This window comes from Podarcis erhardii (genome assembly GCF_964252035.2).
Source record: "Podarcis erhardii genome assembly, chromosome: 13".
Taxonomy (NCBI): domain Eukaryota; kingdom Metazoa; phylum Chordata; class Lepidosauria; order Squamata; family Lacertidae; genus Podarcis; species Podarcis erhardii.
Window position 1 is genome coordinate 20,343,842 of NC_138502.1, and position 72,089 is coordinate 20,415,930.

Sequence of the window (72,089 nt, forward strand, 5' to 3'; positions counted from 1 at the left end):
GAAAGCAGACAGGATCAGAGAGGCTTGGATTTTACTCAGGCAGAGGAAAACTGACAGCTGAAGGCTTTGCCTCCTCACGACCTTGAAAGGCAGACTGATAAGGCAGTAGCTGAGAGCAGGCTGGAACCAAGCCAAAGCTCTCAGGAAGCACAAACAGGAATGGAAAGTGAGAGAGACAGCCTTTCGTCACAGGACGGGGCTGCAGATGACCCAAGGAGCCCAAGACATAGATGAATAGGAAGGCTGCTAGACAGGAAACAAAACAAGAAATCTAAGGGTCACAGGTTCAATATCTTCTGTAGACGTAGGAAGGACTCCTTAGAAGGGTCAACTTAGTGGTGATGCTGGATGCTTTGCTAGAGCAGTCCAGAGCTAATTGCTTGTTTTTGCACTAAATCCTCCTTTTTAATTATGTGTGTTTACTATGTTATCAGTCTGGGAACCTAGACTCCTAACAGCTTGGGTCTACAACCAAACACTGCAATGGATCAACATGCTGTAAGTGATCATATTGACTTCAGTAACGCTGTCAGGTAACTTCCTGGCAAAAAAAGTCATGTAGCCAAGAGCAGAGTAAAACATAGACACAGACAGACCCCTTGTTATGTTTTAGTATAATTTCTTCGGTCAGTGAATGGGAGAGAGGGTATTAGCCACAGAATACACATGCTTGCTTGCAAAAAGGAATCGGGTATTGGGGGTGGGGGGAATGCAGCCTTACAATCCAGCACTGGAGGCTAAAATACAGAAGATCTCCACAGTTACCATATATTTCCCTTTCGTGCTCAAGTAAATTGGAAAAAAGATAAACACTACAAAAAACTAAGATAAACATACACTAATATATCATAACAAATAACTCACAATAAAAACTTCATTCTTTTCTTCTTATTAGCTGTTCCCTGTTGTTCAGTTGAGGCTGCAACAGAATAATGTAGCATTTGGGGGCAAAGATGCAACACAGCAGACCAGAGCTGGAGGTTAAGATAGAGAAGATCTCCACAGCCACCATGTATTTCCCCTTGGTGCTAAGGTAGGAGGGAATAAAGGACAGCCAAACACTACAAAAGACCAACATGCTAAAAGTTATAAACTTGGCTTCATTGAAACTGTCAGGTAACTTCCTAGCAAGAAAAGCCACCGTGAAACTCACAGCTGCCAGGAAGCCCATATAGCTAAGGGTAGAGTAAAACATTGTCACAGAGCCTTCGTTACATTCTAGTATAATTTCTTCAGCCAGTGAATGCATGTCAAGATCTGGGAATGGAGGAGAGGTTGCCAGCCACACTGAACATATGAAAGTTTGAGTCAGGGAGCAGGAAAGAACAATGGAGGAGGCCAGCCTTTTCCCCACCCACTTCCTCATCCTGGAACCTGGTTTGGTGGCCATGAAAGCCAGAACCACAGTGATGGTCTTTGCCAGCACACAAGAAACTGCCACTGAGAAGATGATGCCAAAAGCAGTTTGTCGGAGGAGACATGTCACGGTCTCAGGTTGGCCAATGAACAATAAAGCGGAAAGGAAGCAGAGCTGTAGGGAGATGAGGAGAGTGTAGGTGAGGTTTCGGTTGCTGGCTTTGATGATGGGAGTATTGTGGTTCTTTAGAAATATTCCCAGCACCAGTGCTGTGATCAAAGCAAAGCAAAGAGCAAGGAAGGTTAAAGTAATGCCTAAGGTTTCTTCATAAGACAAGAAGCTTATAACCTTGGGAACACATGTATCTTGGCTCTTGCTAGGATAGTTTTCATCTGAGCATTTATTACAGTCATTCATATCTGGAAAAGGAAAGATGTTTATTGCCATTAATTTCTACAACATGCCATAGTTGCTCCCTTTTCACTTGCCCATTCCAATAATACAGTCAGTGTTGATATTGTAAAATGTCTACAGGGCTGAGTATAACTGCTTAAGTGTTACATGAATCTAAAGTAGTATCAGAGTGAAGAGAGGGATGCTGCAATGAAAATGATGTGGTCATCTATTTAGGGTGTTATAGGTATGCTAAATGTGGTAGAGTTTGCCATTCTCTAGGCAAACAGAATTAGAAGTCTCCATAACCTTTCATTAACATTCTAAGCATTAAATGATTAACCTATTGAGTTATGTGCATATTCCTCTGATTAACAGCTGTTCTGAGTTTGATCCAGATTAACTTAAGCATATTTACATGTCTTGCGTTTATTTCAATGGGAGCTGAGTCCAAGTAATGCAGAGTGGATTCAGGCCTCTGTGTGTATTTCTTACCTTCCATATTTGAAATCTTCCCCTCTGGGCATGGAGTACAATCGTAGCAACAAAATGGCTCTCCTTCCTTCACTTTCTTGCTAGATCCAGGTTGGCAACTTTCAGTACAGACCGAAAGAGGCTGAGTCTGAGCCATAAATGAAAGAGCATAATTATAATAAAGAGAAAAATTATTAGGGAATCTTTTGGATTCTGGTCCTTTTTGTTTGTAGAGGGAGAAAATACCTGGTATGATATAGCAGATATTACTGTTCATTGAAAGCTGGCAATAATACCTCTTTTTCACTAATACTGAAGTGTTTGGGCAGAGATCACACATTACAGAGCAGAAAAGCAAGCATAATATAACTATATATATTTATATTATTTGATAAAAATATTCATACTTGTCATTCTTTTTTCTTGCAACCAATTTACATTTTTACGAAGACTCTTATGAATTTCAGGTTAACTCTTAAAGTTTATGTGGTGTGCTCTTTGTTCAAATAACTCAGGATAACTGCATTAGAGTTTTTATTCCCCCTATCCTGCTCCATTTTATTCTGCCTCACTAATGTTTATTTTGATCTCCCAGTTTGTAAAATTTTGCTAACTTTCCTGTCCTGATAGCTTTGTAAATTTAGCGAGGAGCCAGGAATTTCCAGTACTCTTCTCTGCTTTGCTCCCAGTGGTTTTTCTGCTTGCTGAAAAAGAGGATATCACTCCTCTAATATATATTCTGAATATGCATCTTAACATATGTATTTTGTGAGTGTTCTTTTCATTAAAAAACTAATTTATAAGGAAATGGAACAGAACCAATCTGTGGGTAAAAATATGCATCTATTACAAAAACTGGCAGCAAAATTTAGTTCCATGGGTAGTGTAAAGATGTAGTTAACAACTAAAAAATAAAAAGTACAATAAAAATCAGAAAGAGTGGTTGGCAGTGAAGGCTGCCATACTTCAGTTGTACTGGCAGTGGTGCCACTGCCATTTAGTGGAAGGGAGAGAGATGGTCTAAAAGTCATATGGACCAATGCATACCCACTGCCAGTGCAGCGCTGAACTTCCACTGCATTGTGCCTACCTATCTCCCTCCTGGTAATGCAGCAACATTGCTGTCGGGAGGCCAGGTGTGCTGTGTAACCTTTCCCTGACAGCCATTCCTGTAAGACTGATGTGTGTCAAATTTCCTGCTCAAGTTTCTTCACTATCGCTCCTCTTTTCTCCTCTTCTTCTGCTCCCCTGAAACCATCTGTTTCCTCTTCTACTTTCTCCTGTCTTCTCTCAATTTTTCCTTCTCGTCTCTTTGCAGTTTATGTTGCCTTTCCACCCACATTACTTCTTCATTCTTTCTGGCACATCAGCCTGGGCAGAAATCTGTGGGGTTTCCTATTTATATCAATTCATAAACAGTAATATTATTTCAATAAAAAAATAAGATTTTCATGGGTGTGTATGATTGTTAAATGAAAGCAGTTTTAGAAATCTGGAAAATAAATCAGTGCTTATTCAATAGTGGAATTCCTTTGAAATAAAAGACCCTTGGACCCTACCTGGTTAAACCAGCTGTGCCATGTTATGGCATCTTCATTAAGAGTAAATGCATGATCTGGAGAAGCCTTTGGGTCCATCCTTCCAACTCTCACTCTATGAAAGGATTGGTTGGAGGAAATAATCCAGTTGATAATATCCAAGCCAGTGACTACCTCCCCATACTGGTTGAAGGAGACCTCATCTCCTGCAGTGTTGTTAAATGTGATACTTCTCAAAAAGTGGTGGAGCTAGATTGAAAAAAGCAGGAGCTGCATTTTTATCTTTCAATAAAGATTTAATGTAGGAATGGTGAAGTTTGTTTCTATGAAAAGATGTTCACACATAGGAAACTTTTAAACCTCAAATTTAATTTAATGGTGAGCCGAACCCAGAGTCAATGGTTGATGGTGATTGAATCATATGTGGGTGGAATAATAATAATAATAATAATAATAATAATAATAATAATAAATAAATAAATAAATTTTATTTATATCCCGCCCTCCCCAGCCGAAGCCGGGCTCAGGGCAGCTAACAACAATAAAACAGTACAAAAGTACAGCACAAACAACACTCTAAAATCATTCATTATAAAATTAATATAAGTGGATTTTCCAATAAATTCATTATTAAAAAAAAGTGGATTTTCCAATATATTTTATATCCTACACATCCTGCTTGCTTGTTATTTTTGTCAGTCTGCTCTCTCTCAAGATTGTTGTGGGATCACTTGCTCTGACGAAGCATATGGGTTGCTAAAAGAATGATGCAGATGCCTCTGGCTGCCATCACTGCTTTCAAGTTGTGATTGGAGCCACATCTCAATTGACTGCTCATTCATCAGCCCCACCCCCACCTTAGATATTTTCTGCTTGAATAAGCTCATTGACTTATTCCTCTTTCATATGTGTGGTACCCACCATTGTTTAGCCAAAATTTGAAAGCATCTCAATATGTCATACATTTATCAATCCAACACTGGTTTCCTCTTTCTCACACCCATGCAGAAAGTAGTAAAGCCAGGAAACAAACAGAACTGAGGAACCCCAGATGTTGGGAGGAAGTAACATTATTCCAAGGTGCTATGCAAGATGATAATCTTCAACCCCTTACCTTCCATAACTGTTTGTTCCAATCCTTCTGTCTCCTTTTGTGAACCATTCCTCTGAAGTTAGATGAGGTCAACACATGCAAAGCATGAGCCACAGCATAAACAGCATTGTAGATGCTATAGCCATGGCCAGTCATGCTCATTTCAAAAAAATCCCCAGGAAGGCTCTCCAGCTTCTCTTTCCCAGTGCATATAGTCCCCTCCACATTGCCAGCCATGGAATTTGGGAATCCACAGCCAAAGGCTTGTTGCCAGAAGTCCCTGAGGAAACCATCTCCATCTGTGGTAGAAGGATTTATGCTTTTAACATAATGATGAAATCCTCTTAAATCATTTAAGTGAATTCCAAAAGATATAGTGCCATGGAACAATCTTGACTCCCAATTGCGTTGAAGGACAAATGAAGTGAACTCCATCTGGGCTGTTGTTATCCATACCTTACCTTGTATATTCATTGTCACAGGCACGAACTTTTTTAGAAATGGAAGCCATCTTAAAACTACCATTGAATAAGATTCTCCATAGACCAGCACTACGTTAGCTTTGCTGCTCATTATTTCATCATGCAGCTTTGCCCCATGTTGAATCATACCCTCTGTGTCACTGGCAAAACTTATTTTTGGAATTTTTTCTAGAAAGGCAAAGCAGATGCCACTTTGTGTAAACACTGGGAGCACAGTGTGCACAAATCTTTCTCCATTGTCGTTATCCATCACAAGGACCCCGATCCATTTCCATCTGAAATGCAGAAGCAAAGAGAGAATCCCTGCAAATTGGTGGCGTTCCTGGGGGGCCATCTGGTAGAAGGAAAATCCTGATGTTTGATCATTCATCACTGGAGCAGGGCCATATGTGAGCTAAGGAGAGATTGGAAATGCTGATTGGAATAGATCAAAAGTGGCTGGAGCAACCCAGTCAGATGGGTGGGGTACAAATAATGAAATTATTAAAATCAGGGATTAATCTCAATATGGGTCTTATGCTTGTTTTTGAAATCTGTGTTCAGATCTTTGTAAGGCTTCTCATTTTGCTGCTAAGATTTCCTTGGCTGGAGATGGGAAGATTCCACTTATGTCAACAATATGATTTGTCACAGAAATAAATTGTTGGCAAATGCTTTCATTGTTGCATTACATCCTTTCAATAACCATCCCTAAAAAGACAGTATGTGTGATTGGCTGGTATTTGTCACAAACCCAGTGTTTTTTTCGGGGGGGGGGTACGCAAGGGTACGCATACCCCTAAACATTTTGTAAATTTAAGTATGGCCTCAATGAGGCGCGGTATTTCAATATGAGTAGGAAAATGAGAGTACCCCTAAACCTTTTTAAAGGAAAAAAGCACTGCACAACCTATGAATACAGGAAAATCAGAAGCTGCCTTGTTCCCAATTCCAATTTCCTCCCTCATTTATAAATTAACTATATCACACGGATTTCTTAGTCTTGGAAAAGGAAGGAAGGAAGGAAGGAAGGAAGGAAGGAAGGAAGGAAGGAATCTGACTATTCCTATTCCATCCATTTCTGATTCCAACCCACAAAATAAAATCTGGAAGGACCAAGGAAGTATGAAAATGGTGTTGGATCCCCATACACACAAACACACAGAAGTGCCCTACCTGTGGAATCTTATAGAGATGTAAAATAGTTGCCACATGAAGGGAGATTTCAGTGTCAAGTCCCCCGATGACAGCTGTCAGATTATTCTGGATATCACATATATAATTTGGGGCAAATTTCTCCAGTGTGGATAAAAGTAGCATAGTAACATGACAGGTCTTCCTTGCATTGTTGTTGCTGTCATAGATATGGAAGCCCAAGGTGTAGTTGGGTAAGATGTGAGGGTTTTCGTTGATCTCCTTTACTGCAAATGCCAAGGCCAGGATGTGCTGGTAACCCTTAGGCACCACCCTAGAACAAGAGTTGCAATCTATATCAAAACACAAAGTTAATTATTTTGAATTTAGTGGACTTTATCATTGGTATAGTGGCATAAGATTGTAAGGGAATAATACTGTAAGACCCAATAAATAACACGGATCTCCCTTGCTGCTGTGTTGTGAGTTTAATTATTATTTTGTTCTGTATATTATCATTATCAACAACAAGAACAACTGGATTATAATTGTGACATTGCAAGCAATTCCACCCTTCAGGGGACCGAGACTTTGAGCTTTCTCTCTGTATAACAAAAGTGTAAGAATGTCACCATGCAGCCCCAGTTGTAGGATCTGTAGTTCCACATCACCATACTGTATTTGCATTCCCTCATAGCACAACCCCCATTAGTGGATTTATAGAGTCATATCATAAACTTGGATTTGCAAGGTGTCAGGCCAGAGTAGGGGAGGAAAAGTGAAGGCAGGTTACATTGCTGCAGTGGTCATGGGATGGAAGGAAAAAGGGAGGAATACTGTGATACCAAGCTGGTTATTAGGAAACTTCTTAGTATGATAAGCGAGTTTCCATTTGGGTATTACTGGTCTGTGCTTCCTCCAAGTGTTCTGATTAGTCCTCAAAAAGAAAAGAAGAAATTTTATTTTGAAATAATAATAATAGTAATAATAATAATAATAATAATAATAATAATAATAATTTATTATTTGTACCCCGTCCATCTGGCTGGGCTTCCCCAGCCACTCTTGGCGGCTTCCAAAAAAATATTAAAATACTCTAATACATCAGACATTAAAAGCTTCCCTGAACAGGGCTGGGAAGGGAGTTAAAGTTAAAGTTAAAGTTAAATACACCTGGTTCCCACAGAATTGAATCATCTTGAAAAAGAAAAATGTGGTGCAGCTTGGCAAATGCCTTCTCTCTCACACACATTCCACAATAAACACGTGTCTGCCACTGTGTAACGTGTGAGCATGTCCTTCTTCCTCCCAACTCAGCCTCAGGCTTATGGGCTTTCTCAATCCACCTAAGCCTGCCTTCACATGCAGAGGAAGAAACTGAGGGTTTGAAACTTATCAGCTCCCCATACCTGGTTTAGTTGGCCAGTCAAAGCCATTCCCAGGGTGTGGCTGCTCTTGCATGCTGACAGATTCTAGAAGCCACTGGTGAGAGCTGAGTGCTGGGTAGGGACCAAAGCTACCAGAGGTACTACCCCATACTCCTCCCAATAACATATTATTCACTCCCCTGTGGAGCAATGGGTCCCCCCCTTCAGTGTTCTTTTAATTGCCTCAGCACTACAATCCTATGCATTTTTAGTCTGAGATAGATCTCATTCAGTTTGAAAGGAGTTATTCCCAAATAAGCGTGCATAGATTTGCAGCTCCAGCAGGTGTTCTGATGCTCCTATTCTAGGACTCCAGTGACATAATAAATACAAGTAAAAACAAAAAGTACTTACACAAGCTCTTCAGATAATTCCGGTGGAAATTCTTCAGTGAAGTCTCTTGGATTGGAGACGAAGCCACCATGAGAAACAATGCCACCAATGATATAATCTCCTGACTGATGGTACTTATGAAGTGGCTTATGTATATACTGACTCCTGCAGTTTTCCATGTAGACCTGACAAACCTTTTGAGTAAATAGTGCCAACAGAAAACCAACAAAAGCCACCATCTTCCATACAAGGGCATATCTTCTTTCTACCCTTAGATACAGTATTCTCAATGTACCCCACACCTTTTTACATGACCATGATTCTATTTATCACATCCTACACAAGCTTTATTTTGAGTTTTTCCAGTGGCCACTGAAACTGCACCAGGGATTTGAGAAGCAGCAGGATTAATTACAGACATTTTGATCATCAATCAGGAGGGCAATAATTAAGTCAAAATGGAGGAACCTCTGTAGATTTGCTGAAGAATATTCAGAACTGTCATTTTAACTGCTTCTCTTCACCATGGCAAGGAATATTTCGTCTTGGAATGATGCAGAACATGAAACGGACACCCAAAATAACAGAGGATAAGTGTGGGCCTGCAACAAACTATTTTGCGGATTATATCTTTAAACTATATATTTATGAACTTACCTTCAAATGCTGTTTTCAGCATCTGTTTTTGAGAGGTACACTTGTTGCGAACAGGGAATATCAATGGATATTCAATCAATATCAATCAATCTCAGCTGTGTCTTTGGAGAAGGAATTCTGTAGTCATTCTATACTGTTGGAATAAAGTAAAATATCCAGTTGCATCAGGCTCCTCCATTAGTTGTCCTCTAGCAACAACCATCATCATCATCATCATCATCATCATCCCCCACCCATCTGGCTGGTTTCCCCAGCCACTCTGGGCAGTTTATTGTACAAATAAAGCATAGTAAAACATCAAACATTAAAAACTTTCCAATAAATAATATTATTAATTAATAATCCATTAGATTATAGAAGAGGGAAAGACAGGAATGCAAGTACTCTCAATCATCTCAGCTGAGAGACTAGCAATGCTTGACTCCTCCTTGAACTCTTTCATTTAGCTGCTCCTTAAAAAGGTAAAGGGACCCCTGACCATTAGGTCCAGTTGCGGACAACTCTGGGGTTGTGGCGCTCATCTCGCTTTATTGGCTGAGGGAGCCGGCGTACAGCTTCTGGGTCATGTGGCCAGCATGACTAAGCTGCTTCTGGCGAACCAGAGCAGTGCACAGAAAAGCTGTTCAGCCTTCCCGCTGGAGCGGTACCTATTTATCTACTTGCACTTTGACGTGCTTTCAAACTGCTATGTTGGCAAGAGCTGGGACCGAGCAATGGGAGCTCACCCTGTCATGGGGATTCAAACCGCCGACCTTCCGATCTGCAAGCCCTAGGTTTAACGCACAGCACCACCCGTGTCCCACAGCTGCTCCTTAGAAGATCCCTATAAAAATAAAATATTCCGGTGGCATGAAGTGCCTTTTACTAGATTTGGATCATAACTTAGATGGGACAGTGTCTAAATGGGGAAAGCTTTCCTTCAATTTTCCATATTTTGATAATTTCTAGGTTTTATAACTGAAATCCATTTTACATCAATCCGGGAGGATTGCTCTTTCAGGGCTCTGCCATCACCATCAATATCGGGCATTGAATGTGTTGGCCTAGTGTGGGGCACCAAGGAGAACTTGGCTGCCTGACTGGTGTACCAACCACCTAGCGCTTCAGCAGCCACGCTGTCAGGCCTGTTGGATATGGTGGCAGGCTGGGCCTTGGAGTTCCCTAACCTACTGGTTTTGGGGGACTTCAACATTCATGCTGATGCCACCACCTCCTCACGGGCTCTGGACCTGGTGTCTTACATGGCAACATTAGGGCTCTCCCAGTTTGTTTTGGGTCCCACACACCAAGCAGGCCACATGCTGGATTTGATTTTTGGTGTGGGTATAGATGTGATCATGCTCTCACTTGTGGAAGTGCCATGGTCTGATCACTACACTCTGAAAGCCAGGATTGACTTCCCGCCCCCACCCCGTTTGGGTGGTGAGCCTATTTGGGCTTGCCCACGAAGACTGATGGATCCTGATGAATTTCGTCAGGCCTTGCGGGACCCTGCTCCCCCTGGCGGCTCACTAGATGAGCTTGTCAATAACTGCAATAACCGGCTCTTGGCGGCCATCAATGAGATCGCACCTAAGTGCCCTCTGCGACCCTGCCAAAACCGGCCCCCCTGGTTTATTGAGGAGCTCTTGGAAATGAAGTGGGACTTCAGACGGCTAGAGTGAGTATGATGGCGTGCTTGTGTCAGAACCTCAAGAACATCTTATAGGACACTTATGAAAGTCTATGAGATGGCAGTGAAAGCTGCAAAGTTTTACTTCTCAGCTTCCATTGCATCCGCTAGCTCTCGCCCGGCACAACTTTTTAGGATAATTAGGTCTTTAACAATCCTAGAGGAACAGCCAAATTGACCCATAGCTGTGAGGCATTTGCAAGCTTTTTTTGCAGAGAAAGTCTTGCTTCTCCGCCGTGACCTCCCTGCCAATTTGGATACGGTAACAGAACTGGAGGCCCCTCGATTGTCCTCAGGTCCAGTATTGGACCACTTCGATCGGATACTCCCTGCCAATGGAGACAGATTCCTCTGAGCTGGAAGGCCCACAACTTGCTCCCTTGACCCATGCCCGCCCTGGCTGATTAGAGTGTGTCCAACAAGGAGCAGAGCCCCCTGGGTGAGATCATCAATCAGTCCCTTGGCACGGAGACTTTCCCAGGGGAGTTGAAGGAAGCAGTGGTGTGTCTGCTCTTAAAGAAAACATCTCTAGATCCTTTAGATCTATCCGATTACTGCCTGGTTTCGAATCTTCCGTACCTGGGTAAGGTAATTGAGAGAGCAGTTGCCGAAAGGTTTCTGGATGAAACATCGGCTCTGGACTCATTTCAGTCCAGCTTTTGCCCTGGTTACGGGACCGGGACAACTTTGGTCGCCCTAACAGATGATCTCCGTAGAAAGCTGGATCAAGGCGGGTCAGGACTGCTGATTCTCTTAGATCTGTCAGGAGCCTTCGACATGGTCGATCACAAATTTTGAACCACCACCTTGCCGACGTGGGGATTCAGGGCACAGTCCAACAATGGCTGTGTCCTTTATCTCAGGTCGGAAACAGAGGGTGGTGCTAGGGATGGAGTTGTCGCCATGGCACTCCTGGGTGTGTGGAGTTCCGCAGGGTGCAATCCTTTACCCGATGCTTTTCAATATCTTTATGCACCCCCTTGCCCAGATTGTCTGGAGCTTTGGGCTGGGTTGTCATCAATATGCTGATGACACCCAGCTTTATCTGTTGATGGACGGCTGCCCTGACTTGGCCCCAGACACACTGACCAAATGCTTGGAAGCTGTGGTTGGATGGCTTTGTGGGAGCTGGTTGAAGTTAAATCCTTCGAAGACATTGGTCCTCTGGCTGCGTCAGGATGAGATGGGGTTGGGAGGCCAACTCCCATCTCTTTCGGGGGCTTAATTAGTGCCAGCGCCTTCTGTCAAAAGCTTGGGTGTAACCTTCAACACCTCCCTTTCCATGGAGGCGCAGGTTGCAGACACAGCAAAGGTGGCATTTTTCCATCTCTGCCGTATTAAGCAGTTGGTCCCTTACCTTTCTCATCCTGATCTGGCCACAATTATCCATGCAACGGTCACAATCCAGGTTTGATTATTGTAACTTGCTTTACGTGGGGCTGCCCTTGAAGCTGACCCATAAACTCCAGTGGGTGCAGAATGCCACTGCGAGGCTCCTTATGGGGTCCTTGCCACAGGATCACATTCATCCAGTGCTTTACCAACTGCACTGGCTCCCAGTGGAGTACAGGGTCCGGTTTAAGGTGCTGGTTTTGACCTTTAAAGCCCTATGTGGCCTAGGACCCATGTACCTACGGGACTGCCTCTCTTGGTATGCCCCACGGAGGACCTTAAGGTCCACAAATGACGACACTTTGGAGGTCCCAGGTCGCAAGGTGGTTAGATTGGTCTCAACTAGGGCCTTTTCAGTACTGGCCCTGACTTGGAGCCCTCTGTCACAAGAGACTAGGGCCTTGTGGGACTTGACATCTTTCCGCAGGGCCTGCAAGACAGAGCTGTTCCACCTGGCCTTTGGTTTGGACTCAGTCTGACTGTTATGTTTCCCTCCCCTTATGGTTTTGATCTATGGGCTACTTTTAAAATGAGGCTGCATTTTAAATTGTATTTTAACCCCATATTTTAAATTGGTCCCCCCCCATTATGTTTTTATTGTAATTTTACTGGTGTTAGCTGCCCTGAGTCTGGCTCTGGCTGGGGAGGGTGGGGTATAAATAAAATTTATTTATTTATTTATTTATTTATTTATTTATTTATTTATTTATTTTTCACACCAGATTCCTGTGAGTTTTCAGATCAAGAAAAATTGTATTAAAATCAAAGAGAATTATCCTCAGATAAATGAGCTGACATTTGCAGTTTCAGCCAGTGTTCTGAAACTGCTGCTCTAGGACTGATCATGTGAAGCCGAGTTCTTACACAAGCTCTTCAGGCAGTACTGGTGGAGATTCCACCGTGAATGTTACAGAAGTGGATAAGAAGCCATCATGGGAAACAATGCCACTGATGATGAAATCACCTGGCTGATAATACGCGTGTAGTGGATGGTGTGGATCTTGGAGCTTGCATATCACCTTATGAGTCTGACATATGTTGTAAGGAAACAGTGCCAGCAGCAAGACCACTAAAATCACCATCCTTAATACAAGGGTAAATCTTCATTCTACACAGAACCTGCTATTTCCCCAGGAATATTATAATCAGCATCTTCAAAACGAAAACTGTTTGAATGCTAGTTTAGTTTCCTCAGAGGCTGCAATCTAGGAGTACTCAAAATCAGAATCCAGGCCTCACCTCAATTACCCTGGTTAGATTTACTGCATCCTTTGCTCTTAGTTTTGCCAGTGGATTTTTTGAAAAGCAGCAGATTTAATTACAGTCCTCTTAATAATCTAACATGACCATAGTTATTCATTCAAAGCTGGGGACTCCCTGTGGAATTGCTGTAGAATATGAATTTGTCCCATATTCAGTACTGTCATTTTTTAATTCCCTTTGGTTAGGAACCAGTGGTGTAGTGGTGAATTTTGAAGTTAGAAGCTCAGCATATGAAATCCTGTAACGAAAGGAGATTCCAAAATGTAGCAAGGTATAGTTAGTATCCTGGAATTTGTTTGGGGAGACATGGTTTCACATATTTGTCCCCCATGCGTCATGACTGCAGCCCTATGCATAGTAGCTACTTGAGAGTAAGCTCCCTTGAACTCCATGGAGCTCATCTCTGATTGCAAAGTTGTACAACACTTGTAAAACATATGAAGGAGAGAATACTGCTAAATGAAAGAAAAATCCAATCTCTGCTTTATTATGTTCCCTGATCTTTGACTTCCACTATACTAATCACAAACAGCAGTAAAACTTGGAAGCTTAGTTATTGCAGCACAGGACCCTCACAAAGGACTATTGAGACAAAGCCCAGTGATGGGGAGGGCAGCAAACAGACCCAGCACTAGCACTTGTGCTAGAATACAAGCACTGGGTTGGTTAATGTTGGTTACAGCAACCTCCTGCTAGAAGTATGCATAGTTGCTACTAGGCTGAGGTGTGACTTAATGGTGTGGGTGGAATGCCAGGAAAGGAAATGCATGTTGGCCACCAGTGGCATGGGAGCCAGTGTGCTGTAGTGGTTAAGAGCAGTACTCTCATAATCTGGTGAACTGGGTTCGCATCTCCGCTCCTCCACATGCTCCGCTCCTCCTTGGGCTAGTCACACTTCTCTGAAGCCTCTCAGCCCCACTCACCTCACAGAGTGTTTGTTGTGGGGGAGGAAAAGAAAGGAGAATGTTAGCCGCTTTGAGACTCCTTAGGGTAATCATAAAGCGGGTCATCAAATCCAAACTCTTCTTCTTCTGTGAGAAAAGGACAGACTTTGCAGGCAGAAAACCAGGAAGAATGAGTTTCTGGTGGAGGAAGTCAAAGGTCAGGGAGAGGGGCAATGAAGGAAAGGAGCCCATAGAAAACATTTAGTCCTTGGCCTAGTGGTCAACCCATTTAAATGGATTCAGTCTGAATTTAGAGGGAGGGGAAAATCTGAGTCACTGAATCAGGCTGTAAATTGAATTGGAGATGGGGAGGGGCAAGCCTGTGCAGCCCTAAAATACATAGTGGCTTTCAGTTCTATATCTGGTGAATCCCCCCCCCCCCCGAATCAATCCAGTGACCTATATACATTATGAATATTGTGTTCTGATCCATGAGACAAGACAAGTTGGTGAACTAAAACATTTCAGTTGAGGCTCCCCCACTGTGGAATGCTCTGCCCACCAAGGTCCACGTGGTGCTTTGGTGAAATCTTTCTGATGCCAGGTAATTTTTAAAATAATTTATTAAATTTCTATAACACCATTCAGCTGAAGATCACAGGACAGTTTACAATATAAAAACACAAAAAAATACCTACCAAAATAACAAATAAAAACAATACCCCACCACACACAGTTCAAAGTGTCATAGATTGTTTAATTAGCCAAAGACTTGCAAAAAGAGGAATGATTTTGCCTGGCACCTAGAGGTACGTGAGGAAGGCGCCAGGAGTATTCCACAAATGGAGAGTTACTGCAGAAAAGGCCCATTCTCATGCTGCCACCCTCCAGACTTACCCTTTACCCTGGGTTTTTGATGGTCTGAGATTATGCCTTGTTGTTGTTATGCTGCCAAAGCTTCCTGTGGCTGGTACATGTGTGTTTCACAAACCAAATGTTTTGCATAAATTCTGTATAATACATTTATATTTATTTTTTGTTTTTGTTTTCTCCAAAAAATGCTTCAAGGTCACCTGGCTATCTTTGCATAACAGGAGACTAACAAGGAACAGCAGCAACTATTGTCACCTTAATGGAAAGGCATTGTGAGACATAATATTCTAGTCTATAACAATATTCTATCAAAATGTCTGGGCTATCAGAATGAATAAGAAAGTGTGATGGACCAGAGCATGGTTTATTCACAATGCCTTTTCTAGACATCTCAAGGGGACCTGATTCAGACAATATATTTTTTTAAAAACCATTGCTATGGGAACTGTATTATCTCACAGCATATAATTAAACTATGGAACTCGCTGCTGGGGGTAGCAATGATGGCCAGCAGCTTGGATGGTTTTGAAAGTGAATTAGAGAAATTCCTAGAGGATATGGCTAGGATTGTTTGATTTATGTTTTTAATGTATCATATACTTTGATGTTTTTCAAAAGCAGAGACAACACCTTGCCAACAAAGGTCCATATAGTTAAAGCCATGGTTTTCCCAGTAGTGATGTATGGAAGTGAGAGCTGGACCATAAAGAAGGCTGATCACGGAAGAATTGATGCTTTTGAATTATGGTGCTGGAGGAGACTCTTGAGAGTCCCATGGACTGCAAGAAGATCAAACCTATCCATTCTTAAAGAAATCAGCCCTGAGTGCTCACTGGAAGGACAGATCGTGAAGCTGAGGCTCCAATACTTTGGCCACCTCATGAGAAGAGAAGACTCCCTGGAAAAGACCCTGATGTTGGGAAAGATGGAGGGCACAAGGAGAAGGGGACGACAGAGGATGAGATGGTTGGACAGTGTTCTTGAAGCTACCAGCATGAGTTTGACCAAACTGCGGGAGGCAGTGGAAGACAGGAGTGCCTGGCGTGCTCTGGTCCATGGGGTCACGAAGAGTTGGACACGACTAAACAACAAAATACTTTGATGTTAGCCACCCTGAACCTGGACCTGGCTGGGGAGGATGGGGTATAAATAAAATTTATTATTATTATTATAGCCATGATGGCTATGCTCTGCCTCTGTGGTTGGAGGCAGTAATGCTTCTGCATACCAGTTGCTGTAAATCACTTGCAGATTTCCCACAGGCATCTGCTTGTTCAATTTGCATCCAGGTTGCTGCACCAGAAGGGTCCCTAGCTTGATCCAACAGGCTTTATCTTTCATTCTGTTGTTCTGTAGTAGGGAATAGCTGACAGTCAAATCTGGCTCAATGAACTAGAAAGGAAAATAGTCAAGTAATATTTCACAAATGGCTTGAAAAGGATGAAGTTCATTCATTGTAGTCTTACAGATTCCATTATGCTGAAAGCTTTGAGGCAAGTTTTATAATTGCGAATTAAGACCAGATACAGATTTGCTTATAAGTAAATTTTGGTAAGAATTGCTCCGAGTCTCCAAACTAACATATACTACAAGAGAATAATGTGTGTGTACAATGTACTGTTATTATTGTATTCCTAAAAACAAATGCCAAAGCATTTTTCCAAATGAATTTTCAGCTAGGGATTTTTGGAAACTAGAAACATTTATAAGGGAGCTGCTGAACACGTGTGAAAATATTCTCCTCTACATGCAGAGAAAAACACAGATTATAGCAAAGGACAGGTTTATTATTTCTTTAGTTTTTCTTCCTTATTATTATTAGCTGTTCCATGTTGTTCAACTCAGGCCTCAGCAAAAGTATATAACATTTTGGGAGAAAGATGCAACCCAGCAACCCAAGGCTGGAGGCTAAGATAGAGAGGATCCCCACAGCTAGCATGTATTTTCCCTTGGTGCTCAGGCAACTGCTGAGTTGGTCTTTACCAATATTCTGTGGTACACAAACACATCTCCTGTATTGGGTACAAATTATAGCAAAGGATACTTATTAAATTCTTCAGGCTTTTCTTCTTATTAGTTGTTCCCTGTTGTTCAGTTCAGGCCTCAACACAATAATATAACATTTAGGAAAAAAGATGCAACCCATCAACCCAGCACTGGAGGCTAAGATAGAGAAGATCTCCACAGCAACCATGTATTTTCCCTTGGTGCTCAGGTACGATGGAATAAAGGACAGCCAAACACTGCAAAAGACCAACATGCTAAAACTGATAAACTTGGCTTCATTGAAACTGTCGGGTAATGTCCGGGCAAGGAAAGCAACAGTGAAACAGATAATTGCCAGAAAACCCATATAGCTAACAACACAGTAAAACATAGTCACAGACCCCTCATTACATGCTAGTATAATTTCTTCTGCCATTGAGTGACTGTCAAAATCTGGAAATGGGGGAGAGGTTGCTAGCCATACAGTACAGATCCCTGCCTGAACAAAGCAGCAGGAAAAAACAATAGTGTTGGCCAGTCCCTTCCCCACAAAGGTTCTCACCCTAGATCCTGGTTTGGTGGCCATGAAAGCCAAAACCACTGTAATGGTTTTTGCCAATACACAAGAAACAGCCACTGAGAAGATGATGCCAAAAGTGGTTTGTCGGAGGAGACATGTTACCTTCTGAGGCTGGCCTATAAATAGCAATGCACAAAGGAAGCAGAGCAGGAGGGAGATGAGGAGAGTGTAGGTGATGTTCCTGTTGTTTGCAATGACAATAGGAGTGTCATGGTGCTTTATAAATGTACCCAGCACCAGAGCTGTGATCAGAGAAAAGGAAAGAGAAAAACAGGCTAAACTGATGCCCAAAGGTTCTCCATAAGACAAGAAGCTTCTACTCTTGGGAATGCATGCATCTCGATTCTTGCTTGGATAGTCTTCATCTAAGCATTTATTACATTCAGCTGTATCTGGAAAAAGAAATATGAGGTCTTGATCCCAGTTACATGACACAAATATCAACAACATGCTGAAATTGTTCCTCTCTCTCAAACCAAATGTCTCCTTTCAGTTCAGAGAATACATATTAGTGCTGGCACTATAGATTGCGGCACAGATTGGTTTAACTTGTTTAGAACGAATGTAGACATAAAGCAGCATTTTTTCTAAAAAGATGTGGTAAACCTGCTGACAGGAAGCCATGTTAAATTTGGCTCACATCCCAGGTTTATGCAGGAACTGGGGTGGCTTGTAAGGTTATATGCTATTCACCCTCACAGTTGTTGAATGTATAGTCTGGGTGCATGCTGCAGGTAGCAGAAGAGTTGACCAGTTCCCCTTCAATTACAAAAGAACCACAAGCCCTTTGTCATTCTTACTAGATAAATGTATCCAGAATACCCAAAGGCCAGTGATCAGAAAAACACACACAAAACATGACAGATTATATCCACTTCTAAAGCTTCTTTCCAGCCCTTGCAAAAGATTTCATCCAAATTTAAATGGTAAAGAAAAGTAGTCATGAGGTATGCATAGTTTGACATGTTTGTTCCTGTGGATCACAGATCTTCTGTGCACCTTTAGCTCCCTATAGTTATAGTTATCAATACAAAGATCCCTTTTGAAATTAAGTGGAAAAGTTAGAAATTATTATTGTTATTATCACTATTCATTTATTCATCACCTTCTACATACGTGTCTCAAGTAAAACAGTTTAAAACACCACAAAAACAAACAAGTTTAAAAAACCTGAAACAATTCAATATAGAACTGACACCCATGGCATCCAAAAACCTATAGAAACACATTCATCCAGTTGGGAAAACCTGACAGAATAAAAAAATAAATCAAAAAATCAATTGTTTGCAGAAAATGCAGATAGTACCTGTCAAATCTTGACCATAATGCTATTCCATGTAAGAGGGACAGCCACCATAAAAGCCCTACTTTGAGTTAGTGTGGTACAAGCATCTGATATCTTTGGAACTGCTACAAGGAGTTTTCCCACAGACTCCAGTACCCTGTTAGGTATGTAAGGAATAAGGGGTCTTACAAGTAACCTTGGCCTGAGCTACATATGGCATGAGATGTTAGTACCAAAACCATGGTCAGGGCCAGATTTAGGTTTGATGAGACCCTAAGCTACTGGAGGTGATGGGGCCCTTTATATGTCCAAACCAATGATATTTTAGGGAGCAGGCTAGCAGGTGGGGCCCATTACTTATATCATAGGAGCCTACACAACACAAAACACAGTTGCTGTATGTAGGTTTTATTTTATTTGTTTTTTATTGTATATTTTGGAAATGTACATCCAGTGGTTTTTTCCTTTAATTTTTTTTTTTTGGGGGGGGGCCCAAGAGAGTGGGCCCTAAGCTATAGCTTGTTTAGCTTATACATAAATCCAGAACTGATCATGGTCCTGTAGTAGGTTGGCAGCCAGCACAAATCATAGAATCATAGAATTGTACACTTGGAAGGAGCCAAGATGGCCATCTAGTCCAAACCCCTGCAATGCAGGAATCTTTTGCCTAACATGAGGCTCGAACCCATGACTCTGAGATTAAGAGTCTTGTGCTCTAGCAACAGAGTGTGCTCTCTCTCTCTTCTTTCTCTCTTTCTCTGTCTGTCTCACGTTATATATTGTGGGTCATTTACCTTCTCTAGCAACCTAGACACGGCTTAATGCAAGCCTCATTTCTTTTATTTAGCAGTAACTATTGCGTCAGGATCCAATCTCCTTGGTATATCTCTTACCCTTTTGATTTGAAATCTTCCCCTCAGGACATGGGATGCAGTCATAGCAGCAAGATGGCTCCCCCTCCTTCACTTTCTTCCTAAAACCAGGGTGGCAACTCTCAGTACAGACAGAAAGAGGCTGAGTCTAATCAGTAAAAAAAGAGAACAGAATGAGAATCTTAAAATTCATACACTTGGAATCCAACATTTTATCCACCGATAAAGGCAAAAACGTCTCAACCAAAGGCTAATTGTGCTAAGGGTAAATTTCTTTCTGGCACTGAAAACCAGCAGCCTCAGTTGAAGACTCTAAACCAAGGAAGAAACAGCTTGGAAATCTAGGCCATAAAGTGAGAGTGAGGCCAATAGTGATGCCAACCATATCTTTCAAAGGAACCCCTAGAATTGCAAAACAATTACCAGTATGCAGATCAAAATGTGGATTTAATTAAATATGTATTTTGAGAGAAAATAACAATTAAAACACCCATTTAAATATATAATTTGAAACTTTTAAAAATGGAACAAAAAATGAATCGGTGACATGAAGCACTAATAGAGAGATGCATTAATTCCTAGACCCCGTGTGCCCCATCTGTCCCAGCAGCTTGACTCCATTTCTCTCCCTCCCTTTTCCATTCTGTTCATCTTCACCACCTCTTCTACTGTTTCCACATAAAGCTTTAGTTGTCTCTTCTACCTGTTTCTGTTTGCTATTGGCTTTTCCCTCTGGTCTTCTGTTGCCCCCACTATCCACACTTATTCTCACACCCTTTCTGGGTCAGCAATTAGGACGGAAGTTTTTGGGTCCACTTTGTTTCATAAGGCAAATACCAGTATTTCCACAGGTCTTTATATTTATTAAATGAACTTAAATCTAGGCATCAGGACAGATGTTCAATGCTCATTCAAAACTGGATGACTTTCTAGATAAATGTCACCTGGAATCTACCTGGTTAAACCAGCCATGCCATGTTATGGCATCTTCATCAATGGTGAACACTTGGCCTGGCGGAGCCTGGGGATCTATTCTCCCAATTTCCACTTTGTGAAGGGATTGGTTGGGGGAAATAATGAAGTTGATGACATCCAAGCCAGATATTATCTCTCCATTCTGGTTAAAGGAAACTGTGTCTCCTGCAGTGTTGTTAAATGACACACCTCTCAGAAAGTGGTGAAGCTAAATTGAAATCAAAAGGCAAAAATATAGAAAATAGTGCATAAGCATTTACAATCTATCTCCCCCCCCCCCAGTTTTCAAATTTTATTTATACTTTTCAATTATACATTTCACTGGTTTTATACATTTCATTAATTTTATAATCATTTTAACATTTCAAAACTTGACTTCTTTCCCCCCCCACTTTCTGCGGTTCCTTAAATTTATTTTTTAATACCCTCTGCATATCCAAATTAGCTTACTTTGCTCATTTATTCATCTACTTTATATATATATGCTTATAAAACTGCAGGTTATTACAATAATCCTGCCAGTGTTCTTATCTGTTTACAATTTGTCTGTAAATATTCAATAAGCCATTTCCATTCTTTTATAAAAAGTTTGTTTTCTTTATTTCTTATTCTTCTGGTAAGTTCCTCCATTTCTGCGTATTCCATAAGTTTTTGTATCAATTCTTCCTTTGCTGGGACTTCTGCTTCTTTCCATTTTGGAGCAAGTAACATTCTTGCTGCTGTAGTAGCATACACAAATACAGTGGTGCCCCGCAAGACGAATGCCTCGCAAGACGAAAAACCCGCTAGACGAAAGGGTTTTCCGTTTTTTGAGGCGCTTCGCAAGACGAATTTCCCTATGGGCTTGCTTCGCAAGAAGAAAGCCCATAGGGAAATCTCCGGGGACCTCTTTTAAATGCTGGCGGTGGGGAGCAAAGCCTTCCCCCCCCCTCCGGCCTTCAGAAGAGGTCCAGGAAGGCCGGCGGGGGCCGAAAGGCTTTGCTCCCCACCGCCAGCATTTTAAAAGCGGTCCGGGATAGCAGGGAAGAGCTTCCCGCTATCCCAGACGGCTTTTGAAGGCGGGGGGGAGCAAAGACTTTCGCCCCCCGCCGGCCTTCAGAAGAGGTCCTGGACCTCTTCTGAAGGCCGGCGGGGGGCAAAAGTCTTTGCTCCCCCCTGCCTGCCTGCCTTCCCGGGAGAGCGGAGAAACACGTGTTTCTCCGCTTTCCCGGATGGCTTTTGAAGTCCGCTGTCCGGGGCGATCTTAAAATGCTGGCGGGCGACAGCGCTGCCGCCCACCAGCATTTTAAGATCGCCCCGGACAGCGGACTTCAAAAGCCGCCCGGGAAAGCGGAGAAACGCGCGTTTCTCCGCTCTCCCAGGAAGGCAGGCAGGTTTTTTAAAAATGCTGGCAGGTGGCAGCGAAGGCTTCTCTGCCGCCCACCAGCATTTTAAGATCGCCCCGGACAGCGGAGCAGTCCTCCGCTGTCCGGGGTTTTTTTAAAATGCTGGCAGGCGGCAGCGAAGGCTTCTCTGCCGCCCGCCAGCATTTTAAGATCGCCCCGGACAGCGGAGAAGTCCTCCGCTGTCCCGGTTTTTTTTTAAAATGCTGGGGGTGGGAAGAAAAGCCCTTTCCCCCCCACCCCCAGCCTTCAGAAGGGGTCGGGGGACAGACTGTCCCCGGACCTGGTCTGAAGGCGGTTTCCATAGGAACGCATTCATTGATTTTTAATGCATTCCTATGGGAAACCGTGCTTCGCAAGACGAAAAACTCGCAAGACGAAAAAACTTGCGGAACGAATTAATTTCGTCTTGCGAGGCACCACTGTAAGTTTCTTTCCTTTTTCTTTTCTATGTTAGATACAGTATTTACAGTACATATACATATGTACTGTATATATATATATACAAAGAAAAAGAAAATAAAACATAAGAAAATGAAAAAAGTAAAAGTAAATCTCATAAACAAACATTTTTGAATATACTTCATCGTAGAGAGTGCGTGCCACCCACACGAATAGGTTTCTATACATTTTAGGTAGTTCTGTTTCTATAATTCCCAAAAGAAAAGCTTCTGGGTTTTTTAAACAAAGGTTATTTTAAACATTTTTTTCATTCCATTATATATCATTTCCCAGTAAGCTTTAACCTTACCACAAGACCACCACTTATGATAAAAAGAACCGTCTTTCTCTTTCCATTTCCAACACTTACTGGATTTAGATTTATACATTTTTGCCAATTTACTCGGTGTTAGATACCATCAATAGAGTGAAGCGGGTGGCGCTGTGGTCTAAACCACAGAGCCTAGGGCTTGCTGATCAGAAGGCCCCATGACGGGGCGAGTTCGAAAGCACGTCAAAGTGCAAGTAGATGTATAGGTACCACTCCAGCAGGAAGGTAAATGGTATTTCCGTGTGCTGCTCTGTTTCGCCAGAAGCCGCTTAGTCATGCTGGCCACATGACCCGGAAGTTGTCTGTGGACAAATGCCGGCTCCCTTGTCCAGTAAAGCGAGATTAGTGCCGCAACCCCACAGTCGTCCGAGTCTGGACTTAATGGTCAGGGGTCCCTTTACCTTTAGATACCATCAATATATACTGGTACCTAGGGTTACATATGCTTCATGTTACATACGCTTCAGGTTACAGACTCTGCTAATCCAGAAATAGTACCTCGGGTTAAGAACTTTGCTTCAGGATGAGAACAGAAATTGTGCTCCGGAGGCACGGCGGCAGCGGGAGGCCCCATTAGCTAAAGCCCCATTAGGTTAAGAACAGTTTCATGTTAAGAACGGACCTCTGGAACGAATTAAGTACTTAACCCGAGGTACCACGGTATCATTTTCATATAATTTCTCCTTAAACCATAACATGCTGTAAATTTTATATTTACAAACTAAAGCCTAATGGGGAAGGGGAGACAATGAATGAGTTAATGTATTAGTGGGTGTATGTTTTTGAGTGAGACAGGGAAAGAGAATCAATTGGTGTAGAAAAATGTGTGAATAAATGTCTGCATGCATATCTATATGGTCAGTGCATGTGTATACTGTATGTGAATGTGTGTTTGTGAGGTGGTGCAGTCCACTACTAGCTCCAACCATGCCCACCGTAATTTTTGCCCTAGCTACTGCTGGAATGAAATTCTAGGATATTTAGCCATGAGGAAATGAAGTCTTCAAACAGAAAAAAAAGATTTGCCATCCCCATTCTAATGCTACCAGTAGAATAATGCTGTGGGCAATTTCAAATAATTTCAATTTCAAATAATAAAATGGAGGGGATATGTACTCATCCTTTGATGTACTCATCAAAAATATTTCATGAAATGTTACTACATAAATCAGCAATACTATCATTACATGCTGCAACAGAATGATATGATTATCCCTCTGTAAATAATTCATACATTGATTTCACAGACCTCAAAGAGGACATCAGAATGCCTGACTGAATAGGGCTTATCTCTACTTTCTAGTTGCCTGGAAAAGAAGGAAGAGGAAAATGTCCGTAGAGGAAGAGTTGGAAAGAATGTAACACCCACTTGGGTTGGTTTACTCCTTTACCTGCCAAAATTGTTGTTTCCAAAGCTTTTGCCTTCTTCTATTCATCATTTGTGAATGTTTGAGTCTTGCTAAGGACATGGCATGTAAAGCATGGGCCAAGGCAAAGACAGCATTGTAGATGCTGTAGCTTTGACCTTGCACTGTCATTTCAAAGAGAGATGCAGGAAGGTTCTCTACCTTCTCCATTCCTGTGCAGATATCCCCCACCACTTCATCCAGAATGCGATGGGGAAATACACAGCCAAAGGCATGTTGCCAGAAATCCCAGATGAAATCATCATCTTCTGCATTGAAAGGGTTTCTGCCCTCAATGTATTGATGAAATCCTGGTAGATTATTGGAATGAATTCTGAAGGCTATAGCACCATTGAATATAGTTGCATCCCAATCCCGCTGAAAGGTCAATGAAATGAACTCCATTTGAGCTGTGGTTATCCATACTTTACTTTTTACATTATTTGACATTTGCTCTAATTTTGATAGATATGGAAACCATCTAAAAAATACAAAGGAATAAGCTTCTCCATAGACTACCACTACATTGGCGTTGCTGCTCATCACTTTATCATGTATGTTTGCCCCCTGTTCCATCATGGCAAGACCATCAATGAGAAAACTATGTTTGGGGACTCTTTCTATAAAGGCAAAACAGATGCCACTCTGGGAGAAGAGTGGGAGCACGTTTTGTACAAAACTTTCTCCATTGTCATTATCCATCACAGTGATCCCAATCCATGTCCACCTGAAATACAGAAGTAAAGAGAGAATTCCTGCAAACTGGTGGTCTTCCTGGGGTGCCATCTGATAGAAAGGAATCCGTGGGGTTTTATCATTCATCACTGGAGCGGGGCCATATATTAGCTAAATAGAAATGGTTAGGAAAGATAATTATAACCGTAAGTGGTTCTATGCAGCGGGATTTGTGGTGTGGGGTGTGGGACAGGTTGGGCACAAGCAGTTAGTGCCAGCCCCAACTTCAACCTAGGGAATTGTGGTTGTCCTAACAGCCAGCCCTAGAGTCTAAGGCTGCTGTTGCTGAATGCCATGCTAGTTCTGAGTAAGGCCTCTCTCATCAGTGATTTGATTATTGAGGATCTGCTCTATATCTTCCTCTGTTGAAGACAGTTGCAAAGAATTCATTCAGTTTCTCTACAATTTCCTTATCCTACTTTAGCACACCTTTGACTCTCTAGTCATCCAAGCATCTGCCTGCTTCCCAAGATAGTCTCCTGCTACTAATATATTAAAATAATTTATTATTGTTGGTCTTAAATGTAACAACAGGCTCTGGTGCATTGAATGGACAAGACCAATAGTGGGTCTAACAGTTGAGAAGGTGGTTTCCTCACATGGTGTAGAGGGAAGTGAGAGGCAGATGTAACCCATCAACCTGGGGAGGTAGCCCATCTAGGAGAAGGAAAACTCTGGTGCTCAACCTCCACTGCCTTCAGGATAAGGTTCTCTCCTCAAACAGGTAGAACTTATCCATATTTAACTTTTGCCCCACACTTTCTAGGCAGAGGTCCACACTTTCCTGGTCTGTGTCCAAGCACTCCCCCCCCCCCGCCCACTTGCTCAAGAAAAACTCAATATTTACAGCTGAATTAGAGCCAACAGCAAAGTGCTTTTTCCATGGATTCCATGGATTCCCAGTTTCTTTGAGTAAAGAGCATGTTTTTATCGGGAAACAAGCTCTCAGACACAGACCTAGAAAGCCCAGACCTGTGCATAGAAATATGGAACAACGATAAGTGTAGATGAGCCCTTAATTATGTTTTGAACTATTTTGGTGTTACTTCGGTGAAAATTAACCTCCACTTTATGAATGGGTCTGCTTCCCAGTCTTCAAAATGGTCAGTCTATGGTTGGCACGAACAATTGGCTCACATGATACCCCATTCATTATTATTGGATGTCAGCAATATACACAAAGAATTAACAACTTGGCACATTGGAAACAATGAATAAGATGTCCATTTGAGCATGGCCTGCAATAATGAAAGACATGCTGTCTGTTTCCAGATCTTTGACTACCCATGTAAATGTAGTACTGATTTGCAGTTAAACTTTATGAATGTCATGTGGTTTTTCTGATTTGCAAATGAACTATGAATATATTTTTTCTTAGTCTCAGTGTGCTTTGCAAAAGAAGCAAAGAAAGATAATGGTTGATCTGATTATTCCCAATGTATGTATTTCTGTCTCTAAACTATAAAATACAATCTGCAAGAAAGAATGAAAATAGTATGAATTTTTAATATTCCCCACAGAAAACCAGGCACAGATGTCCTACCTGTGGAATCTTATAAATATCCAAGATAGTTGCCACATGAAGGGAGATTTGTGCATCCAGACCACCGATGACAGCTGTCAGATTATTTTGGATGCTACATATATAGTTGGGTAAAAATTTCTCCAGTGTGAATGAAAGTAGCATTGTGGCATGATATGTTTTTCTTGCATCAGCATAGCTGTCATAGATGTTGAAGCCCAAGGTGATATTTGGTAATAACTGAGGGTTTTCATTGATTTCCTTTACTGCAAATGTCAAGGCTAGGATGAGCTGGTAACTCTTGGGCACCACTCTAGAATAAGAATAGTGTACCTTATCAGAAGAGTGTTCTACACCTGTTGCACAACCTAAAAGGTAATTCCAAAGCAATCCCTTTGAATCCATTGGTGCTCAATCCCATAAGCATTGGTATAACATTTTAAGATTGAGATTCTGTGCAGAATTACCTTTAAGCAAACCCAAAGAACACTATGGGATTTACTTTACTTTCTGCATCTGTATCTCATTATTATTAAAATATTTTGAAGGCAGTCTTTAGTTTAAGGTGGCCTATGCAAAGATAATGGAAACAAGAAGCACCAACCATGAAACACATCAAGCATTTTGTGAAGATGCTTTCACTGAAAATAAGCTGCAGAACAAAATGAAAATCAAAAAGAAATAATCTTTTTAATATCATGCATTAGGAACACAAGAAAGTGATGGTGGTGGTGACGACATTTGTAAACTGAAGGATTATTGCTTTGTATATCAGGTGACATAAATAAAATAGGTTACATCTGAATAATGGAAATTATAAATCTCCTCTGATATGAGGAGAATGATGTTTCCAAAAAGTCAAAATTCAGGTTACATGACTTTTACAGAGAAAGGGCTGCCAGGATTATGAATTTGGATCCATGAAAATTCTTTGGCTGATGGTAGCACTGAGATGTAGTTCATTTCCCTAAATTGCCAATGAGCACTACCCTTAAAAAATCAGTTGTGGATTTTGGGGAAGGCTAAACTGGGCACACATACCCTCCAACCTTTTCCAACAGAAAATCAGGATGCATGTTAGCTGGCTCGTTGGCTGGCTCACGCAGGAGAATGGCACCAAAAGATGTGTGAATCAGCTGGCTGCCTCTCCTGTCACAGCCCCTACCTGGAAGCTGCTTGCTCTCTTCCCTCTTCATTCTTCCTCCCCTCCTGCACATCACACCGCCATGACAGCAGCAATGGCTTGGACAGTGGCAGAGAGGGGCAAGTGAGAGCATGGCATGTGTCTGCTGCCTCTGCTCCTGCAGGGAACTGTCTCTCCTACACACAAAAGTTCCAGTTACAGATAGGTAGCCGTGTTGGTCTGTCATAGTCAAAACAAAAAAATTCCTTCCAGTAGCACCTTAAAGACCAACTAAGTTAGTTCTTGGTATGAGCTTTCGTGTGCATGCACACTTCTTCAGATACCTGAAGAAGTATCTGAAGAAGTGTGCATGCACACGAAAGCTCATACCAAGAACTAACTTAGTTGGTCTTTAAGGTGCTACTGGAAGGATTTTTTTTGTTTTGACTACACACAAAAGTTCCATTTCATGAAGGTCCCTCTGCTAAGTGCAAGTGCAAGTGGCAAGCGCCAGCTCATCTTTCTCCCATTATCGGTGGAGGGAAAACAGGATATTCTCTGATGAAATCAGAATTCGGGATTGCTTCTGTAATTCACTGAATGTCTCAGAAAATAGGGATACTTGACTGGCATGGGGTATATCCTTTGTTTCCAGATATTTCTGGATTCTACCCCAGCAACTTCAGTTTAAAGAGACTCTTAGTGAGCAGGACAAGGAAAGGTCTCACTGATCTATTGCAGATATTAATATTGGATACATAAAAACTGAATCCTTTTCAAATAAAAATTGTCCAGAGCCATAAATATGATTTAAAGCTTTACTAACCAGGACTTCCTCAAAATGGGTACTAAACAGACAATGATACATCCAGAAAGTTAAATAAAGCATATGCTTTATACAGGATACAAAAGATGCAACTAGAACAGTAAATCTCTTTGCTGGAACAAAGGTACATACAGATGAGATATATCTATAATATATATGTTGCAATATGGCATTACTCATTAGCCCACCCCTATAATTTTTGTGTTTTCAAAGCTGATTTACTAAGGAACTCGTTTTACTGGTTTACTGTAATCATCTCATTATTATGTACTCTAAAATAATATGTTTAGTGTTCCATTTTTTTGTTAGTCTTGTCATGTTTTATTATTTATGTATGTACAATTTGTTAACAACAAAATAAATGAAATAGATCAAGTTCTTACGCAAACTCTTCAGGCAATGCTGGTGGGGGTTCTTCAGTGAATAGTGCTGAACTGGAAATGAAACCACCATAAGAAGCAATGTGTCCAATGATGAAATTTCCTGACTGATGATACATGTGAAGTGGACGGTGTAGGTACCAATCCCTGCATTTAACAATGTGAGCTATTAATGCCATGTGAGGAAACAGCACCAGCAGCAGGGCCACTAAAACAACCATCATAAGTAAAAGGGCAGATTTTAAATCTACACACAGATTCTCCCAGTTCCCCTCTCTTGCTCTAAACAGTGCTGGGTTTCTTTATAACATCCTTCACAGCCTCTCCTATTAGTTTTGCTTGTGGCTACTGAAATTCCACAAGAGGTTGGACAATCCAGTATAATTAACTGGTTTTGATAATTATAGACGAAGGTAATCACCTGTTCAAATCTGGGTATTTCTTGTGGAAATTGGTGAAGAAACATGTTTGCAACATCTGGAATGAAATGTTCTTTCCCACACATATAGAGATCCATGGGGGGGCCACACCAGGCATTGCTGTATTCTACAACTGCAGACAAAATTAACATGTTTGATAATAAGGCTGGTCATCTCACCATTTGTTCTTGACAATGGTAACCTGTAGAATGAAAAGTTGCCCTAGGCTGCTCTAATCACAATCCATATACATGTACAGGTTTTCGCTTTCATCATAGCAATCATCACAACTTTGGAAGATATGGCATTGGGCTGGATTCTTAGTCACAGGGCTACCCTGTCAGAGGGGTCCAGGAGCAATGGCTCTGGGAGTCCACTGGGGGACCGATGGGCCAGTACACCTCTCCCAGTGGTGGCCTGTGTGGGGTTGTGGCATCCAATCTGTGTTGGAGGTGACTCCCCAATGCAGGTTTGACCCCACCAGGTTCCTATCAAGTAACAAGGGAGCTACCTGATGCTGGGTACATGCTCAATGCCTTAGTCAATATAAGAGACCCACAGCAAAAAAAAAAAAAAAAAAGCACCATAGGAATAATTACAAATGAAATTAGCATGTTCGATAATAAGGCTCAACAAAATGTCCTTGACAATCAGTAAAATGAAAAGTTGCCATAGACTGCTCAAATCACAATCCATGCACCCTACAAGGAAATGGTTCTTTCAGTCCCACTTGTTATCAGTATAAATTTAGATAGCTGTGTTTCTTTAATTTTTATACTCAGGGTATATTGTACTTCCTGCCACAATCAGAATTCCTCAACGCGACCCATTTTTGCTCCTGCCCATTTCCTTAAAAGCTTTTAAAACCTCTATTAATAATAATAATAATAATAATAATAATAATAATAATAATAATAATAATAATAATAATATAATAATAATAATAATAATAATAATAATAATAATAATAATAAAAAATAATTTTATTTATATGCTGCCCTCCCCAGCCAAAGCCGAGCTCAGAGTGGCTAACAACAGTAAAATAATACAGCAATCTAAAATCAATTCATTATAAAATCAGTTCAAATCAAATTGATGGCAACCACTGGGCTAGAGTTCTGTGAAGAATTACCAAAGGAGGGGATCAGGCTGTGCCTTGGCCAAAGGCCTGGTGGAACAGCTCTGTCTTGCAGGCCCTGTGGAAAGATTTCAAGTCCCGCAGGGCCCTAGTCTCTTGTGACAGAGCGTTCCACAGATCGGAGCCACAGCCAAAAAAGCCCTGGCTCTGGTTGAGGCCAGCCTAACCTCTCTGTGGCCTGGGACCTCCAAGGTGTTTTTGTTTGAAGACTGTACGGTCCTCCGTGGGACATACCAGGAGAGGCGGTCCCGTACATATGAGGGTCCTAGGCCATATAGGGCTTTAAAGGTTAAAACCAGCACCTTAAACCTGATCCTGTACTCCACCGGGAGCCAGTGCAGCTGGTATAGCACTGGGTGAATATGATCCCGCAGTGAGGACCTGGTAAGGAGTCTTGCCGCGGCATTCTGCACCCGCTGGAGTTTCTGGGTCAGTCTCAAGGGCAGCCCCAAGTAGAGCGAGTTACAATAATCCAGTCTGGATGTGACCGTTGCGTGGATCACAGTGGCTAGGTCAGGGCGAGAGAGGTAAGGAGCCAACTGCTTAGCTTAGCGGAGATGAAAAAATGCCGCCTTTGTTGTAGCTGCAATCTATGCCTCCATGGAAAAGGAGGTGTTGAAGATTACACCCAAACTCTTAACAGACTGTGCTGGCACTAATTGTGCCCCCGCAAGATATGGGAGTTGCCCCCCCATCCCATATCGTCCCGACCCGGCCAAAGGACCTCTGTCTTCGAAGGATTTAACTTCAACCAGCTCCCACGTAACCATCCAGCCACAGCTTCCAAACATCTGATCAGTGTGTCTGGGGCTGAGTCAGGATGGCCATCCATCAACAGATATAGTTGGGTGTCATCAGCATACTGATGGCAGCCCTATCCAAAACTCCGGACAAGCTGGGCAAGGGGGCACATAGATATTGAAAAGCATTGGGGAGAGTATCGCACCCTGCGGCACTCCACACACCAAGGAGTGGTGCGACGACAGTTACCCCCCAAGCGCCACCCTCTGTCCCCGACCAGAGAGAAATGAGCACAGCCATTGAAGGACTGTGCCCTGGATCCCCACATCAGCAAGGCGGTGGTCCAGGAGTTCGTGATCGACCAGGTCTAAAAGAATCAGCAGCCCCGACCCACCTTGATCCAGCTGCCTAAGGAGATCATCTGTTAGGATGACCAGAGCTGTCTCGGTCCCATGACCAGAGCGGAAGCCAGATTGAAATGGATCCAGAGCCGATGTTTCATCCAGAAACCCACCATAGAATCATAGACTTGGAAGAGACCACAAGGGCCATCGAGTCCAACCCCCTGCCAAGCAGGAAACACCAGGTGTTCAGCAACCGCTCTTTCAGTCACCTTACCCAGGAAGGGAAGATTCGATACCGGGCGGTAATTGGATAGATCTAAAGGATCTAATGATGTTTTCTTTAAGAGCGGGTGCACCACTGCCTCCTTCAATTCCCCTGGGAATTTCCCGGTGCCAAGGGACAAACTGATGATATCCCCTAGGGGGGCACGCACCTTGTCTGGACACGCTCTAATCAGCCAGGACGGGCACGGGTCAAGAGGACAGGTTGTGGGCTTTCCAGCTCAGAGGAGTCTGTCCACATTGGCTGGGGCTATCCAGTCAAAGTGGTCCAATACTGGACCCGAGGACGGTAGAGGGGCCTCCAGTTCCATTATTGCATCCAAATTGGCAGGGAAGTCACGGTGGAGCAACAGGACCTTCTCCGCAATAAAGCTCGCAAATGCCTCACAGCTGTGTGTTAAATTGTTATTTAAATTTGGCTGTCCCTCCAGGGATGTTAAAGACCTAATTATACTAAATAATTGCGCTGGGTGAGAGCTAGCGGATGCAATGGAGGCCACGAAATAAGACTTCTTAGTGGCTTTCACTGCCATCTCATAGGTTTTCATAAAGACCCTATAAGATGTTCTTGAAGCTCTGTCGCAGGCACCCTGTCATACTCGCTCTAGCAGTCTGAGGTCTCACTTCATTTTTTAGAGCTTTTTGGTAAACCAGGGTGCCCATTTTCTGTGGGGTCGCAGAGGGCGCTTAGGTGCGATCTCATCGATGGCCGCCAGGAGCCAGATATTCCAGCCCTCAACAAGATAAGTCAATGAGTCGCCGGGGGGGGGGGAGGTCCTGCAAGGCTTGACGGAATCTATCAGGGTCCATCTGCCTCTGCGGGCAATCCCAAATCGGATCGCCACCTAAGCAGGGTGGGGGTGGAAAGTCAATCCTGGCTTTCAGAGCGTAGTGATCAGACCATGGCACCTTCATTGAAGGAGACATGATCACATCTATACCTGCGCCAAAGATCAAATCCAGCGTGTGGCCTGCTTGATGTTTGGGGCCCAAAACAAACTGGGAGAGCCCTATTAAATGGATATTTTGTACATAAGGGTTGGCCACTGTGAAAACAAAATGGTGCACTAAATGGACCTTTCCCCTGATTCAGCAAGGCCCTTAACTTTATGTACTTAATTTTCTTATACTTACTTTCTGCATTGATAATGTCATCATGCAGTGAAGTCACTAGGCAACACTGGACTTAATTTTTGCTGATGTTCTAGTCCAGGCTTCCTCAATCTCAGCCTTCCAGGTGTTTTGGGACTACAACTCCCATGATCCCTTGCTAGCAGGACCAGTGATCAGGGATGATGGGAATTGTAGTCTCAAAACATCTGGAGGGCCGAGGTTGAGGAAGCCTGTTCTAATCTTACCTACGAAGACAATAAAGTTGTTGTCTGTTTTACTGAATTGCTTGTCCTCTATGCCTTCCATGACATGCCCTTAACCCTAGAAGCTAAAAAGTGTTTGTCAAATATTTTTGTCTTTTAAAATAATAGCTTTAATTTTTTTATTTACAAATTCCCTACTTGGTCTCCTGATTATGCAGAAACCACTGTTTTGCTCTGAAACTGAAAGCCACTTGAAATTTCAAGTTTGCAATCACATGGAATAATGGAAGTTTAATTATAGTAGAGGACATATATGCCCAAATTCTTTTATCTTTTTTTCCTTATCAGCTGTTCCCTGTTGTTTAATTCAGGCTTTAGCACAATTATATAATATTTAGGGAAAAAGATGAAACCCAGCAACCCGGCACTAGAGGCTAAAATAGAAAAGATCTCCACAGCTACCATGTATTTTCCCTTGGTGCTCAGGTAGGTTGGAACAAATGACAACCAAACACTACAAAACACTAACATGCTAAAAGCGATGAATTTTGCTTCATTGAAACTATCAGGCAACTTCCTGGCAAGGAATGCCACAGTGAAGCTCACAACAGCCAGAAAACCCATGTAGCTCAGGACACAGCAAAACATTGGAGCTGAGCCCTCATTACATTCTAACACAATTTCATAAGTCAATGAACTCATATCAGTATGTGGGAATGGTGGAGCAGTTGCCCACCACACAATACAAATGACTGCCTGAACAAAAGAGCAGAAGAGAACAATGGAGTTGCCTAGTCTCTTCCCCACCCACTTCCTCATCTTAGATCCTGGCTTGGTGGCCATGAAAGCCAGAACCACTATGATGGTTTTTGACAGCACACATGATACAGCCACTGAGAAGATGATGCCAAAAGCAGTTTGTCGGAGGAGACAGGTCACTTTCTGTGGCTTTCCAATAAACAACAAAGCAGAAAGGAAGCAGAGCAGGAGGGAGAGGAGGAGAGTGTAGGTGAGACCCCTGTTGTTGGCAATGACAATGGGGGTGTCATGGTGCTTCATAAATGTTCCTACCACCAAAACTGTGGTCAAAGCAAAGGAAAGTGCAAGAGATATTAAACTGATGCCTAAAGGCTCTTCATGAGACAAAAAGGTTACAGTTTTTGGTATGCAGAAATCTTGATTCTTGCTTGGATAATCTTTCTCTGCACATTGATGGCAGTCCTGCATGTCTGAAGAAAAGAAAAATATGGTTTCATCTCATGAACATGGTAGAAATTGCTGCTAAATGACACAACTGGCCCCCTCTGCTATTATTTTAACATCCCAGCCTCCAGTCGATAAGCTGAGAGGAAGTGGTTTCATTTCTTGAAAAGAAGTGGGAACTGAACTCCCCCCCCCAAAAAAAAACTAAGCCATGATCTTCATTTTAAAAAGTAGTTTCATAATAACAATAGTTTATCAAATGATTGCTTAGTGTTAAGTGTCAACCCTGCCCAGCCATTTAACTCTGACATGATTTGTCACTGGAGTATTCTCAGAGTCTCAACTGGTCCCACACATCCAGGCTGGCTACTGGTTCCATCAAAACAGAAAGCACTATAATAGGCATCCTGTCTCCACAGTGATGTTCCTGATTTCTGGCACTTTTTGGGGTTCTGAGTCTTGGCATTCTCCCTCAGTTCTGAATCCTCCCATTCTGACATTCTTGCATTACATTTGCCCCTTAATGTCTGATACTTGGCTTCCTTTGGATTACTATACAACCCAGAAACTTCTACATTCAGCAGCTTCATCCAAGATCCTCCTCCATCAGCATTTCAATCACACGTCATACATGGATGAACAGTAATCCTCTACTCATTACATTGTTTTATTCCAATCTTCCACTGAACAACAGCCATGCTGCATTATAATATTTTCATACCTTCGTGCTCTGAAATCTTCCCCTCTGGACATGGGGTGCAATCGTAACAGCAAAATGGCTTCCCCTCTTTCATTTTCTGGCTAGAACCAGGTTGGCAACTCCCCGTACAAAGAGAGACAGGCTGTGTCTAATCCACAAATAAAAGAGATCAGTGATAATCTGGTGAATAATAAACTTGGCATCATTAAATTTCTGGGACATTTCTGAATATTCTTAAGTAACAAGGCATTTCAGTAAAACTTTGAATTTCTTTATTATGCATCAGTTCAGAGACCTGATGCCAACAAGTCTCATGCATGTTTTTATGCATTTTTTTGTTAGATATGGTTTTTCTGTAACCACTTAACTAGTGGTTTTGTGATTATGTTTCTTTAGTGAAAACACTAAATGCAGTTATATCAAATGATTTTATATTTCAAGTAGACACTAAGTAAAGAGTGCTTGAGGACCATATTTACTTCTGGGCAGCCTATCAAGAGTCTCATGCCAGTTGTGGGTGAAGCCAGAGGTAAAAGTGGGTGGAGCAACACATTTAAATTTTAGCTTTGTGCCATAGATTTAGTTTCCGAGCAGATATTGCCAGCAGACGCAGGAAATAGATATATCTGAGCTGCAGTTAAACATTAACTAAACAAGATTTTATCTTTATCTTCAAGTTTAGTTGAATGGAAGGAGGTTGGCTGAATGTAGAAAATCAAGTGTGGGTTTATATTCAATTAGCAATAATGTAATCAAATTCTAATTTAAATATTTCTCACTAAATAAAGCAACAAAGGGCAAAAAATATGTGGGTCCTAATGTCTTCATGCCTTTGAAAAGCAAGATTTTTATAGGGGACTTTTGCTGTTATATGAAATTAATTTTTGTATCAATACCAAGGAAATACTCATTAAAAACTGGAAGTCTTTCTAAAGTGCCTACAATTGGATCCTACCTGGTTAAACCAGTTGTGCCATGTTATGGCATCCTCATTGATGGAAAATGCTTGTTCTGGAGGACCCTGAGGACCCATCCTCCCAACTTTTACTCTGTGAAAGGATTGGTTTGAAGAAACAATCAAGTTGATAATATCAAACCCAGCTATTAATTCCCCGTTGTGGTTGAAAGAAACCTTGTCTCCAGCACTACTGTTAAATAAGACATTTTTCAGAAAACCATGGAACTAAATTGGAAAGGGAAAGGCAATAGTTTAGGCAAGGCTGCAACACAATTTTCTCTCCAACTAACAGCAGAAACAGTATGGGGGTGAGAAAAGATTGATAGAAGAATTGCTCACACGTTGCGGCAAATGTACAGAAACCATGGATACTACATGCATCATCAAAATTTCAACGCTGCGTGCCATTACAATTAACTTGACAGACATATTTGACCAAGCATTTTTCTACAACATTTAGGGGATGAGTGGAGGAGAAAACTGTTCCAGAATTGGTTGGGATACACAAATGTTTGAGTAGAAGGGACTGTACATGCACAGTGAAATCTTGGTTCATCATTTGAGTGGATTGCAAAAGCCAAAGCACCATGGAATATTTTTGTATCCCAAGTCTTTTGGAACACCAGTGAACTGAACTCTAGCTGGGCTGTTGTTATCCACACTTTACCTCTGGGTTTAGTTTTCATATATTCAAGATCTGATAGATATGGAAGCCATAAGAAAAATGCCATGGAATAAGATTCTCCATAGGCCAGATAAGGTAGACTGGGTATGGATTACCTTTCTTACTTATTTTTCTTTTTAAAAAATCAGGAATAGGTCTATTATAACAGTAATCTTCTCTTCATCCCCAGCATCAACATTCCTGGGAATGAAGTTATATCATCATGTAGAGTTATTAGAAACTGTATTCAAAGTAATCAATTGCCCAAAAAGGTGGCTTAGTATTTCTTTTTTTTTTTTTTTGCAGTGGAAAAAGGATAGGAAATAAAACAATACCCTTGGATAACCTTATCTAATATTTCGAGTAACATGTCCCTACCCAGTCCCTCAAATTCTCTCTCTCGCTGTGTGTGTGTGTTACACACTCACCCACACCTTCATAGGGAAATAAAGCTTCATCAAAGGGGAGCTGGATGATGAATGCAAAACAGAGAAGGCAAATTGAAATATAGACTTCCACTTTTGCTAATGGGAGGAACAATAAAGGTGCAACTTTGAGCAGATGATGAGTTAGGATGTAAAGTTCTCACCACAGATGGAAGCTTCTTGAAACACCCATGTAATGCTCTCTTTCATGAAGAAGTTAAGTGCATTACCTTCCATAGCTCTTGTTTCTGAAGCTTCTGTCCTTTAGTATTTAACACTGCTCTGTATTTGACTCTGGATAAGGACATGGCATGTAAAGCATGGGCCACAGCATAGACAGCATTGTAGATGCTATAGCTGTGGCCGGTCATGCTTTTTTCAAAAAAAGATCCAGGAAGGCTCTCCAGCTGCTCTTCCTCAGTGCAAACATCCTCCTCTGCATGACCCTCATCTGGATTTGGGAATACACAGGCAAAAGCCTGTTGCCAGAAGTCCCTGATAAAACCATCTTCTATTGTGCTGGAGGGCTTTCTGTTCTTAACAAATTGGTGAAATCTTGGTTCATCATTTGAGTGGATTGCAAAAGCCAAAGCACCATGGAATATTTTTGTATCCCAAGTCTTTTGGAACACCAGTGAACTGAACTCTAGCTGGGCTGTTGTTATCCACACTTTACCTCTGGGTTTAGTTTTCACATATTCAAGATCTGATAGATATGGAAGCCATAAGAAAAATGCCATGGAATAAGATTCTCCATAGGCCAGCACTACATTGGCTCTACTGCTCATCACTTTCTCGTGTATCTTTGTACCCTGTTCCAGCATGTCATAGCCTTCGGTGGCAAAAGTAAATTTGGGCATTTTTTCCAAGAAGGCAAAGCAGACACCATGCTGAGAAAACAATGGAAGCACAGTTTGCACAAACTGTTCTGCATTGTCACTGTCCATAACAATGACCCCAATCCATGTCCACTTGAAATGTATAAGCAAATAGAGAATCCCCACAGACTGACGAGATTCCTGAGGAGCTACCTGGTAGAAGGAAAGGCCTGGAGTTTTATCATTCATTACTGGAGCAGAGCCATATAGGAGCTAAAAAGAGATTAGGGTAAGGAGGGATGATAGCAAGATTAGTATGTAGGTATGCATTTATTTGTGGTGTTTGTATTCCTCCCCATAATAGAAATTTCTCTAGACATATTGCAATTAATAGGAGATGCTGCTGGTCTCCTCCACCCTTGTGCTCAATGTACATTTCCCCCTCTACTTCCTGATGAAAATATTTACTCACACCTTCTTCCCAGGTTGTGGGGGTGTCATGTTTTGGTTCTCCTCAGGTGGCAAAATATCTTAGGTCAGCTCTGAAGGCAACAATCCTTTCTCAGCTTCATTCTCTCTCAATATCATTTCTTAAAAGAGTTTAGGAACCTTTTTATTATAGGAAATAAAGAGAAGTTGCTGCCTGGGTTGGGTGGAGCTATTGCACTACTAGTTTCTCAGCAGGTGGACCACTGCTGCTTATCGGGGGGGGGGGGGGAAGAGGCGACTTACAAGTGAAACATAAAGACTGCTTCTTTTTCTTAATATTTACAGAGAAGGTAAGGGAAAGAATCTGTCTTCTCCAATGCAGTCATTTCTATCTCCAATCCACAAAATGTATACTCCAAGGTAGTGTAAGTTCAGTTCCTGTATTCCATGCTCACACGCTCACAAGTGTCCTACCTGTGGAATCTTATATATATCCAAGATAGTTGCCACATGATAGGAGGTTTCGGCATCCAGCCCACCAATGACTGCAATTAGATCATTCTGGATGTAACATCTATAGTTGGGGACAAATTTCTCCAGTGTGGATAAAAGCAGCATTGTGGCATGATTTGTCTTCCTTGCATTGACATAGCTGTCATAGATGTGGAAACCCAACGTGAGATTGGGTAAGATCTGAGAGTTTTCATTGATCTCCTTCACTGCAAATGCAAAGGCCAGGATGTGCTGGTAATTCTTAGGCACTACACTAGAAAGAGAGTTGCATTCTGTATCAGACGGGAACAAACTCCTGCCTTGGCTCCCCATTTCATTTCTGGTGCATCAGGGAGGTTTCCCTGCTCTGGGATTTCTTGGGTCTATGCACTTCAATTTTTTTGTTTTTGTTTTGTTAGAAGTCTTATACCCTCTTAGTTTTGCAGTGTCTTCATTATTCAAAGGCGTTTGTGCGATGCAGTTTTTCAAAGTGATATAATGTGATGCACTCCCCCAAATTCATCAATGAAATATGTAAAAAGTCGAAGGACTCATGTCTCAAATGCCAATGTGTTAAAAAACATTGTGTCACCAGTTAAAAGAGCAATAATTGAAGCTTTACTGAAAAGGGAACATCTGAATATTGCTTCAATTCAGGAAACTCCCCCCCCCACCAAATGAAAAGACTTGAGGGCAGAAATATTCAAAGGGAATTGGGTAGGTGATCAAATATGTGCACCAGCAACATCAAAGACACAGAGTGTGGCTATTATTGCTAAAAAGGGTCCCTTGGTATTCACAGATGCTCTCCATCACCCTAATGGCAGATATTTGCTTTTGAGTGGTTTGCTTGGGTCAAAAAATCTTTACAATTGACAACAGTGATGGAACTCAGACCCCCAATGGTCCAATTACCGGTAAGTTTGTGGAGAGGATATATTTCAGAAGGTTAGGGTAAAGTGATTTCTTGATACCTTAGACTCTGACTATAAAATATGCATCATATGAATTAATGTAGGGTATTATATTCATTTTCCCTCCCCTCCCTATTATCCACTCTGGTTCTTCTTTCTCTCTCTCTTTTTATGCTTGAGGCTGTCATTATTTTATCTTTATTTTAAACATTAATATATTTTTTTAAAAAATATACAACTCAGTCCAGAGGATCAATAAGTTTTTAGGAACAACCTAATCTTTGTAGGTTCCAATTAATGACCTCTACTGTAGATTAACAAATAAACAATATAAAATATTATTGTGTCAGTGTGCTTTAGACAACACTGAACACTGAATGTTCAATTGTTCTCTGACACAAAGTTTTAGAAAAAAGATCATGTTGGTTGGCTGAAAAATCATTGATCAGATTTTTAAAAAATGAATTTCTTACTTCATTAAGATCCTGAAAAGGGTTGCTACATTCTTATTGAAACTAACCAAGGCAGGAGTCAGATTTTAGAGAACAATGTAAAATATACTACTGGAGAAGCTTGATCACTTATCTTTATTCTATCTTTTAATATAAAACAAGAGGATGGAAATTCAAATCTACATAGATAATTGGCTGAGCTGGATGTAGTAATGACACCATCTGTAGTGTCAACTGCCAGTTGTTGCTTTTAATTTTATTTTATGATTCAGTATGTCTCCCCCCCCCCAGCATATTTGCTAAACATTGTCCATCTCTGCTGTTCTATTTTGTGATTTTAAGCAATAAGCTTGGACTGATCATTCTTCTCTGTAGAGAAATAGGAGCCTCCCCACAACATTATATTAATTGCATTATCTTTTTCTATAGCCTAAACCAATGAGGCAGTATTCTGAGGCTCCATCTCTGCAACTGATCATTCCAGTGACAAAATATATGGAGATTAAAAACAATCAAAGGAAGGGAAAGTAAGTCCTTACAGAAGTTCTTCAAGCAATGCTGGTGGAGGTTTTGCAACAAAACGTACTGGACTGGCGGTGAAGCGAGCCTGAGAAGCAATACCTCCAATAATGAGGTCTCCAGACTGATGATATTTGTGAAGTGGAGACTGTAGCTCACAGACATTGCATTTAACAATGTGTGTCTTGCATACCATGTGAGAAAGAAATAGCAGCAGCAAGATGATCAAGACTGACATCTTCAGTACTAGTACAAATCTTCTCTCTACACCCAAATTCGCCTGTTTTCTTCAATAACAGTGTGATCTAGAGTTTCTGTGATTAAAGCCACTTGGCTTGCATGCAAGCTTAATCTCCTGATAGTTCTGCACCTTAGACTATACAGGAAGATCCATGCTTGCTTTCAGCACTTCTCCATAGTTCAGAATGGTATTCAGTATATTTATGACTTCTTTTCCCGTCCTTGATATTAGCTCTGCTGAATGCCTTCAAGGATTTTCAGAAGCAGAATTAATTGCTAGGCTTTGATTATAATCACTACTTCAGCCCTGGAATTTCCCAGTGGAATTGCTGGAGAGCGCTGGTTTTCATGCCTAAACAGATATTTTCTCTTCCACTTAGCTAACAAGGGACAATTGGACTTGGAATGACATACAGCAAGAGAAGAACATTATAAATAATAAACAGTTATCTGGAGCTAGAGAATAAATGATCTGTTTTAAATTTTGCTAAAGAAGTTCTGTCCTCAATTCTTGTTAACCAACATTTCCATCCATCCAGCTAAATTTATATCCAATCCATGTGTTCATAGATTGAATATAAACTTATATTCAATGCATGCGTTCATGTAAATCAACCTTCACCTTTATTGATGATGCTACTTGAACAGCAAGAAACTAGTAAATGAGATAAATAAACTGTAGAATAGAGGGGGCAATGATAACTAGTGAGGTCCCTCCATATGTTGTTTGACTACAACACCCATCATCTCTGACCAATGGTCATGCTGGGTGAAAATGAGAGAAACTGGTGGGCCCAATATTGCCCAACCTTGCTGCAGAAGAAGAATTAATGGAAGGTTGACTCTGATTGACTTAAGAGATCATATGGATGAATTGAAAAGACAATGCAAGGCTGCAGCTCAGAGTGCAGCTCAGTCCAAAACTCAGCATATCAGAGAGGCAGGCCAGAGGGAAGCTTTCCTTCTGATAAGAAAAAGTAAGCAGGGATGTGAATTCTACCCAAGGAGCTAACAACTAATCAATTGACAATAACAGACACAAATGTCAGCTGAAACTGGGGTCTCAAAAAACTGAGGGGGCAAAACCTATGAAATTATTTTTAATTATTTTTATCTTTGTAATTGTTTTAAATATGTGGTTCATAAATGGAATTAAATAAATAATGCAGTGAATTCATTTGTAAACATTTTAACAAGATAGAAGCACAAGTAAATAGTTTAAACAACAACATCAAAATAGCACCCTGCCCCTCACCAGCACACTTAAAAGGCTGTAGAATATTGCTCAGCCAAATGCCTGGTTATAGAGAAACATTTTTGCCTGGTGCCTAAAGGTGTATAATGAAGGTGGCCAGACGTAATTTCCTGAGCAGAGCATTCCACAAGCAGGGAGCCACTGCGAAAAATTCCGTTCTCATGTTGCCACCCTCTGGATCTCATGTGGAAGAGGCACATGAAAAAGAGCTCCGATGATGAACACAGAGTCCAGGTTGGATTACATGGGGAGAGGCAGTTCTTGAGGTATTGCCGTTCTGAACCGTTTAAGGCCTTATAGGTTCAAAGCAGCACTCTGAATTGCAAGATCACCACATGCAAGATGCAATTTAAGCATTGCTAAATTATACATTGGGTCACTAAAACTGTGCCAATCATCTAGTCAAAATTCCCAGCTATATAGTTGGCATAAATGTTAAGGATGAAAGGCTTATAGCGACTTATCCCAAGCAGAGGAGACAGGATCATGTGTGCTCAGGCATTAACCAATTTTGTACTTTCTTCACACTATGGTTCACTGTCATCAAGACCTAGGGCTCATCCTAGAGCAGTGTTCCACTTGTCCCATGCTTTCTAGGCACGGATCCAAGGAGTTTTCCCTTTCCCCCATTGCTTCCGCTGGGAAAACCCACTCTTTACCACAGAATAGAAGCAAACGTCAATGTGTGGAAAACCTGGCTGAAACGTGCTCTGATTCAACGGTAAACAGTGGATTTTCCTCTGAAGGTGAGGATGGAGGCTGCTTCAAAGGGTGCTTTTGCTAAGAACTTAAGACGGACTTACTGAAAGTGGCCTTTCTTTCTCCATTAGTGGGAAGGAGAAGTTGGTTGCACAAGCAAAGGCAGTGGAATCAACTCTTCCAGCTCTTCCTGCACTCATAAGATGTTCATTTGGAAGGGAAGGAAGATCGGAACAAGGTAGGGTCTTTTTTAAAGACTTCTTCTTTGTGAAGAAGATTCACAAAAACCTTTGCAAGCCTTCTTCATGTATCCTGAGATTAATAACTTAAAGGGTAAGAGGGAGGAAGTCTTCCTCTTCAAGTCCCCATTTTCCACTTATATTGCCTCTCTACTCATCAGCATAGCAAAGATGAAACACTGTTCAAGCTGTGTAATTATATTCCCTGCAGGATGGGGAAGCCTATGCAATATTAATCAATTTTCATCAGTGACATCAGTTGATGGGCAGCTGTGCACAGTTTTGTGCAAATGGCCTGGCAGGCCGACTTAGACTTCCTGGTGGATGAAGACTGGTCTGCAAGCCAGAGGTTCTCCACCTTGATGTGTATCAAATTACAGACTTAAATTCTTCATTTTTTCTTTCTTACAAGCTGTTCCTTATTGTTCATTTCAGGCCTTAACAAAATAATATAACATTTTGGGGCAAAGATGCACACCAGAAGCCCAGCACTGGAGGCTAAAATAGAGAAGATCTCCACAGCTACCATGTATTTTCCTTTAGTGCTCAGGTAGGAGGGAATAAAGGACAGCCAAACACTGCAAAAAACCAACATGCTGAAAGTGATAAACTTGGCTTCATTGAAACTGTCAGGTAACTTCCTGGCAAGGAAAGCCACAGTGAAGCTGACAATAGCCAGGAAGCCCATGTAGATGAGGACACAGCAAAACATTATCACAGACCCCTCATTACATTCTAGTACAATTTCTTCAGTCATTGAGTGCATGTCTACATCTGGGTATGGGGGAGAAGTTACCAGCCACACAATACAAATGCCTACCTGGACAAAAGAACAGAAAAGAACAATGGAGTTGGCCAGTCTTTTCCCCACCCACTTCCTCATCCTGGATCCTGGTTTGGTGGCCATGAAAGCCAGAACCACTGTGATAGTTTTTGCCAGCACACAAGAAACAGCAACAGAGAAGATGACACCAAAAGCAGTTTGTCGGAGGAGACATGCCACATTCTGAGGCTGGCCAATAAATAGCAATGCACAAAGGAAGCAGAACAGAAGTGAGATGAGGAGAGTGTAAGTGAGGTTCCTGTTGTTTGCTATGACTATGGGAGTGTCATGGTGCTTCATAAATGTTCCTAGCACCAGAGCTGTATTAAGAGCAAAGGAAACAGCAAAACATGTTAAACTGAGCCCCAAAGGTTCTTCATAGGACAAGAAGGTTACAATCTTAGGAATACAGAAATTCCGGTTTTTGTTTGGATAGTTTTCATCTTTGCATTTCTGACACTCATTCCTGTCTGAAGAGGAAAAGATGGTCTTGGTTTCACAAACATGCCAGAAATCTAATCCATGCAATTTATTCAAAATTACAAACTGCATTCCATTGTGGTACTGTGGAATTTTGCAACACTTGTTTAAATATTTTTGAATTATGGAGGTGTTAAAATATATTTCATTAAATATATATATTTCATTAAATATATACAATTTATGCACATATATGAAAAGAAAAACAGCAAGGACCACACATATAGTAATGCTATAATAATGGGACGTGGTTTTCAATCACACGGTAGTTTCTTCACACTTCAATGGCTTCTTCCTTGCCATTCAAAACAAAACATTTCCATCATATTCCAAGCACTAAAGAAAAGCAATCCTCTTTTACATGTCAATTATCTGAAGCAAAGACTGCATGTTTTCTAAATCTTTACAGTTTAATCTTACCTTTTTGGTCTGAAATCTTCCCTACTGGGCATGGAATACAATCATAGCAACAAAACGGCTCTCCATCTTTTGCTTTCTTGCTAGAACCAGGACGGCAACTCTCAGTGCAGATAGAAAGAGGCTGTGTCTAACCCATGAATAAAAAAAAAATGAACCATAGCCTTGAGAAGAAGGAATTTGGAGTCTTTAAGGTTTGGAGGGTCTTTCCTTATCTTACTAAAGAGATACAGTACTACATTCCATTCATATGTGAATGTGTTCAACAGATAGCATTAGATAGCCTACGGCCTGATTTACTTTTCTTTATCTTTTTTTTTTTAAAAAAAGTTACAAAATTAAGTTCTTATTTTTGTCAACCAGTTCTGTATAAATTTATTACCTCATTTTCTTCCTATGTGGAAGTTTCACCATTGACTCTAGGTTGAAACAATCTTTGAAGCATACAATTTGCACCTGATAATAAATGCAAATCGATGTTATTAACAACACTTTTACTATTACCTAATAGTATAAATATTATATACTGGTATAATGTGGCTTGGCTTTTCACATATATACATAGGTACTCTTTCAGGTTCATTTTATCCTATAGTATAATATTTACTTGTTTTTGTACCTGCTTTGTTTCTACTTCCAATCTAGTTTCAGTCTTCCTGGGCATACAATTTTGAGCAACTGTGTCACAGTTTCATTGATCTTTGATAACGGGTGACATATAATTGAATATATAAAAATAAATAAAGTAGCATATATATCAATTCCCTCCAAAACATTTCTCAGTTAATAAAGTGAAGATCATAAAATGGGGGCAGAAACATATAGACCCTAACTTGCCCAACACAGGCATCCCATAGAATCTGTTAGGTCAGCTGCTTACAAGTGGCCATACTAGTATTTAGATATGAGGGGCTGTAGGTTGGCAAGGGTGGGTTTGGTGAGAGAATACCAGCCTTCAAGCTCATCCAGATGTCATATAACCTTCAGAGAGAGAAATTGACAGGGAAACAGAAGACAAAGAGAATCCAAATGAAGGCAGAGACTGACACTTGATGTAGGATAAATGATCAGGAAAGGAATGCTAGTCTGGATTATCTATCTTCATGTGCCCTAAACTCTGAGGGGCTTTTTGATTCTGGTACTGTGACATATGCACTGTGCTTCTTTCAATTAGCAACCAACATTTTATAGATATTCATTATAATGCAATAATTTTCATTGACAAGTGTTTCCATGCAAAATTGAAAGACTTTCCAAACTGCCAGCTTTTGGATCCTACCTGGTTAAACCAGTTGGGCCATGTTATGGCACTCTCATTGATGCTGAAAACTTGCTCTGGAGGAGCTTTGGGGTCAGTCCTCCCGATGTGCACTCTGTGAAAGGATTTGTTTACAGAAGCGATCAAGTTGATAAGATCAAATCCAGCTACCAATTCCCCGTTGTGATTGAAGGAAACCTCATCCCCAGCAGTGTTGTTAAATGAAATACCTCTCAGAAAGTGGTGGAGCTAGGTTGAAAAAGCGAAGTCAACAGATCAGAAAAGGACACCGACTTCCGGGTCGGCGCCATCGCCGAATGGCGGACTCCCTCCGAGCTCCGGAGGGAGCCTGCTGGGTAGGGGTTGGGTCCTGCCGCGCCGGCGACGCGCGGACCCTCAAAAACCATGGGCGGTGATGCCCATGGACTTGGTGACTCGGCGGGCACCGTTTGCGCCCCCCGACCCGCAAAGGAGCCTTTTTAAAGGCTGCGGAGCGGGTGACGGGGGGTGTGTGGTGCTATGAGTCCACTGCTTCCCCTGCCTAGCGAAGCCGCATGCCATTCGGCGGAGAGCAACGACTTCTTCTTTGGAAATTTTGGATTTGGATTAAAAAGAACAACCCGTGAGTAAATTTATCGGACTTAAAAGGAAAATTTGATTTTTGAATTTGGAGCGAGCGGGGGAGGTGCAAAAAGGAAGTCCGGCCCCCCTGTTGTAGATCTCTTAACGCAAGGATTTGACAACTAGGATCGAGAGATGAGCTTGCTTATTTGAAAAATAATTAACTTCACGAAGCGAAATTACAATAATTGTGCTGGAGGAGAAGATTGGTTTGTGGGAACTAAGATGCAACCCCCCGGGAACCGGGAACGATCCGCTATGAGAGACTGGTGAAGAGACACAGAAACTTTGACAGCTGTCAAAGTAGCTGTCAAAGCAGGAAAATAAAAGAGAACTTTGTTACGATGGCTTTGCTGGTTAGATTTGTTACAATTTGGACATAAATTAGTGGAAATAAAGGCAACAAGCTATTTGACTTTTGGGTCTGATCTGGAAAGAAATTAAGTTACCATATTCCCTCTAGAGGGAGGTCGGGACATTGCAACAGTGGCAGCAAGTGGAAAAATACTATGAAATTGAGCAGGATTTGTTATCTCTTGGGAAAGCTGCAAAAACGAAGCATTATTTTGTCTACAGAGGTCTCTACACTAAAGGAGACAATGGATTTATCTATTGAAGAAAGGAAGGGACTTGACGTAAGTTTATGTTCCTGAATAAATAAAGCCTCTGTGGAGAACAAGAAGTTTCTGAATTAGAAGGTTTTTGCAGCAGAACAGGAAAAAGAAACCTAAGGAATAAGAGCTGGACTAAACTCGAAGTTGGAACATTTGGGACATCCAGACTTTAAAAGGATCAAGAAACAGAATTTGAGTTATACTCTTAAACATAGAGGTCTGGATGGAAGAAGAATGATCTTTTCTGAGAGTTTCTCCGAGATTGGACTTTCTGAAATTAAAAGCTATCAAAAGACGGCAAAGTGAAACTGAGACATGGACGTGGGTTCTCCAGGCTGGCAGTAGACAGATGGATGAACTTTGGGGATTGGAACCGGGGAAGGGGGGGGGGGGAGATTTGGAACCCAAAGGCTGTAAAATTACATATTTTTTCTTTCTTCTTTCTCTTTTTCTTTCTTGTTTTATGAAAATAGGGGAATTCGTGGAAGGGAACTGGGGTCGATCTTAGGGAAGTATAAAAAATACAAGGAGAAATGGTTAAATAAGATAAATTAATTTTGAATAAATGGGTTATTTATAATTATAATAAGGCTTTAAAATTTGGGGTAAGAATTTGTGGAATTAATTTAATGGAAATTGAATACAAGAGGGGGAGGGGGGGAGTCCTGGAAAGATGTTATTGAAATTAAGTGTAAACTTTATTTTTCTTTTCTTTCTATCTTTCCTTTTTTATTCTGGAAACTTTAATAAATATTATTTTTTTAAAAAAAAGATCAGAAAAGGGCACCAGGATGCTCTATACTATAGTCTATTGGTAGGGGAAGAACTATGACTCATTCTTTGTATCATTGTTCTATTATGTTATTTTAATATATTGTTCTTTAAAAGAGATTCATTTGAATGAAAAGAAGCATAGAAATACAATAAATGAAATCAACTTTTAGTTCAGGTGATAATACTATTATCATGTGATGATTCAGGTACAAGAAAGTCTATCAGACAGATGCAACAATGTCCTAACAGCTGTGGTTGAAATACAGGTGCGAAAAAGTTGGGGTTAGGTCTTGCACACTTCAAGGTCAAGGGACCCCTGACCATTAGGTCCAGTCACTTTATTGGCCGAGGGAGCTGGCGTACAGCTTCCAGGTCATGTGGCCAGGATGACTAAGCTGCTTCTGGCGAACCAGAGCAGCGCACGGAAATGCCATTTACCTTCCCGCCGGAGCGGTACCTATTTATCCACTTGCACTTTGATGTGCTTTCAAACTGCTAGGTTGGCAGGAGCAGGGACCGAGCAACGGGAGCTCACCCCGTCATGGGGATTTAAACCGCCGACCTTCTGATCGGCAAGTCCTAGGTTTAACCCACAGCCCCACTCGCGTCCCTTGCACACTTACTGGAAGATTAATGGAAGAGAACTGTGATGTCCTCCCTATTCATGGACTTCCTTCCATTATCTCTGCACTGTGTCTCTACGTCACTCTGCATCTGATTGAGGGGGGCATCTAGCCTCCAGTTCTGTGTTCCTTTGTTCTCAGACAGTCCACCTAGATTGATCCATGTTATATCCCAGGTGGAATATGTCATCATTTAGTTATCATTTACTTGTCCATACCTCTTCTTGTATGGGCCTGATTTGGCAGATGATCCCTCTTGCCAGTCAGAGTATCCCACCTTTACATTACATTAAATCATTCCAGGAAGCTTTCAGGTAAGAGGAAAGGGCATACTAGCTGCTTTCAAACTATTCTTCTATTTGGGGGAACTGTGAGGAACCAAATAATACCAGTTCCAAGATGAACACACTGGAAAAATGGACAGGGAGGGTGTTGCGGGGCGGGGGGGGGGAGTGTTCAACTGAAATGCATTTCAGGAAACACAAAGAGGAGATCTGAGTTTTTTTCATTGGTTTGTTGACCCTGGTAAGTCTTGGGAGGCCTCCTTCTGCAGAAGAAATGTTTTCTGTGGTTAGGCAGAGTAATGGACAATTTTTAATAAGGTAATAAGGATTTTACATAGGAAAAAAGTTACTACTGTACTTCCTTGCTTTAACCATAACACTTTACTGCTCCAAAAGCAGTAAATAGACTTATTTCTTGCAAAGCCCATTGAGCTAGAGAAACCTAAATAAATATAAGAACGCATAAATATGTTTTTCTCAGAAAAGCAGAAATTACTGAAAGACTGGGGAAGCTTTTCTGACATTGTAGTTTGATTCAGAGTGAGATAAAATCATTATTGAGCCCCAGCGCAGAATTAATTCACATTTGTAACATACAGTATATCACATTTTAATGCCTCTAAGGTCACAGCAATATATGCACTGTTTGGGTGGTGGCACACATTTAGAACACAGTAGAACACAGGTTTTGTATGCAAAGATGCAACTGTTCACTCTCTGGCATCTCCAGGTCTGAGAAAGACAGCTGCCCAAAATTCTCTGGAACAACTATCAGCGTTGAGAAGACTGAGCTAGATAGTCCAAGGTTCTAAATATTTCAAAGGCAGCTTGGAGACAAGAAAAAAGAGGCTTACAAAAGTGTAGATTACTCTTTCATTGTTAACTGATGGGGAGGTGATGTGAACAGCCCGAGAAATTGGTTAGAGAGTTTGCTACAAAGTTAAGAGCCTGATGCAACAGCCAGGGCTGTCTTAAGCGTATGCGGTGCCGGGGTGCAAATATCCACCCAGTGCCCCCCCAGGTTGCCGAGTCCCAGGCGTGCAGGATGGTGGAGCCGGCCAGCCGCCTCAGCATCTCGCTGGCTCGGTCACCCCCAAACTTACGGCGCAGAGCTGCCTGCAGCAGAACAGCCTGCCATGGCACTCAGAACAACGGGCAGGCTCTTCCCCGGACTCAGCTCTTGGGCCCCAGACTCTCGGCCTGGCACCCCTGAGAGCCCGGCGCCTGGGTTCCCCACACCCCTAGCACCTATGAGTAAGACAGGCCTGGCAACTGCCACAGATATGGTGCTCTGCTATGTGAGGTTGTTGAGCCCATTACCTGCCATGAATCTTGATTATGGAAGTTCAGTACTCTTTTTTCTGTCAAGGCTCTTGAAGACGATATGGCATGCAAAGCATGTGCCACTGCGTACACAGCATTGTAGATGCTGTAGCTGTGACCAGTCATGCTCATCTCAAAGAAGATATCTGGAAGACTCTCTAGCTTCTCTTTCCCAGTGCACATATTCCCATCCACTTCACTCACAGTAGTATTTGGGAGGTCACAGTCAAATACTTGGAGCCAGAAGTCTCTGATAAACCCATCTTCTTCTGTGCTGGAAGGGTTTCTTCTCTGAGCAAATGCCTTGAATCCTGGTGGATCATTCGAGTGAATCATGAAAGACAGAGCACCATGGATTATTTCTGTATCCCAATACCTTTGATAGAGGAAAGAAATGAGTTCCATCTGAGCTGTCATTATCCACACTCTTCCTTTGGGTTGGTTTACAACATGCTCTATTGCTGGTAGATACAACAACCATCTCAGAACCACCATGGAATAAGAATCTCCATAGAAAAGCACTGTGTTAGCTTTGCTGCCCATGATACGGTCATATATTTTTGCACCCTTTTGTAGCATATTGTCAAACTGACTGACGGAAATGAATTTGGGGGCTCTTTCTATGAAGGCAAAACAGACGCCTTTCTGGGAAAATTCTTCAAACATAGCTTGCACAAATCTTTCTCCATTCTCATCATCCATAATAAGGATCCCGATCCATGTCCACTTGAAATGTAGGAGCAACGAAAGAATTCCTGCATACTGATGGGCTTCCTGAGGGACCATCTGGTAGAAGGCAAGGCCTGGGGTTTTATCATTCATTACTGGAGTGGAGCCATATATGACCTAAGGAGAGATGCATGGAGGGAAATAATAGCAGCATTTATAAACCAGCTTACATTGTTCATAGCAATTTGCATACATTGTGCCAACAATCCTTGCAACAACCCTGTAAATTAAATGCGTGTTATTGCCCTCATGCAATGAATCTGTGTCTGGTCAACTCCAATTTCATGGGCTCATATCTGAGAGAGGAACTGTGCTGAGCTTTATTGCCTCAAAATGGCCATTCTTTTCACTAATATTCAGATACAAGGCTTTCCAAATTAAATTAAAAATGTGTGTATTCTTAAAAGCATTACAAAACACTCATTACAATGAATGTCTAGTCAAAAAAATTTACACTAGCTGCATAGGCTGAACAATCTCTCTCACCTGAATATAAGTTACTCATGTTTTGAGTCTTTTATTGTTGCTTCAGTCAAAATTATGGTCTACTTTGTGAAATACACCACCTTCCTACAGATGTTCTGGGGTTGGCAGGTGGCCTGTCCATGCAGAAGTGGTTTGCAGAAAGCACTAGTCATTAGTAGTAGTAGTAGTTATAGTAAAAATAATATTTACTACTAAGATAAAATATACAAGCATAACACAAAATTTGTTCTCTTCACATTATATGTAGTTATATAGCCCAAAATTGTTCAGTCTCTAACAATATTCATTCTAATTGCAGGTTGCAAGAAAGAAAAAGGGAAGAACAATATTTTAATTTCTGAATATAATTAAACAGTATAGAAATTTATTTATCTATGCAACTACAACTGCAAAAATATCATTTGCCCAAAAATGGAAAGAAGAAGTTCCGATGAGAGAAGAATGGCTACAGAAGTTAACAGAAATGGTGAAACTTACTGGAAGAATAAGAAATCAAGACAGCAAACTTTTTATAAAGGAATGGAAATGGTTTATTGACTATTTACAAACAAATTGCAAACAGATTAAGACATTGGCAGGATTATTATAGAAACTTGCAGTTTCAAAAACATATATGAAAACAGATGAACTAAAGAATAAGTTGAGATAATTTGGAATATGCAGGGAATGATGAAAATAAATTTAAGGAACTGAAGAAAGAGGGGGAGGGAAGTCGATGTTTGAAATGTTAGAATTATTGCTTAACTGTTGAAATGTATATTTGTTCTAAATGAAAATTATAAATAAAATACAAATAAAATAGCAAAAAAATTAAAAAAAGTGAAATTCTGAACGGGATAAAGTCCAAGCTTACCCACTTAAACACTGGGAACACAAACTGTGTGTGTATGCGTTTGTGTAATTTATGAACACACTATAAACACTATTGTCCTTTATCTGTAAATGTAGTCTTATTTTTCTAAGATCCATATCATGAGGTCCAAAACACTTTTCTTCTGTCTTTTAATTATACACACATACACAAATCTGGGAGACCGAAGAAACTGTGAGTTGAATACTCAAACCACCACCACACATGATGTCTTACCTGTGGAATCTTATAGATATCCAGTATGGTTGCCACATAAAGAGAAATTTGGGGTTCCAGTCCTCCAATGATTGCTATTAGATTTTGCTGAATGTCACATACATAGTTAGGAAGCAATCTCTTTAGTGCTGATAGCAGTAGCAAAGTGGCATGATAGGTCCTCCTTGCATTGTCATAGCTGTCATAGATGTGGAAACCCAAAGTAAGATTGGGTAAGATCTGAGGGTTTTCATTGATCTCCTTCACTGCAAATGCCAAGGCCAGGATATTCTGATAATACTTAGGCAGTACACTAGAATGAGAGTTGTGTTTTGCACCAGAAGGATATTAAATGTAAGGACATCCACACTTAGTTTAAGTATTGGCACTGTGTTCTGTGCTAATCTGTGCCCTTATTGTTACATTTAGGTTTTTAAACTCATTAAATCTCTCTCTCTCTCTCTCTCTCTCTCTCTCTCTCTCTCTCACACACACACACACACGCACACACACAGTGGCATAATACATGGTTTCCCCTAGTGCTATTTTTCTAGAAAAAGAGGTGCCGGAAGTCACAATGCATACCTCCCTTGTTCTCTTATAATAGCAATGGTGCCCATCAGAGAGGAGCCAGAACTGAGTTCCAATGAGTTCCGGCTGAAAAAAAAAGCCCTGGTTTCCTCCCTCTTCATTTAATCCCCACAGCAACCATGTGAGGTAAGTTAGAATGAGAGGCAGTGACTGGCCCAAGGTCACCCAGTGAGTTTCATGGTATGATAACACTACACCACACTGACTGTATATTGTATCCAGTTAAATTCTATTCAGAGTAGATCCACTGAAATTAAGGTGCCTTACTTAGTCATCTCCATTACTTTCAATGGGTCTACTCTGTGTAAGACTAGAATGGAATACCATTCTTTGAACAGAACTTAGCTGGATACACTCTTATTTTAATTAAGGCAGTCTTTAGTTTAACGTGGTTTACATGAAGACAATAAATGACAAGTCTACTGAAGGGCAGGATTAAAAATTCTGAGTTAAATCCAGTTTTGCAAACCAGTTTGACTCCAGAACAGTAAATTCAACATGGTCCCTTGAAATCCTTAAGTCCCAAGCCCTTGCTTTATGTTAGCATATTACACATTTCTGTCTCCTGGATCAGATGTGGGAAACTTTTCTCAGGCTGACTGCATTATCCCAGTGAAAAGCTCTTTGGGAATGCATTACAATAGCAAGCAGAGCCAGACACATGGGCAATCACACATCCTTAATGTATGAACATGTAGACATGCAGTCTGTTTCTCTCTCTCTCACACACATGGAAACACAAAAGGTTATTTCCTATAGAAACAGAGGCATATATTTAATTATTATTATTCAGTTTTCAGTTTTTTATACACTTGCTTTTTTAAAGAAAGTTTTAAAAAGGAAAAGATTTCCAATGCCATTTATAAATTCTGACTGTGCAATAAGAGTACCACAATCCCAGTAGAATGCAAATAATGCAAAGGTACAGTTGAACTTCAAGCCATCCTCTACATGTATTCAAAGTCTCAACATTCAATATGCAATTGCATTTTGAGAATTGAATGTACACAATTGCAAAATGCATGTCTGATTCCCCACCGCACCCCTGTATTTGCAAGGAGCACAGCCCACCTCTTTGCTGAGACCTCATCATTTCAACCTCCTCTGTTTTGATCTTCTTGCAGCAGAACGTCTTGCAGAGGAAAGAGCATCAGTTGCACACTTAAAAGGCCTTACATCTGCAAGACATCTAAGGGGCAGGAGGAGACCCAGAGGACCAGCTGCAATCCAGCTGCAGAATATATCTGGCCTACAGTGTGACAGTTCTAAATCCCTGACCTGGGCTGATAAACCCCAACTCTGAATGGAGTGGTGGGACTGATAATTGCAATGACAAAAAAAAAAAAAAGAGAATGAAACCTTACACAAGCTCCTCCAGTAATGTTGGTGGGGGTTCTTCAGTGAAGGGAATTATTGAATTGGTTATAATGCCAAAGTGAGAAACAACAGCACCAATGATCAAGTCTCCTGCCTGATGATATGTATGAAGTGGAGGGTGAGGAACACGAATACTGCATCTAACCATGTGAGCATTGCACACCATGTGAGGAAGCAGTACCAGCAGCAAAACAACTAAAACTGACATCCTGGGGATGAGTACAAATGTTGCCAGTGGAACAGATCTCTTATTTCTTCTACAACAATACCATAAGAGACTGATTTGAATGGCACATTCTCCTGAATGGCCTGAATCCTGGGGTATCCAAGATCAGAATAATAGATTCTTGCCTCTTCCCATTCCCTCTTCATAGCTCTAAATGGTATTGTGCATATGAAAAACATCCTCCACAGTCTATTAGCTTTACTAGTGGCTACTAAAATGTCACAGGGGTTTTGAGAAGCAGCAGGTTTAATTACAGTCTTTGGGTGAAAGAGGACAGTAATTATTAAGTAAATTCCTCATGGAATTGCTGAAGAAAATTTGTCACATATTCTGCACAGATGTTTTCCTCATTAGACTGGTCTAAGAAAAGTTGGGTTCTCTTTGTACTGAGTTAGACAGGGCTTAAGGACAACATTCTATAGCTGAATACTGAGAGAAGGAGAGCGGAAGGGGGAGTTCTGGGAATGAACAATCCCTGTATAGTGTAGGGGAGAATTTCCTCCCTACCTCATGCCATATGTTCTGTTGCTATCAAAGGGTTAAAAGGTAGCAGAAACGCTCTAATCACTGAGCAGCTGGAAGTCATTAGGCTTCCGGGAACATGAGTTTGTATAAATAGTCTCCCGTGTGTTTGTTCCCCCCTTCTCCCCTTTTGGGCGTGTTTGCTGATATGTGTGGTTCGTCGCCGGGTTTTTTGTGTGTGTAAATAAACCTTTGTTTGAGTTCCAAAACCGCTTGCTCCAAGACTCCTCTTTGAAAGAAATACTGCCTCTCCTGCCCTTCTTAAACTGCTGTGTGAAATGCTCTGCTGTAATGGGACTTGAGACGATGGAAGCGCACCGGACATTTACTTTGCATTAAACTAATTAAAGTTTAATGGGACAGGTTATGGTTGTTTGTACATCAAGAAGGAGCTAAGGAGTGCAGTTCAGAGTGATTTATGCAAGGACTGGAGCGAAGTCAGAAGCGGTTGCCGACAACGAAAGCCTTCAAAGCAGCTTGAGTCCTGCAACGTGCCTAGAAAAGTTTTAAACAGGCACTGAGCAGTTTGTACTCGCTGGAAGACGTCTTATTCCTCAAGGAGCCACCTCAGCAGCTGGGAGACGGTCTACAGGTGTGTGAGTATCGTTCCTAAGCCCCAGGGAGGATGGCAGAGTCCCAGGAAAGTTTTACTGTCCCGTTTACGCGACTCAATGGGAAAAATTGGCAAGATTGGAAGGCTAGAGTAAGGGTTTGGTTGCAAGCAAAAGAGTTGTGGAGTTGTACTGAAGCACCGCCTTTACAGGCAGCTGCAGACGCGTCTGCAGAAGACAAAGCAGCAGCAGCAGCTTCACAGAAACGCGACAGGAAAGCCCAAGGTCTGCTAGTTTTGGCAGTGGGACCAGAGCAAATGCCTTATGTTTCTGAGTTAAAGAACACGCATGAGGTCTGGACGGTTCTGCAGCGGTTAAATTCCAGAAACACTGCGGGGGCCAAGATCCATGCTACAAGATGTTTGTTTGATTTACGTCTTCAACCGGGAGCGTGTGTGAAAGAACATATTGCCAAAATGGTGTCTGCCTTTAATCAACTAAGACAGCTGGGCATTCCTTTCTCTATGGAGCAGCAGTCATACATATTGTTGTCTTCTCTTGATAAGAGCTATGAGACTCTAGCTCTAACTTTGGAGGCTATGCCTTCAACTGAATTAACCCTTGAATACATTTCATCTCGGCTTGCAGATGAACAGGATAAAAGGCAAAGAGAAAGAGGTTTGTCTTCAAAGGGGAGTTATGCTGTGCCTAAGAGTGGGGATGCTGAGTTTGAGAATACAGTAAATGCTTTTGCAGCTAGACACTGTTTTCGCTGTGGTTCCCCTTCCCATTTAATTAGGAATTGTCCACGTGAACCTGGTCAAGACAGCACCAAGGCCGTTACCCCTAGTTACCAGACAAGGAGTTCCAGGGGACGTCGAAGAAGAGGAGGAGGTCGTGGCTACTCCCACAGCACACAGCACATGGCTTCAGCAATGGCGTTGATGCAAGGGCGTGGCCAAGGCAGCAATCTACGCTGGTTGATCGACAGTGGTGCATCTCACCACCTGGTGGCGCCATCTAGTGTCCGGTTGCAGAATTGCAGACATTTGCAAACCCTTAAAGTTGTGACAATGGCAGATTCAACTAAACGTTCCTTAGAGACCATAGGCACAGTGTTCTTGAATTGTTTGCAAACAGAAATTGATGCCTACGTGCTAAAGGGATTGAAGGGGTGTATTTTGTCTGTGTCAGAACTTGATAGAGTTGGGTTTAAAACTGTGTTTGAAAATGGGGTTTGCACTATTTCAAAGAATAACGTATCTCTTTTGCAGGTGGAATGCAGAGATGGGTTATATTATTTTGAGACAAGTCCAGATGAAGTTGAACAGGTTCATGCTGGTTGTGTGAACACGCCTACCCATAATTCTTGTGTCCATTTATGGCACCGCCGTCTGGGACATATTAATTTTCAGTATGTTAAAAAGCAACCTGAATTATCAGAAGGGTGCAAAATGAACAAATGTACTAAGTATTTGGATTGTACTGCATGCAAAATGGCGAAGGTTCATAGATGCAGCTATCCCAGTTCAGATAGGAAATCTGGCAAAATATTCCAACTTGTGCATATGGACCTATGTGGCCCAATGCCTGTTGCTAGCATGGGAGGTTCGGGGTATGCACTGTGTCTCTCGGATGACAAAACGAAGGTTACATGGTTTCTTCCTCTCAAAACCAAAGCAGATACTGCAGAAACAGTTAAAAATTGGGTTCATGCAGTAGAACTTGAATTCGGTACTAAAGTACTTGCTTTTCAAACAGACAGAGGGTCAGAATTTACCGGGTCTGTGTTGCAGAATTTCTTTAAGAAAAAGGGAATTAAGCATCGTCTGTCTACACCTTATTCCCCCCAAGAAGGAGGCGTGGCCGAACGTAAAAACAGGGTTCTGCAAGAGTTGGCAAACTCTATGTTGTTTGATGCTAAACTCCCTCAAAGTTACTGGGCAGAAGCCTGGCAAACGGCTACTCATATTCTGAACCGAGTATATAATTCGGTAATTGCCACTACCCCATATTTTGCTTTATATGGGAAGAAGCCCAAAATTAATTACTTTCGGGTGTTTGGATGTCCAGCCTATGTACTTATCCCAAAAGCGTTAAGGAAAAAGGGAGGTCCAAGGGCTAGGAAACTCATCTTTTGTGGGTACGAACCACACGCTAAATCTTGGAGATTCGTGAACCCAAATGGGGATACTACAAGAGTGGTCCTCAGTAGGAGCGCTGAATTTTGTGAGCAGTCCGGATGGACTCACTTACATGGTAACCCTGACATTTTGAGAGATGATTTAGGCATTCATGCTGAGAATGAAAGTCCAGAGAGTGGTGAGCCAGAAGGGGATGGTGCACATGGTTCAGATGCAGATTCTGACCAGGCACAAGGTTCTTCTCCTAAGGTAGAAAAGCCAGAATCTAGGAGTGTTCCAACATCGCCAGTCAGTAGGCCTAGCAGACAGCAAAAGCGAAGCAGGTCACCTGCAACACCAAGCCCAAGGGAGGTATCTAAACGGAGGTCTTTATCCCTAGAGGCACATCCAGATATAAAGTCTGAGACAGATTCTGACAGCCAACGGTCAGAGGGGGCACAAGAGGAACAATTGCGCAGATCAAACCGTGCCACAAAGGGCAAGCCGCCAGAGCGGTTTAAGGTGACAAGTGTATATGTAAATATGGCACAGTGTGAGCCAGATAGCTATATGGAAGTACAACAGCTTCCAAGCTCAGAAGCCGTAAAGTGGCAGGAAGCAATGGAAAAAGAGATGGCTTCAATGAAGTCTCTCGGTGTGTTTACAAGTACAGAGCTTCCGAAAGGGCAACAAGCTGTAGGTTGTTGATGGGTATATCGTTTAAAGCCCACAACTACTGAAGAGTTGCAATATAAAGCCCGACTAGTTGCAAAAGGGTTTTCGCAGCGCAAAGGTGTTCACTATTCTCAAATCTATGCCCCTACTTCAAGATCGGAGTCACTAAGAATGCTTTTAGCCTCTTCAGCTAAGAAGGGAAATAAGCTGTTTCATTTTGATGTCAATGTGGCTTATTTAAATGCAGACTTACAGGAGGAAGTCTATATGACACCACCACCGGGTTTTGAAGGAGACAAGCCAAACCAGGTCTGGCGCCTACACAAATCCATTTATGGGTTGAAACAGTCCGCCCGTAATTGGAATTCCTGCTTAAACGATGCTCTAGAGAGCATGGGGTTCAGAAAGAGCGCAGCAGATGCGCGTCTTTATCTAAAAGGCTCGGGATGTGAACAAGAAGCAGTCTTGATATTTGTTGACGATTTATTATACAGTGGAAAGGACGATAAACTTGCACAGCAATTTGCCACAAAGCTTGGAGAAAGGTTTCAGATAAAATCACTAGGCAATGTATCTGTTTATCTAGGAATTAAAATTCAGCAAGATGAAAATGGGAACTATTGGCTCAGCCAAGAAGCTAAGATCCAGCAGTTGCTGGAAAGGTTTAAAATGGACAACTGTGCTGGTGTTAAAACCCCAATGGAGTTAAGTTACATAAAGGATGCTCAAGCCGAGCAACAGGCAGAGTTCTCTAATCCCGGGGTTTACCAGTCAGCGATAGGCAGTCTACTCCACATTGCACAGTGGACTCGGCCCGATATAACATATGCTGTCAACATGCTGTGTAGACAAGCTGAAAAACCATCAATGCATGCTTGGCAAGGAGTAAAAAGAGTTTTAAGGTATCTCCAAACTACCAAAAGGTTTCGCTTAAAACTATCAGCAGAGGGCAGCACACAACTTGAATGTTGGGCCGACAGTAGTTGGACAGATGCTGGACCAGATAGAAAATCAGTGTCAGGAATGGCGATAAAATTTGGAAATGCACTAATTGGTTGGAGATCAAGAAAGCAATCACTTATAGCTTTGAGTTCAACTGAATCTGAGTTTAATGCATTATCAGATGTATGTAGAGAACTGGAATTTTATAAGCAACTGGTACAAGAATTGTTTGGAGAATGTTCCCTACCTATCAGAGTGTGGGAAGACAATCAACCTTGTATTAAACTAGCTAAATCAGGTCAATTCAAGGCACACACAAAACACTTGGATATCCGTTATCAAAATGTATGCCAAAGTGTAAAACAAGGTTTAATTGAACTAAAGTATTGTCCAAGCCAAGAAAATCTCGCAGACGGTTTTACGAAAGCTTTGAGTCCGCAATCTCATAAATATTTCTGTTCAGGTTTAAATTTGAATTAAGGTTGGTACAGCTCAGTGTTACGAGCAAGAGGGGGTGTTGCTATCAAAGGGTTAAAAGGTAGCAGAAACGCTCTAATCACTGAGCAGCTGGAAGTCATTAGGCTTCCAGGAACATGAGTTTGTATAAATAGTCTCCCGTGTGTTTGTTCCCCCCCTTCTCCCCTTTTGGGCGTGTTTGCTGATATGTGTGGTTCGTCGCCGGGTTTTTTTGTGTGTGTAAATAAACCTTTGTTTGAGTTCCAAAACCGCTTGCTCCAAGACTCCTCTTTGAAAGAAATACTGCCTCTCCTGCCCTTCTTAAACTGCTGCGCGAAATGCTCTGCTGTAATGGGACTTGAGACGATGGAAGCGCACCGGACATTTACTTTGAATTAAACTAATTAAAGTTTAATGGGACATGTTCCCTGGAACACACACACACACACACACACACACACGAGACATGGTGATTAAAGTTTAGAGAACATATCTTTAATAAACAAGAAAAAGAAAAGTAGACAAGATATTTATTAACTTTTTCAAGCAGAAGCAGAACAGCAATAGGAAACTCCTGACTTCAAAATGCAGTTTGGTCCTGTGTGACCTCATGGGCAACTGACATTAATGTTGCTTTGGGGGTTGGATTGTTTTCTACTGACACCTTAGTTTGCTCATATTCAGTTTCTTAACTGCTCAACCATAGAGACTCACACAATCTGTGTGAGCTTTGGATACTATTGGGCACTTTTCTCTATGAACAGGCTCAACTGCCCTCAACCTGTGTTGTAAATGCACAGGTTCTTATCTCACAGTTTATTCTTATATTTATGTTGCAAACATATACTTCTGCACAGCTAAGAAATTTACAAGTATGGGCAAAGTACAACCTTCTTGCCCTTAGTATGATAATACTTGCATTATTTTTCAGATGACCCATTTTGAATACAGAGACATCATAACTCAGCACCAGAGTTCATTGTTACTATGGCCTGATAACCAAGGCTCAGCATGAATGCATGAATGCATGAATGCATGGGCTCCTGGCCACTTTGCTCCTCTCTTATTATTCTACTGCTGCAGTGCAGTGAGCAAAGCGATGATTTGGCTTAGCATGTTGTCCAAGCCTGGGCTTGTGGTTTAGCTCCAACCATGAGCTGTAACTAAAGATTCTCTTATGCTTTACAGCTTATTACAAGTAGGGCCTTCTGAGTGGTGACACCCTAGGTGTGAAACACTCTTCTCTTGTGCTTTAGATTGGCACTGACATTGGCCAGGTAAATACATTCCCCCCTTCACCAGACTTTCTGATTAAAAAGCTTGAGTCTAGGTGACAGAGTATGGTACCTGAAGGATGGTGCATCTTGTTATAGAGATCCAAAAGATTTATACAATCTGAAGAGAACCCAGAGTATAAAGATTATTTCCTCTACTTTTTAACTGATATGTTGATTTTTGTTGTTGTTGTTACCCACACTGTGATACATTAATGATGGATGGGATATAAAGTTTAGTAATAAATAGACAAACCACATCCTGTCATCGAATGACCTATTGTGCTAAGGATATATGGTGCTATATGCACAATGCACGGGACATCAAACTCACTACCCCATCACATGACCCAGGGACATTTGCTCTGAGAGTTTCCTCAGCAACTACTATTAGAGAACAATTTAAAAAGAATATTATAGGATTTAAAAAGAGTGCTTAAAAGGTAAGAACAGTAAAACATACGACTGAGATACATACTTTCCTACTTTTATTGAAAAATGTATATATCCATTGCTGAGAGGGAAACTCTTACAACATTCTGCTGTGCATACAGACTCATGTCTTCAGAGTTGAAACTATAGCAAATGATGTGTACATTCAAATTTTTCAGGCCTTATTTCTTATTAGATGTTCCCTATTGTTCAGCTCAGGCCGCAACAAAATAATGTAGCATTTGGGGGCAAAGATGCAACTCAGCATACCAATGCTGGAGGCTAAAATAGAGAAGATCTCCACAGCAACCATGTATTTTCCCTTGGTACTGAGGTAGGTTGGAAAGAAAGATATCCAAACACTGCAAAAGACCAGCATGCTGAAAGTGATGAACTTGGCTTCGTTGAAACTGTCAGGCAACTTCCTGGCAAGGAAAGCTGCAATAAAGCTGATAATAGCCAGGAAGCCCATGTAGCCAAGAACACAGTAAAACATAGCAACAGATCCCTCATTACATTCTAGAATAACTTCTTTAGTCAACGAGTGTGCATCAACATCTGGGAATGGGGGTGAGAATCCCAGCCACACAGTACAGACAGCTGCTTGAATAAGGGAGCAGGAAGCCACAATGGAAGTGGTTGTTCTCTTCCCCACCCACTTCCTCATCTTGGATCCTGGCTTGGTAGCCATAAAGGCCAGAACAACTGTGATAGTTTTTGCCAACACACAAGAAACAGCCACTGAGAAGATAATGCCAAAAACAGTTTGTCGGAGGAGACACAACACTTTTTCAGGCTGTCCAATGAATAGCAGTGCAGAAAGGAAGCAGAGCAGGAGGGAGATGAGGAGAGCATAGGTGAGGTCCCGATTGTTGGCTTTGACAATGGGTGTGTTGTGGTGCCTCATAAATGTTCCCAGAACCAGAGCTGTAATCAAAGAAAAGGAAAGAGCAAAACAGGCTAAAATGATCCCCAAAGGTTCTCCATAAGTCAAGAAGCTTATATCCTTGGGAATACACACATCTCGATTGTTGTTTGGATATTCTTCTTCTAGGCATTTATTACAGTCATTCATGTCTGGGGGGAAAAAGTATGTTGTCTTACTCCAAAAAGCAGGCTGCAATTGTTCCTTTAGTACGTTTTGTGTTCACCTTGCAGGATAGATTTAGAGTTTACAAAATGAAATATTTCATGGACGATTTAATCAGCATAAAGCTTTGTAGTTCTAAATCAACATTATCTTAACTTTCTGGGGTGGTTAAAATGAATATACATCTACAGAACTGCCACAACAGAAACCAAGAAAAAACATCCTATATATTTGTAGCTTGCCAGCATCAGGGCCAGCTTTGGATTCAGCATGTTGCAGTTTCTGCCTAGTTGTGGCACAATGATCACACCCAAATCAGACAGAATACTGTCATATAATGTCATGGATTTGCTGGATGCAGAGGAGGGGTGGGAGGCACCATCTGGGAAACCCCCAAGGGAAGAAGACTCAGAATCTGGGGACTGGTGGTGGGATGATGATGGGAGATCAGAGGGAGAAGAGAGATAAGACTGGAAGGAGGAGGTGTCAGAAACTAAAGAAGTGACAGGGTTTAGTGAGTAGAAAGAGTCTGTGGCAGAAAGCAGTCCGGAATCAGAGGCAGGAAAGGAAGGAGGCCAAGAGGCAGAAATTAGGCAGGCTGCCAGGGGGTCACCTCCTCCTGCTGTGACCAGCTCCCCACCCCTCCCCAGTCTCCCGGGATCACAAGGGGTATGAAGGGGGCAGACTGGGAAGGACCTGGGACAGGACCTGGGACAGGAAGAGGCTGTAAATCGAGAACTGTCCCTGGAAAATAAGGAAACTTGGAGGGTCTGTTCCTTTAAATGCCTGCTGAAAACCTTTTTGTTGCAGTAGGCCTATCCAAAAACACGAATTGGTTCTATCTGTTTTTGAATGTGCTTCAAATGTATTGCGTTCTACTATCTTCAGAAATTTTAAACAGTTTTTAAATATTTAAAAATGTTTTTTAAAAAATTGTATTGTCATTTATATTGATGGAATCTGCTCTGAATAACCTGAGGCACACACATCAGAGTGTTTCTCCTTCAGCAGTTGTTCCCTCAAAGCCCGATCATAACAAAGATATCAATCCCATTTCAAACACTGGAATTTGATATGGCCATAATCTTAAAGGCACATCCCTTTGATTTTCAGCCAGAGAAGTTGTATTTTATAATATAGTTTAGTAGATGCATAATTCTTACCCTCCTGGTCTGAAATCTTCCCTTCAGGACATGGGATGCAATCGTAGCAGCAAAATGGTTTCCCCTCCTTCACTTTCTTTCTAAAACCAGGATGGCACCTCTCAGTACATAAAGAAAGAGGCTGTGACTAATTCATAAATGAGAGAGCAAAACAATATTTGGAACCATTATATTTTGGGTGTCATTTCTTCTGTTCATACTTCCTTGCAGTAATATATGTTCAGTGTTACAAGCAAGTGCTACTTTTCTCTATTAATATAATAATTAAAGTGCTGCATCATGCCTATATATGTATAATTTTTACACTAGCAAAATGGACCAGCCCTCTGAGAGATAGCTAACTAGATTTATCTGCCAGCTGCTTGTTTAACAGACCTTCTCTTTTAAGAGACCTTCTCTCTTTCCCTGGCCCATCACACCCTTGTCTCATCTGCTCCAAAGCATTGTGGAATAGATTTAGGGAGAGAGGAGGGAGGGAAAGTTCCTTTGTGAATTTTAAATGACATAGATTATGCTATTTTATATAGCTAAGCCAGTAGAGAAATAATAAAGACAAGTGGAAAACAATCAAAGGAGCTTGTGGAACCCCATTTATTTCATCTATCATTTCTTTTCTTTTTTTAAAAAGGAAAACACCACAAAAACCAAACCATCAGTATTTTATCCAGCTTCTTCATTTATTCAATTAAATTTGGATATCAGAACCAGAATTGGATATCTTCTCAAAGGCTGCAGTTGTAGCCTACCTGGTTAAACCAGTAGTACCAAGCTATGTCATCTTCATTGATGGTGAACACTTGGTTGGGATCCACCCTCCCAACCTTCACTTTATGAAATGTTTGGTTTGAAGAAACAATCCAGTTAACCACGTCAAATCCAGCTACTAACTTTCCATGCTGGTCAAAGGCAACCTTGTCACCATTGCTGTTGTTAAATGAGACACTTCTGAGAAAGTGATGGAGCTAGAGTGAGGAGGAAAAAGCAAGAGTTTAGAAAATGCAATAGGGTGATATTAATTTCTACTGCTGAGTATGGATTTTGAGCGGGAAATTATTCGTAATGTGCTCACTCTTCTTGAGTACTCACTCTTCAGAGGCAGGGGAAGATGACATTAGAATAATCAGGAAAATAACTGTGACATCATCATCATCATCATCACCATCATCACCATTAATTTTGACTTTGTTCCTTTACATGGAAGCCTCACATTGTTTTTACATATAGAAGACAAATATTTTAAAAACAATGGAAAGCCAACATAGCCAATAGCTAGGGATGATGGGACCAGCAGTCCAACAATGTCAAGAGGGCACCACATTTATTACTCTTGAGCTAGAAAATGGATGATATAATGACTCAGACAGTGAAATAGAGATCACCTAGGAAGAGCAAGGAGGGACAGAAATTGGGCCTTTTATCTCTTCACCTATATAGGTAAAGGTAAAGGTAAAGGGATCCCTGACAGTTAAGTCCAGTCACGAACGACTCTGGGGATGCAGCGTTCATCTCCTTTACAGGCTGAGGGAGCTGGCATTTGTCCGCTCCGCAGACAGTTTATCCGGGTCATGTAGCCAGCATGACTAAGTCGCTTCTGGTGCAACAGAACACCGACACCAGAGCAGTGCACGGAAATCCTGCTTACCTTTCCTTACCTTCTACTTGCACTTTGGGGGGGAGGCGCTTTCAAACTGCTAGGTTGGCAGGAGCTGGGACCGAGCAACGGGAGCTCACCCCATTGCAGGGATTCGAACCGCCAACATTTTGATTGGCAAGCCCAAGGCTCAGTGGTTTAGACGACAGCGCCACCTGCGTACCTCACATTAATGACCACAGAAGGATACCCTGCATGAACTAGAAATAATTGAACAATGTATACTGTTCCTATACTAAGTTAAATGGAATCAAAGAGGAAGGAAGTGAAGGGTGATGCACTGCTACTTTACTACTAGTTGATGGGAGATGAAGAAAGATGGAAAAACAACACATTGGAAGAGTTGGGTAGGATTTTCTTATAGAGATTAGGGACTGCTGTGCCTCTATGCCATTTGAAGATGTTGAACCCATTACCTGTCCAAACTGTTGGTTTTGATTTTGCAGTCCTCTTCCTTCCACTGTTCTGTGTTTGAGTCTAGATGAGGACATGCTGTTTAAAGCATGAGCAGCAGCATAGACAGCATTGTAGATGTTGTAGCTATAGCCTGTCATGCTCATTTCAAAAAATGGTGCCGGAAGGCTCTCCAGGTTCTCCTCACCAGTGCAGATATCTCCCATCACATCTCCCCCATCTGCATCTGGGAACACACAACCAAAGGCCTCTTGCCAGAATTGTCTGATGAATCCATCTCCTTTTGCCCTGGAAGGATTTCGTCCCTCAATAAATGTTTTGAATCCTGGTAGGTCATTGGAGTGTATGCTGAAGGACAGGACACCATGGAATATTTCTGTTTTCCAGTCCCTTTGATAGACCAATGAAATGAGTTCCATTTCAGCTGTCATTATCCATACTATACCTTTCGGTAGTCTTGGTGGTTGTACTCCTGAATAATAGGGAAACCATCTCAAAATAACCATAGATTCTCCATAAAACACGACAACATTGGCTTTGCTGTTCATTACAACTTTGTGTAATTTTGCCCCATCTTCTAGTATTCTGGTAAGTTCAGAGTCAGAACTTAACGTAGGTACTTTTTTTATGAAAGCAAAGCACACACCTTTCTGGGAAAACAGTGGTAATGCAGTTTGCAAAAAACTTTCACCACTTTCATTATCCATTGTAAGGACTCCAATCCATGTCCACCTGAAATGAAGGAGCAAAGAGACAATCCCTGTATATTGCAGGGATTGCTGAGGAACCATCTGGTAGAAGTAAAGACCTCTAATTTCATTGTACATCAGTGGAACAGAGCCATATGTGAACTAAAGGGAGATTGAGAGATGAGGGGAGAAAAAAAAATATGGTAGAATTTATGTGGTACATTGAAGAGTTCAGAATAGTGTACAGTAAATAGGTTGGAATCCCTTGTTTTCACCTCTGCTAATGGAAGTCACATCTTAGCTACATTGGAAGGGAGTCAATTATGGTCATTTCTCCCCTGCCTTCACTCTAACTCTACACTTACTTAAATCTGTTCCAGAAAATTGGCTGACGTAACCTGAGTAGATATTTGTGAAGTGTGGGGGCGACAGAAGGCAAGAGGAAATGTCCGAAATACCTCCCTCCCTATTCCACTATTGGATGCCTTCTGTCATTGGAGGAAGAATCCATTGGATTCAACATATACATTACAATAGCAATCTTTACAACATTACAGTAATGTAAGATAGCTGAATTGTATTATTCCCTTTCTCCAGATAGGAAGCTATGACTGAAAAAATATAGGCTGGCAGGTGTGTCCATGGCTGAAGGAAGAATGCACTGAAGACTTACTGGCTTAAAATTTTCATTCTTAAATTGCTACACTACACCAACTTTCTGATAAGTACATTTTCAAAATAAAGTAAGAATGTGTTCTTTATGCTCACACATTTGTGCAAAGTGATGTACATGTGAAATATGTGGAATAGTGGGCTGCAAATTTCAAGTTACATTCATTTCTAAGCATACTTCTGTCAGTCTAGAAATGAAACAGACCTTTCTCAAGCTCTTTAGGAACACATGGAACTTACTTATACTAGGACAGACCATCAGTCCATTTACCTCAGTGAGGTCTACAATGGCTGCCTACACATCATACCTTTAAAGCACCTTTGAAGCACATTTCCCTCCCCTCAGCTCCACCCCACCCATGTTAGGGAGCAGCATTGTTCTCTTAAACTCTCTCTCTCTCTCTCTCTCTCTCTCTCTGTGTGTGTGTTAATATGGATTTTAGACTTGTAAACTTTTTAAAATCTTTCTCTTTATTTCCAAGACAAAAATTAATATCTTTGAAACATGGAATTGAAAATGCAGAAGGCTCAATAAACTGTGATTGTAGGTTAAATTCCCATACCACTCACCCCACACACATACAGAAATACTACCTGAGGAACCTTATAGTTATTCAAGAGACTTGCCACATTGATAGAAATCTGCGCTTCCCGTGACCCAATGACTGCTACTAGATTTTTCTGGTTGTCACATAGGTAGTTAGGAATAAATCTTTCCGGTGCTGATAGCAGTAACATTGTGGCATGATAGGTCCTTCTTGCATTATCATAGCTGTCATAGATGTGGAAGCCCACAGTGAGATTGGGTAAGATCTGAGGGTTTTCATTGATCTCCTTTACTGCAAAGGCCAAGGCTGTGATGTGTTGGTAATATTTAGGCACTACACTAGAACAAGAGTTTAGAATGATAGTCCATACTTAGTTTAATTATTACCACTGTGTTTTATGTCTCCTAAATTTATTTACTATTAGCAGTATTTGTATATTCTGTTTCTGGACGCACCCTTTGCCCTAAGAGACAAGCAATACCAGTATTCAAGTTCAGAACATGACACACACTGTGCCTTCTGAGCAGAGATTGTTTACTAAACTGAACTACATTGAAAATATACACACTTCTATCTATTTTTTTCTATCTATTTATATAAATCATGACAGCTCAGCAGGCTTGACCAACTCTATTTGACCCCGACTTTCATTTTGTGAAACAAATTTAAAGACTAGAGTTCCTGACTCTGAGTTTCAATAAACAAGTATCAATAAAGATGGGGAATAGATGGGGAAGACCCCTTATCTTACCCCTAAGGAACAGACTTCCTCCTATCAGATACAGATGGCACCATAGTGTAAATTAACCTACAGATTTATAACACATCTAAGTAAGAAGAACAATGCATGTTTATCCCAAAACTTGGAACTGACATTAAAGGCATCTCATGGGCAGGATGGTATCCCTAAAGCAATCTTGAGAGAGATTTTCAAACTTCAAACTTTTGAACCTCACATTCCTTTAGAAACCTTTCCTTGCTAATCTTTAATTTTGCCCACACCATCAAATTCATTTTTGTATACATTCATATGAGATACCAAAGAGCAGTTTTTAGTCCCTTTGATATGAAACCTGCCCCCACCTTTATCCCTTCCTGACTGAAATCCTTGCACTCAAGGAATGTTGCAGCCCTGGAACCCAGACTATGGGATTCTATAGCCTTGTTATATAAAAAGGTTTGGTGAGTTAGCAAAGGAGCTGAAACACTGAAGCCATAAAATTCCCAGTCCTAGCTCTTGACTCCTGGAGAAAAAAAGAATTTTTTTATCATTCCCTTGTGCTAAGGGGTAGTTAATCTTCACTCCTCACAACGTTGACCTACAGCTCTCATAATTCCTGACCTTTGGCAATCCTGACTGGAGCTGGTGGGAATTGTAGACTAACAACTACAATGTGGAGGTTACCAGATTGGCTACCCTGCCTTAACTGCATTAACAGTTTTCTCAGGCTGCAACTCCAGCATTCATTAGCCCATTAACAAAATAAATAGAAAGAAAAACAAACAATCATAAAAGGCCTTACTAAGATGTTTCCGTCAGTGTTGGCAGGGGTTCTTTCATGAAGAGGATTTCACTGGCGACAATGCTGGCATGATGGACAATGCCACCAATGATGAGGTCTCCTTTCTGATGGTACATGTGAACCGGAGGCTGTGGATAACGCATGCTGCACTGAACAATGTGATCTGTACATGCCATGTGAGGAAGCAGGGCTAGCAGCAAGATAACTAAAGTCACCATTCTAACTACAAGGACAAATAATCGTTCTACATAGAAAATCCCCAATGTTTTTCTGCAGGACACTGAGATTAAAAATGCCAGACTTGAATATTTTACATGTTTTCCCCTTGAGAGGTTTGAAGCCTAGAATAGCTAAGATCAAAGTGATGTAATTTCCCTGTTCTCAGTCTCCCTTCCCACCTCTGAATTGTACTGGGCAGATTTATGACATGCTTCACAGTCTTTTCTCTTTGTTTTTCTAGTGGCCTCCATGTTTGAACATCAGAATTACCAGTAATTACTATTCTTCTAAACAAAGCAATTGTGAAGGTAATTGTTCAAGGTAATTGTTGAGAGTTAAAACTGGGGAGTCCCTGTGGAGCTGTTTGTCAGATACAATGGAGAGAAGTCCTCCCTCCCCCTTCGTTAGACAGGAAGTGATGGCAGGGCTTGGAATGACTTACACCAAGAAAAGGACACTGTATTGAATACCTTATGGCAGGGATCACTGACATGATGCCCCTGGGTTCTAGTGTACCCACCACTGCCTCCGAGGGCAAGAGTGAATGGCCTCAGTAAGCTCTCCATCAAGGTCCACAATATATGACAGACTGTTGTCTCTCTCCTATTTAGTTTCTGTTTTCACTGACTCAGCCTCCACAATAGTGAAGCCATTTTGCCATGTCCCCACCTTGAAATCAAGAAGTGAGATGGGAAATGGGAGGTGGGGTGTAAATCAGCCCAGTTTGGGAATTTTCAGAAAATTCCATCCTTACTTTCAAGGCTTTTTATCTGAAATCTGGCTTTGTTACAAACATTTGTTGATGCCTCTCATCTAGGAACTCCGACATCATTGATCATTATGATCCTTTTAGCCAGACCTACACCGCCTGTGATCTATCAGGTCATAGACTATGGCACTCAGTTATCTTTATTCTGACTTTCTTATGTGTATGTGAGAACGTGTCTGCAATTTCCCTCCCTTAAAAAAAATAAAATCAAGTGTTGTTTCTAGAGAAATAAGCGGTGTCAGTTAGGTTTTCTACTGTTTTCCTTTGGCTGTTTCAAGTGGATGTTTAGCCTATGACAAGTTCTCTTTGGCAAATGCCCGTTAACCCAATACCTTATTTGCAATGGGCAGATACCCCAGACCTTGAACTTTCTTTTTTAAATTAGTAAATATCTAGACATCTGAGGAAGAAAGTTATGCAGCAAAATTTGAGGGTATTCTGGGAGCAATCTCTGTGAAACGAGAGTGGCGTGGCTACCTAATATTTCCCCCCTAGTACTGGGGAATTCTCCCTTTTTTATTTGACATCATCATTATGTCTGTATTTGCATGTATTTGTGTGATATCTGCAATAGTCAGGGCTAGAAGGACAAGGATGACTTCCCAAACTAAGCATGTGGCGGCCAGGGGTGGTTGTCTTTATAATTTTGTGGTATTTTGTGAACTTCCCCATGGAAGTCATTTTGTGCTATGCTATGCCATGCTCATTCTACCTACACTTGCAACATTATAACAGTACAAGGCCCCAGTCTGAGAGTCTCAAGAGGTTTTTCGTTCAAAACACAGACAAAAATAAAACTTTTATCCAAATAAATTATTACAAACAATCTGCTGTGCAATCATACAATTCTAGTTTTAAGAACTATAGTGAACAATGCAGACACACAAATTCTTCAAGCCTTATTTCTTATTAGATGCTCCCTGTTGTTCAGCTCAGGTCGCAACAAAATAATGTAGCATTTGGGGGCAAAGATGCAACCTAGCAGACCAGCACCAGAGGCTAAGATAGAAAAGATCTCCACAGCAACCATGTATTTTCCCTTGGTACTGAGGTAGGTTGGAACAAAAGATACCCAAACACTGCAAAAGACCAGCATGCTGAAAGTGATAAACTTGGCTTCGTTGAAACTGTCAGGTAACTTCCGGGCAAGGAAAGCCACAGTGAAGCTGACAAGAGCCAGGAAGCCCATGTAGCCCAGGACACAGTAAAACATAGTAACAGATCCCTCATTACATTCTAGAACAATTTCCTTAGCCATTGAGTGCATGTCAGCATCAGGGAATGGGGGTGAGAATCCAAGCCACATAGTACAGACAGCTGCTTGAATAAGGGAGCAGGAAGCCACAATGGAAGTGGTCATTCTCTTCCCTACCCACTTCCGCATCCTGGATCCAGGTTTGGTGGCCATAAAAGCGAGAACCACTGTGATGGTTTTTGCCAATATGCAAGAAACAGCTAGTGAGAAGATGATGCCAAAAGCAATTTGTCGGAGGAGACATCTCACCCTCTCTGGCTGTCCAATGAATAGCAGTGCACAAAGGAAGCAGAACAGAAGGGCAATGAGGAGAGTGTAGGTGAGGTCCCGATTGTTTGCCTTGATAATAGGTGTGTCATGGTGCTTCATAAATGTCCACAGCACCAG

General features: G+C 41.5%; 2 protein-coding genes across 2 annotated transcripts; both read right to left on the bottom strand.

Moving 5' to 3' along the window:
- Positions 1-874: 874 nt before the first annotated feature.
- On the bottom strand, positions 875-5,331 carry LOC309327704 (vomeronasal type-2 receptor 26-like; the record flags this gene model as incomplete). The annotated part of the gene is made up of 4 exons (XM_081837103.1): positions 4,877-5,331; positions 3,784-4,011; positions 2,246-2,372; positions 875-1,776 (listed from the first exon to the last, which is right to left on the bottom strand). Exons 1-4 carry the CDS (start codon positions 5,327-5,329, stop codon positions 875-877), a joined length of 1,710 nt encoding a protein of 569 aa, XP_081693229.1. The 5' UTR covers positions 5,330-5,331.
- Positions 5,332-17,007: 11,676 nt separating this feature from the next.
- Positions 17,008-51,081, bottom strand: LOC309328446 (vomeronasal type-2 receptor 26-like; the record flags this gene model as incomplete). Its single annotated transcript, XM_081838442.1, has 5 exons — positions 17,008-17,909; positions 19,696-19,822; positions 20,630-20,857; positions 24,195-24,884; positions 50,935-51,081. 5 exons carry the CDS (start codon positions 51,079-51,081, stop codon positions 17,008-17,010), a joined length of 2,094 nt encoding a protein of 697 aa, XP_081694568.1.
- Positions 51,082-72,089: the final 21,008 nt, after the last annotated feature.